The 65657-nt window shown below is 35.3% G+C and overlaps 1 pseudogene; it reads left to right on the top strand.

The window, feature by feature from the left end:
* Positions 1-41899: 41899 nt before the first annotated feature.
* On the top strand, positions 41900-60679 carry LOC103672233 (annotated as a pseudogene).
* The last annotated feature ends 4978 nt before the right edge of the window (positions 60680-65657 follow it).

The following is a 65657-nucleotide window of genomic DNA, read 5'->3' on the forward strand; positions in this document are numbered from 1 at the left end:
AGGTAGATTTGAATACCAGGCTAAGTATGAACATTCTCCTATAGGAGCAAAGTGCAGAAACTTCAAAGAAAAATTTGGAAGATGATATTAGGAATGTGGTTCGGTCTGAATTCATTTTTTCTTTGCATGGGGGAAAGGAGCAAGTTGACCTGAAGAATCTATTGAGTGAGTCCCATAATTGTTCGCTAAGGGTAAAAGAAAGAACAGAAAATCAGTTGATTGTGGTGCTTCAAGGAGTTTAATTTGGCAGTGAAATACCCAAAATTTTGGGAAGGAGAGAAAGTGAACCCAAAGGCACAAGGTTGTGGTGGGTGTGAGGAAGTAAGGGCTTCAAACACAGTAATGAAAAGGAATGAAAATCCAAAGATATAACAAGGGACAGAACAATACAACTTTATGACTAATTAGGTATAGATAAGGATAGATACAGGAAGCAAAAAGAAAAATTTAAGATGTGTATAGTTTTCTGATCGAGGGCTTAGAAAATATGTGGCAAAATTATTAAAGTGAATTTGAAAAATAAATGACAGATTGATTTTAGACATTCTGAGTTTAGGTGACAGGATATTCAAGAGTTAGTCAATATGTTGTTCTAAAATTTGAGAGAGAGGTGATATTTGCAATTGTAAATATAAATGAGAGTTCCAAGAAAAACAATGTTTAGACAGTCAAATTATACAAAGTCCTAAAGACAATGTATTAAAATGGAAAAGTACAGGGGTACCTAGGTGTCTCAGTCGGTTAAGCACCTGCCTTCTGCTCAGGTCATGCTTGTTCTCTCTGTCTCTCTTTGTCTCTGTCTCTCTCTCTCAAATAAATAAATGAAATATTTAAAAGATAATATACAATAAATAAAATGGATAACTATATGTAGGTTCAACAACATGCCATATAAAAATGTTTATCCCACATATCTCTTCCAACTGACCACAGATTATGTAATAAAACCACATTTAGCAAATATTTAGATGCCTACTGTGGCAGGATTGGGACTACTGTAGAAAACAAGGTTAGCATGGTTCAGGGCTAATCTTCACGAGACTCGTGAAGATTACAACATACTGGGAAAAACTGGCATAAAGAAAATCACGGACAAATAAATATATAATTGCTAACTGAGAATAAATATTATAAATTCAAATTTAAAATGTTATAAAATACTATTGTCCAGTAAATCATAAACCTGCCTTGTACTAAATTTATGTTCTTAAAATATTCAGGAGCTATATTACATATTTAATATTCAATGTTGACCTTAATTAAAGTTAATTTACATTCAAAATTTTAATTGCACATCTATTTTATTAAACTGAGAAATTTATAATTCACATGAACAGATAAGCAAGGCTGGATTCAGTGTCCCTTTCTAGAGTACCATAACTGTCTTACCTCCCATTCTTAAAGCCTGTCTGTTCCATCATGTACCCCAGTGTCCTCCCAAAATATTCCTTTAAAAAATAAAAACCAATTCCATATATACAATGTAGATCCTCACAAATACATAAAATTCTCATATTACATTTTTATCAAGATGAGACAGGAATAAGTTATCGCCCTTTCAAAATTTATGTGATTTATTGATTAGGGAACAGAAGGAAAAAAAATTCTCTAACCTTACAGATTGATGTAATTCTTTCAGAAACAAATAATAGGTTATAATAGATTAGATACAGTGCATAAGATCTTGGAGTTTAATAAAACCAAATTTCTAAACTCATTGAAATTTTAATATAACAATCTAGGAAATCATATACCTAAAACACATTTTTTTAAATAAATAGGGGCATCCCTCATCAATATTAGCCTCAATTAAAAATGGGTACAGGACACAATAGTGCCATGTTTGACTTTTATATTAGGTTACAATTTCCATAACATGCTAATTAAATGGTGGCATAAAGCAACCATTGTTGCTGAACACAATTCATTGTAGATACTGAGAGGTTAATTCTACCTTCTCAAGTTGCTTTTCTGAAGTCTTAGATATACAACTTTCGACAGAGGTTACTTGTGTTAAAGTCATAAGGGAAGGTGACACAGAGTTGGAAACTTATTGAAGGATAGGCAAGTCTATTAAAATCATTCATTTTTGACTGTTCTAATTAAGATAGCCATGTGTTTTATTTAATTCAGGGGCCTGACAAGTTTCTATTTCAGGGTGAAAATAAATGTTATTCTATTTATTGAGTAATATAAAGATCTCTGCATTATTCAGTAGTTTCTATTTTTCTCATTGATTTTAAGTATTATGTTTTAAGTTTTTTAAATGCGAGTTTTCAGTCTGCTAAAGTTTTCAGGGTTCAGTATTTGAGGGGTGAAATTCTTTTTTCCCCTATAGAATTTTTTTTTTTTTTTTTTTTTTTTTTTTGGTTAGCTAACATCATCAGTGATAGCCTTTCACACTTGTGCCTATGAAGTCTTTCTAAAAGTACACTGACACCACCATTGCTTGGTTAGTTCTGATGGTAGACTTAAAATTCATAACATCTCTTTCTGAAAATAATCCATTGGAGACATAAGCCAAAAAAGTTAAAACATTTGGGCAATTTCACTGCTTAACTTAGAAGATAAAAAAAAATTAGCTACCAATACACTCACATGCTGGATAACAGAGGTATTAGGTTTGCAATAGGGGACATTTTAAATCTCCTCATATTATCACTTTTCTGCTAAATTTAATACTAACCATATAAAGAATTCAGTGCAATATATTTGAATTTACTTTATCTTAAGATAAAAGGGGAATGGGAAAGTTTTATTTGTTGAAAAAATAGACAAAAATGTTTCTATATCTTCACATCTCACAAAAGTAGTGCACAAATGAATGAAAAAATTTTCTCCTGCAACATACCATCCTTAAAATTGAATTATATTTAAAGCACCCTCTAGTTACTCCATAGCTAACTGCATGAAAATGATTCACAAATAAAATATCTATAATTACTATGATAATTTATAGTCTGGAGTGTTAAGCTCATTATGAAAATTAAAACTATCTTAAATAAAATCATTATATATCTCATCTTTTTAATCATCAAAGGAACAGTCTTTTAATCAGAACAGCATAAAAATCCCAATTCATCATCTTACTGCAAACCCAAAGTGTTTTTCTTTATGTCTGAAAATAAAGTCAATTTGCATTCACATCTCATAAATCACTGTTACACAATATATATTGTCATTTATTCATCTTTAACACAAATAACAGTTAAAAGACTAGCTGGACAAACAAACCATTTTTCTGGAAAAAAAAAAGTTCAAATTCAATCCATGGTTGAATTTATATTAATCTTTAATCAGAACTTAGCCTCTCTGGCCCCTTGCAATTTGAATTTAAGAAGTTAAGATAAAAAATATCCATCACTGACTTCAAAAATATAAACCATTGCAATCAGTCATTTTTATCCTCTTGAGCAAATGCACCATCTCAGATCTAATTTTCTGCAAATCTGTGAGAAAGAACTAAAGATGGTATTATCTGTCCTGGGACTATTTATCTATCTATCAGGCTTTTTTCATTAGAGGTAAGGCTGAGGAAGCATTTCACCAATACGATGGTAATTCTATTTATGAGGAATGCCCAGTCTGGTTTGTCAGGGAAAAAATAATATGGGAAACTTAAAAATTTAAACCAACAACTCCTTATTTTCTCTTCCCAATTCATCCTCACAGGTAGAAAGGTGAAGATCATGTATTCTCTTTCTTCTTCTTTACCCTCAAATTCCTGGAAATTGCTCTGGTTTTTCTGAATAAATCTGTGCCTCTGAACGGCAGCCAGACTCTTCTCTGCAGGTTAAAAGGAAGCTTTATTGGAGACAAAGAAAAGTACCTACGGATTCCCCTTCCCTCTGTCCCTAGTTGTACTCTTGAAGACACACACAGGTGCCAGCATGTTCAAACATAAAGGATTCAAAGTTACTATGAACAGGAAAGGAGAAAAATCTAATCTCCTGTCCAGCCCACGCTCTTCTCAGAAATCCTAAAGTTACTCCATCTACACCAGAACGAAGAGGAATCAAAAACCAAAATGGCCTTAATGTTAAGACATGAAGACCAACTGCTTCATATTACTGAAGTATATTTAATCTCAAAAGTATAAAGTGATGTGTCCGAGGTAGCCACAGTTCCTGTCCTGCGTTATCTTCACTCACGGACACGAAGCTCCGACCCTTAGCCAAGTAAATTCTTTCTGAGGCAGTATTCTGCCCATGCCCAGCTGGAAGCTGCAACCTGCCTTGTTCTTTTTCACTTTGGGCCTTAGCACCCGCCATTCCTTTTCCTGCTGTGGGCTCTTCCTAAGGCTCCTTCTTAGTTCTGTTATTTCTCCTCAGGGACACCTTGCCAGACCACCCTCACTAAAACTACCCACCTCTCTCCCTCCTGGCATACAGTTATCACAATAGAAAATTATCTTATTCACTTATTTGCTCAATTATTGTCTCTCTTCTCCACTAGAATGTAAGTTCTATAACCCAGAGACCGTAATTATTTTCTTTACTACACTATATGGTGTAGAGTCCGGCACGGCAAAAACAAAGACAAGTGAGCCAAATCTCTACCCACCATGAACCCATGATCTAGTGGGAGAAACAATTACTTGAATAAATAAGCCTTTTAAAAGGCAGAATTGAATAAAAATGAGTAAAAAATATATATATCATGTGAAAGAAGGGATAAAGTAAATAATTATAAAGCCAAAGGTTTCTTTGAGGAGGTGGAATTTTTTTAGCTGGGGTAGTAGGACTTGGCTTTAACAAAGTTTCCAAAAAAGAAAACTTTCCAGGGAAGGGAATATCTTGACCAAAACTTTGGAAAAGTCAGGTGTTACATTTGGGAAATAGATGGCTGGAGCATGGGAAATGGAGAGAATCAGGGTAAGTGTAGAATAAGATAAGGACATTTCACATCTTTTGACTATGTTCTTTTTTCCAGTTCATTCTACCATTCCCTTCAGTTCCACTTCCTCACCAGCACAGATATCAAGACATCACTTCAAGCCCTCTCTCTCAAAAATCTCACATTGTTCTCTATTTTGCCTGCCCTTTGAAACCAAAATTTTAGTCCAACCATATATTCTACTTTTTATACCTGAGGTGGCAAAAATCAGTCTCCAAGCAGATATGTGCCCCTGCCGAAGTATTCCATGCTTCCTAATATGCCTTCTCATATCCTTTAAGATATTCACCTAGAACATTTCTACATCCATACTAGCCACTGCTTGTGCAATCCAGACATCCTTCAGCTTATTTCTGGTTCTTTGTGTCCCTGTAGATGCCTCTGCTGCACTCTTAGCTCACTCTTGCACAGCACCCATCACGGTATTGTACTCAGTGGGTTACTGAACAATGTGCTCTTTAAGGACTAGAACCATGTCTCCCATTCACTTATTTTTTATCCCTAGCACAATTTATGATATATTCTGGGTGCTTACTATGCATTTTTTATTTAACGAATAAATAAAGAACATAGTATAATCCATAAGGACTGAATAGGATTGAAAGTTGGTATCTTTCAGGAGCACCTGGGTGACTCAGTTAAGCATCCGCCTTCGGCTCAGGTCATGATCCCAGGGTCACGTGGCAGGTAAATCAGTTAGGAGGCCATTACAAGTGTAGATGAGGATGATACCAGCTGAATAAAGACAATAATAGAAGGAAACAGTAAAGAAGTTCATCTAAATGGTGATGATGTAGTTTTTGAATAAAGGTGAGGTTTGGTGGGGTCTGGAGTGGACAACTAAGAAAGAATTCTTGAGACGTCTTTGGTGCAAAATGGTGGTTTTATTAAAGCATGGGGACAGGACCCATGGGCAGAAAGAGCTGATGCCCCCTGCTGTCCCCTGCTGCCCCTGCTCCTAGAGGATTATGAGGGGCAATTGATTATATACCTTGGGCTTGGGGGAAGTAAGAATCAGGGAAGTTCCAAAAGGATTTTCACATGCTAAAGAAGACACAGGATTCTGGAGGCCTTGCTATTGTCAAACTAAGGTTGTTTTTCCCTCTAGCAAGGTATTAACACTAAGATAGTTAGGAGCTTCCTGAAGGAACATTATACTCTGCCTGCCTGAAGTATTTGTCAATGGGCTGCAGGTGATAAGGACATTTAATTTTATCCATGTTTCCTTCTGCCTTTGTTTCCCACATCAGTGAAAGATAGATTCAGTTTAAATATGGGTTATAAAAGCCTCAATAGGCTGTTGAGAATATGCATCTGGATATCAGAAAATAAACAAATTCACAGAATTTTTACAATTAGAAGTGGGCTAGTACCCCTTCCTCACCTCTATTTTAGGTTTGTGAAGCTGATATGAAGGCAAATATTTCAGCCCAACACAACTGCTTCCAATTTTAGTATCATCTGTTTCTGTTGATGTCATGGGAAGGATAACGTTTCTAGGGAAGAAGCTATACAATGAAATTTCACAAGGTGCTCTGGTTTCAATTCCTCCATTTATTTTAATAACCTTTTTATAGCACCTATTCAATGCTAGGGACCATGCTGGACTCAGAGGTGACAAAGACTAATGATAGTACTGTAAATATTCACACATTTACTATTAGCCAGGAATGCATATAAGCATCCTATTCATATTAATCCACATAGTTTTCACAACCACACTTTGAGGCTGAGAGACAGAATGGTTAAGTAATTTGTCTAAGGTCACCAAGCAAGGTAGCAGTAGATGAGTATCGAAACCTAAGCACTCTGCATCTGGACAGGCTCTTGACTACTATGTTATGTTGCCTATTCAAATGTGGTTCCTGTTCTAAGAAAGTCTGGAGTCCAGAATATGGAAGTACCTGCATTAATTTAAAAAAAATTAAGTCAGTAAGGAAATAAAAGCTTGGAGTACAAATGAGGAATGAGAGGGAGTGGGGAGAAATCAAATCCTTGGAAATTCTAGAGTTTTTGTCTCATTATTACGATTTTCCTTATACTGACACTCAGGTTGTGGAAATAGTTAAGGAATTCATTGAGTTTTCTGAATCCACACCTCCCAATGCCTTTCTATAGCAGTCAATCATGGTGCCAAGATTCATCTCATAGTCAGTGAGTAGTCAGTGCAGAGCCCACCACCAGAATCCAGAATGTTTACATACAAAAGCAAAGAGAAAAATTTCCAAGAGAGAGGCAGAAAATGGATCTGAGATAAAGAGATAAAGAAGAAGAGAATGCCACAGACAAAAATTAAATTTCCCTAGCTTTTCATTAGGCAACTTTTAGCACAACATCCGGTTACTTACTTTGCAGTCTCTTCCAAAGGTTATTAGGTAGGAGCGCCTGGGTGGCTCAGTCATTAAGCCTCTGCCTTCGGCTCAGAGGGTGATCCCAGAGTCCTGGGATCCAGCCCCACATCGGGCTCCTCCGCTGGGAGCCTGCTTCTTCCTCTCCCACTCCCCCTGCCTGTGTTCCCTCTCTCGCTGGCTGTGTCTCTCTCCGTCAAATAAGTAAATAAAATCTTTAAAAAAAAAAAAAAAGGTTATTAGGTATCAAGCACTTATATATATTATGTACATTATATATTATATATATACATGTTATATATTAATATATTTTATATACTGTATATATATTGGCTGAACTTTGCTATCACATTACTGAATAAATTGTTTTCAGTCTTTATTCTAAAAAGTAAGGAGTAAGAGATAAGGTGGGAGTTTTCTATAAAAGAAGGTATGACCAAACAATAGGCTATTCAATGGAATTTCCTCCTTCGGGTATGCAAGGAAGGGACTGCAGGGCCTTCACATTGCTCTGTCATCTCTTCTCTGCTCGCCCTATCTAAAGGAAATGTCCTTGCATTATATTCTGAGAGAAAGAAACCAAGTATGATTTAATGCTTTGGGTTTGACAACAATATTCAATGAAGCAATTTGTATGATTTAGAGAGATAGGATTTCCTCTCACAGAAATTGCAAATGCTTAAAAATAATTTTATGATATAGTATAGTTGTTTAAAAACTGGCATAGATATCATGCTTAAACAAATCATCATTGCTTCCAGAAAGGAAAGGAGTAGTTTAGGCATCATAAATATTAAAAGAACAAAATGGTATTTTTTTAAATCAGGGAAAAATTTACTGAGGCTTGAGTATGAATAGAAAACCATCTGCATTTTCAATAAGATTATAAAAATCAATCTATCCAATTTTAGGTTTAAATATTTGAAATAATCACTATGCATATAACACATGCTAACACAATTCAACCCAGTTACTACATTACAAATCCAATATATATTCATAACATTTAAATTATATATATATAAATATTTTGAATAAGAATCAGGTTTATCCAAATAATATCCTTCAAATGCCTAGAATTCTATGAGCAACCCTGGTACAGGCATCATTGCAAATAGTGTGTATCTTGAATATATGCCATCCATGGTTCTTGCTATTTTTTTCTTTACTAAAAGTCAATCTATCCAATTTTAGGTTTAAATATTTGAAATAATCACTAAAATCACTATGTGATTTGTAGGTTAATGTAATTCCATATCAATCGATCTAAAATACTGTGTGATATGGGACCATGGGTGTTACAGGGTTGGCCATCCAACTCTTGGTTTCCACTCAGGTTGAGGAGATCTCAGGGTCCTGGGATTGAGCCCTGTGTTGGGCTCTGCACTCAGCGCAAAGTCCACTTGTGTTTTTTTTTTTCTGTCCCTCTCCCTCTGCCTCTACCCCTTCATGTGCTTATGTCCTCTCTCAAATAAAATAAATCTTTCAAAATAAATAGATAGATAAAATATTGTGTAATACGAAACAGTAAAATAATTTCTAAGATTTACCAGAAAAAGAAAAGAAACTACATGTCATTATTTTTTTTAATTTGGCAGTTCAAAAATTGTTCATTGATTCTTAGAGGGAAGGTGACTTTGAGGCTTAAGCAAGATGTCTCTGTGTCTAAACAGCTATACTTTTCTGAAAATCTTAACTGTTTTAGAAAGTATTTACAAGGAGGAAATGTTAAGAGCCCCATTTACAGTGGTGAAATGAAGCTACAGATCTTCACTCACAGGAAGTAGCAAATAGGAAAATACAAAAACCAATCACTTCACTATCATGTTATTCTACATACTAAATAAAAAATCAAGAGCACAACATCTGTAAACAGTGAGTTACTGAAAATGGCACGTATGTCTGTTAATTTATACACCAGTCAATGAATTATACCAACCATTTCACACACCACCAGAGAAAAGACCTTGCTCTAAAAGGGGGGGGGGTGGCAGGGATGCAAGCTATTTTATCCTCTGCAGTGACCTATAAACAAAAAGGGTGTCTATGACACAGCAAGAACATTTCAGGTACTCCCAGAAATAGCAACTTCCTGAATTGATAATACTTTCCTACTTTTAATACTATATTACTTTAAGAATTATTGTATCTAATGTTCTTAAATGTATTATAAGGTTCCAATCTACCTGGCACATGGCAAAGCACCTCATTTGGTTTGCAGTAAAAAGAGAAAACACCATCTCGTAGCACCACAGTGGTGATTCCTCAACCATCTTCAAGAAAATTCTCCTCTAACACTTCAAACTTTACTCTCTTGGAGGCTGGAGAAATGTGATCACTAAAAACAGGGGGAAAAATTCATTATCTTTAATATATCCAGAATAGGTAGTCTAGCAATTCAATCGAGTTACTTAAGTATTTGACAGCTCTTGTTTTGCTCTTGAAATCTGAAACCTCAGTAAAAAACTGAGACAGGAAGAATTTACTTTAACCTGTATCGTGTTTACATGCTTATTAAGGTTGGGTGTAAATGCACAAAAAGTAAGAAATAAGTTCCAGGATGAAACTCGGGGAAATCAACATTTCAGGCTCAAATGGCAAGAGAAAGTAGTCAAGGTAAAAGGGACAGGAGGGATTGATTCCCTGAAAATCAAGAGTGGAGAGAGATTTGGGGGGAAAGCATTTAGAGTTGTTTTGATTCTAAATGGATTAGGGTGAAGACTGGGAAGATTTGATAAAAGACCATTCCTTGGGGAAGTAGGAGACCAAGCCACCTGTGAGAGTTAAGGTGATGGCGTACACACTAGACAGGGCCAATTGTTGATGCATTTCTAGTAGCATTTCATGGTTCATGTACTCAGCCCTTGGTCTTCCATTCCTTCTGTGCTTTTCTTTCTGATCTAGGTGATTTTCATCTATTGACAAATTTCCATTTCCAACTCATACATCCCATCTGGGAAGCAAACTGAAAAACTAAGCTTTAATCTTCCCTTCAGAACTGCTTCCTTTCCAGCCTTCCCCATGGCAGTTTATTGGTATCTCCATAATTGTACATGCTCCTGCCAGAAACCCAGAATGATCCTCAAAAACTGCCCTTCCATCGCTCCCCCATGTCCAATCAGTTACCAGTTCCTATGCATTCTACCTCCAAGGCACAACTCAAATCCACCCATCTCTCCATCCCACTGCTGTGACTCTATCTCTAACTTACTCTGAACTACTTACACATGATCCACTTCCTGCCTGAGCTCTCTTCATTCTTTTTTCTACACTACAGTCAGATGATATTTTCAAGTATTGAACTTGAAATCATTACTCTGCATCAAACCCTTTAATAACTCCTCACTGCACTTGGAATAAAATCCAAATGGTTTAACAAAGCTTATGAACCCTGCAAGACTTGACTCCTGTCTACCTCTTCAGCCACATTCCCTTTGTTTTTTCCCTTTTTTCTAGCACAACAGGACTTCTCAGTTCCTTTGAAAATACAAGGTCTCTCCTGTCTCAGCACCTTCCCACTTGCCCTTTTCCTTGCCTAGGTGTTCCTCTTCCCTCTTCAACTAACTTTAATTTACCACTCAGGATTAATCACCACTTCTTCAAAAGAGCTGGCTCTGCCTCAACATCTTCAATGTAAATTCCCCCAGTAACAATCTCTACTGATATGTTTTAATTTTCCTTTATGGGACTTATCATGATTCATATTTGTGCATTTATTAGGATGTTCATGTATTTTATAACTAACTTGCATACTAGATTATAAATTCTTTAAGGTCAGGGTGTACATTATTCTATTCAATGCTTTATCCCCACTGCCTGGGACACTACCTGACACATGCATTAAAAGGAAATCACTAATTGTTTTATTGTCTAAGGTTGAATTAAGTAAATAAACTTTGAAAATTAAATGAAAATGTTAAAAGAAATGTTTAACTCAAGTTATGCAGTAGCATTTGTCCTGAGAGCCAACCGGGATGATTACCTAGTGAAGGGCTTCAAAGTCGCACAGCCTTAGAGCATGGAATTAGTTTAAATAGTCTCCATAAGCCTCTCTTACCAGCACCTTCTCCTGAATCTGAAGAGATCAGTTTTCTCTAATTAAGTACCCTGCAATAAATTCTCTCACATTGGGAAGCTGGTTGTTAAGAAGACATCAATTCTCTTAGTAATTATTACAATCTTTAACTATTTGTACCTATAATTAGAGTGGATCCCAGCAAACTTCAAAAAAAGTCTAATCTAAGAGAAAGTTGCATATATTCCAAAAGACTTGCAAGATTTTGCTAGTGTATTTGGGTAGAAAACCAAAGAACTTGTTTAAGTATGGATTCTAAGTGTTTTAGACTAAGGTAAATAGAATATAACATTGTATTAAATTTGAGTTTCTTTATATTTAAACATGCAAAGAACATATAACCTAGCAGTTCCACATCTAAAAGTATTTAGTCAAAAGAAATAAAAACACATGTTTGGGAATACTTATAAATGAATGTTTACATTATTCAGAAAATCCAAAATCTAGAAATAATTCAAATGTCCACCAACTAGTGAATGGCTACACCAGCTCTCATATATTCATGCAGTGGAACATTACTCAGCAATAAGAAGAAACAAATTAAAAACAAAATTATGCTGAGTTAAAGAAGCCTAACCAAAAAACAAAACAAAACAAAACAAAAACAAAAACTATATTATATGATCCCATTTAAATCAAATCTGAGAAAGGAAAAACTAACCTGTAGTGATAGAAATCCTATCAGTAGTTGTCTAGGGCAGGAAGTTGGGGAGATTAACTACAAAGGGCACAAGGGAAATTTCCTGATTGACCTAGTTGCATAGTCATAGACATTCGTCAAAAGTCATTTATCTGTAGATTAAAACAAGGGAATTTTGTTGTTTGTAAATTATAAGTCAAGAAAGTTATTTTTTAAAAATTGGATTGGTTCAATTTATTGATACAGATCCACTTACCAGAGATTCTGGGTTTTAATGTGTTAGCTCAAATAGCTGAGAAATGGCTTTAACAACTTTCGTGGTTGGTTGATGAAAATAATTAAAAATTAATCATGGCCTATAGTCAATTAAGTCAAGATGCCAGATATTCCTAGCATAATATCATTTATTTCTCAGTTTCTGAATATATCATTGAAATATACATACTCATCAACTGGCTGAAATCATCCTTCACATGGAAACCGGAGAAAGAGTTATGATGTTAGAAAAAGCAAAGTGGAAGTTCCTGGAACTTCCTCTCCCCATCAGGTTTGAAAACTAAACACAATACCTCATACCTGAATAAGCTGATTATATTAGTGCCACCATCAAAGACTTGAAAAATGCAAAGTGGTGACTTTTATTACATCCACACTTAACTTGCTATTTTGTCTGTGTACGTGGTGGACAGTTCTTGGAGAAAAAAACTTGATCAGGTGTTGACTCTAGTTGCAGCTCTAAGATACTATTGGAATTTCTTACTAGAGTAAATCAACACAAATCTGGCACCTGGTACACGGCTATTGATTTGGTGATTCTTTTTCCTCTACTAGTGTTAGAGCATGATTAGATACAGTTCATTCTCCCCCAAATGTGCAAAAATATAACTGCACTGAATCAGAGCCACAAATACAGAGAAAAAACTGATGGCTGCTAGAGGGGTAAGAATGGGGACATTGGCAAAATGGATGAAGGGGAATGGGAAGTACAGGCTTCCAGTTACGGAGTGAATTAAGTCACAGGAATTAAAGGGAATATAGTCAATGATATTATAGAAGTGTTGCATGGTAACTAATGGTAGGCACACTTGTGGTGAGCATAGCATAAGCTATGACTTGTTGAATCACTGTGTTGTACACCTGAAAGTAATGTTAACACTGTCTGTCAACTATACTTCAGCTAAAAAAATATTTTAAATACACCTGTATTGTCTCATCTCAAGGCTATCTCAATTCTCATGCTCTCTAAGCTAATTTAGTCTTTAGAGACCTTAATCATATTGGCATCTCACTGAAAATCTGTTACATTACATTGATGACATCATGCTGATTGGAACAGATAAGCAAAAAGTAGCAAGTATTGTTTGTTGCAAGTCACAAACATGCCACAAGATTGGAAATAAGGCCATGAAAACTCAGAGAGTGTCACCATGAAGTTTCTAGGGGTCTACTGGTCTGAAGCAGACCTGGAAGTCAAGTAAAAGACCAGTTGTTGCACCTTGCACTGATTATTGCTATAAAAGAGTTAACCAGGATCTACAGTACTCATTTGATTTTAGAATCATGTAACACATTAGAGTGTGCTGCTCCAATCCATGAGCCAAGTAACCCATAAGGCTGCCAAATTTCAATGAGGCTCAGAGAAAGGAAAGATTCTACAGCAGGTCCAGGGCCCTGTACAAGATGCTCTGCCACTTGGGCCTTATGACTAGGAAGATTTAATGGTACTCGGAGTGGCAAAAAAGATACTGTAGAGAAATTGTGACAAGACTGAAAAGCACAAGATTTTTAGAGCAAAGCCATATTCTTTTCTGTAATGAGTCTTCCCCTTTTGAGATGGATTTTATGACTGTGGTCCTGAGATAGACCCTGTGATCAGTAGGAACCTGTAGCTCCCTTTTGGAAAACACCAAGAGACTCTTAACCTCTCTTACTTCAACTCTGTGACACTTAAGCTATGACTCTGAAAACTATGTTTTCAAGATTTCTTTGTCAGCAGGCTTCCCATTAAGTTATCTCAATAGGCGACTGTAGGGGGAAAATACTGAGTCTGAAGTTCAAACATTTATATGATATCATTTAGGATGGGAAAACATTTAGGAATGCAATTTTAATTCAAAGTTTGGGTTCACAAAAGTTACCCCTTCATCAATGGCTCCAAGAGCATACATTGGGAGACAATTTATAATATTTTATAATGAAAAGTATTAAATTAAAATTTAATATTAAATATTTTAAATCCAGATCCATTGTGCTTTCATGCTGGGCATCAGTGTACGCTCAAGAAATAAACCAGTGTCACTGGCTTTGCATACTCTAAATGTTAACATTATTTGTTTCCCTGACACAAACCTTCAAAAGATTTGTCATAATTCAGGTCAGCCCGCATTCTGTTAAACAGCTACCAGATTCCAGAGACAACGACCACATACACACAGAGTCTCATAACTGAATTTAAAAGCATAAGCTTACATTATTAAGTCACCCAAGGTACTGTTTCTATGAGAGTGTCAAAATTAGCAAATCACTGTAACATTCCTTTTGAGACTGATTACATAGCCTCACATAATCCATCACACTAGCATTTGAGAGACTCTGTGTAGTCGGTTTGTAGGACCTTTGTTCTGGGCCTAGAATGTAGTTTGGTGTTTGCCTTGTGGCATGCAGGTGTCTCTACAACTTACTAGGTTTGGTCCTAAGGGCACTCCTGTAAAAAAAAACAAAGGTTGGGAAAAGATATGGTAAACACTGAGTAATAAAAGGAAGTTAATTACACCAGGTGAAAGGCCACAGAATTCTGTTTTAGCACCTGCAAAAGTATGCCAATATTTATACAACATTCTCCTGGGATTTATGGGAGAGGTCAGTTTTTAAGACTCTACCTTTCCTTTATTTTTTACTTTCAGCCATCTGTGCGCAATATATATAGAAAGGGGATGATCTGGCAAAGTATGAAACACAACAAACTGTAAGACTTTGAGCCTTGTATAACAAAATATAAAAACAAAGATCAAAGCCACGAGGCGCACTGGATGATTGTTTGGTTTTTTAAAAGAACAGCCCAAAGCAAGGAAAAAAATTCCCCAACTTCTAAACAACCAGAGTATCAGCAAAACATAAACAAGAGCATGTTTATCTTATACCTACCACAGAATCTCCTTGCGTCTCTTTCCTGTTTAAGCCTTTAGCCAGCTGGACACACAGTAAACTGGGCAGCCTGCTTTAATTTACTCAGAATGAGAGATTATTTTGAAGATCTGGTGGTACTTTTTATGAAGTCAAATCCAAGAAAACAAACTCACATGTGTAAACGTGTAAATCTAGAAAAATTAGATATACAATATGATGAAAATGAATTCCATGGGACAGCAAAAAAAAATTTTTCCAAGCAATATAGATCCTAATGCTGATAAGTGACTTTTTATCTTTGAAGAGAAAAACTTCACTATTTAAAGATACTTTTATGATGTTGCTGGGCTTTTTCTTCCATGAGTTAAATGTATGCCAGAAATGATATATATCATCACTGAGTAGCAAGGTAGGGTCCTCACTTGTACAAGGCCAGATGTGAAAACACCTAATTTTCAGTTTTTCTGCACTATCTTCTAAAAGTAAAAGAAAGTAATGTTTTTATTCTATATTCTTAGATAAAATTTATAAATCTAGCTTGAAAAAGCCTCTTTCCTTTAATTCTATAATAGGAACTTTGAAATGTTGTTTGGTATCCCCAGAAACCCAAAGTGAAGAACATAGTATCTTTATCATACTAACCATAGTGCTCAATACTGTTTCATACTGATTAATAAAAAGAAAATTTGAACAGAAAACATACAATATGTGATTTAAGGACAGAAAAGTAAACTAAATTTAATATATTGCTTTTAAATTCTATGATCATTGTTTTTTGTTGCTGGCCTTGAATAAAGATACTTTTGAAGCCCAAGGTCATCTTTAAATAAATCTAAGATTGATGGTTAAATGCATCCCCAAAAAAGTGCCTTTTAGAATCTTTTCCTTTTTGTTTTAACTGCTATAATCTAACCTGGGCCTGTATCATTACACACATCTGTTGATTTTATTAGGTTTGCTGCTAACATTTGTGAAGCCTGAACTAGGAATACAAATTCATTAGAAACCCATATACTACCTATGTATTTAATAGTTATACATCATGCTAACAGACTATTAAATAAAATGTGTACTTTCCTGCTACCTTGAAAAATATATTTCATAATGATCAGATAAGCCAAGCTTGAATTTAGAATTTTTGTATTCCTCAAAGTTCTGCACCAGAACTTGATAGCACAGAAAGAGCTTGTGCCTAACCCCTGGGTTCTGGCACACAGCCTCATCCTGCAGCCTCCTGTCAGCAGCTCCAACCTGCACCATAAGGTGCCCTATGTAGACACATTAGCCTGTATGTCCTAGCTCTGTCCCTTCACGCCTATAGCAATTAGCTATCCATTGGTCACCCTTCAGGCATAAGTATGTGAATAAAGCAACATGGTCCACCCTTGGAAGGAAAAAGACATGAGTTAAAGGCCGTTACACACCTTAAAATGTGCTTGGGGCCATCTGAACAGAGAATTTGGGGTCCTAGGCACCCAAAGGCAAGGGATATAGGCGATGGATCCAACCCCTTGCCCAATGGAGGGATCACAGGTGAAGGACAGTCTAAGAAAGACTCCACAAACACAGGACCCAGGGCCAGGGAACCTCTTTGCCTTGATCTATTGGTGATATTGGATTTCGCTACCCACTGTCACCTTTAATTCACTCAACCTGCAAGTGTCATATTCAAAATTACATTCATTACCAGTTCATGATTACATTTTCACTTTCTTCTGAATTCCCTAACATGGCAATAAAAGTATTATAATACACATATTTGTTTAAACTAGAAACATTAGGGTCATCTTAAACTCTTCTTTCAACACTTTGTTCTAATCCTCTATTTTTTAGCTAAAACATCTCTAACATCCATAAGCTCCTTTCCCCTCAAATTGCCATTGTACCAGAGTAAAGCGTCATTATTTTTCTGCATTATAGTGATAGCCTTTTCAATGGTTTTCCTTCCCATGTCATGTCCCAGCCCAGTTCATTCCCTCTACTTTGAAAGCACAACTGTAGTCATCATTATCTTCAAAAACTTTCATGCCTGCCCACTGCCAAAAGAATGAAACTAACGTAAGAGCTGAGTTAGCATTTTTCAGTATGTTTTTTCATTATGACTTTTTTCAGTATGGCCCCAGCCTCATCAGCAGTCATTCTTCCCTGGGGCCATCTTGCCTTTCTCTTTTGTCACACTGGGCTGCTCATCGTTCTCAGAATATCACATGCCTCTTCACTTCTTATTCTTTTCTCATGCTACTTCTTGTTATCTGGGGTGCCCTTCTCCAGTTCTGATGCTTATGAACTCTTTCTCATCCTCCAAACAATTCAAATGTCCCCACAGATATTATAGATCTCTTTGAGCCTCAGGCAAATTTAATAATTAATTTTACCTTCATCTGTGTCCTGATTAAATTTTATGTCTAACTTTCTTACAGCATTTATCAAATTAGCATAATGCATATTGAGCTTAGCTGAATGGCAGAAGTGATTGTTCGATTTACGTTAATTTGCTCTTGGTTTGGATTTCCTGAGAAGCACACCCTGAGACAAGGGTTTGTGTGCAAATAGCTCATTTGAAAAGTGTAGAAATCACTGATACATGGTAGAGAAGTGAAACAAGAAAAGAAAAAGAAAACCGCGAATAAAGTTCACATCAGGGAGCCAGGTAACGCGGAGGAAGTAGAATTTAAGACATGAGTCCTCCCAAACCATGGGGCAGCTACAGTACCCTAGCTCCCATCAGCATTGCCTAAAGCCTCCACCCAAAAATGTTAATTCCCCCAGTGTTTTGGCTAGCTTTAGAGGCATTGCGGCTTTCCCTTTTTGAGAAAAATTCTCAAGCAAAGAAACGCAGACACTAGCAGTTGGAAGTTGTGGTCCTTGTCAAATGCGCAAAAAGCCCAAATCTACAATCCTATTGTCTCTGTGGCATGGTATGCAATAAACAGAGAATGATGGCTTATGGTCCTTCCATTATTACCAATCTGTTAGTAATCTCCAGCTACACTAACATTGCCTGAAGGCCACCAACACATTAATCACTGTAAAAGTTCTACTTTATTTAATTTTCACAGCACGAAGAGGAAGCTGTTTTTAGAACCATTTTACAGGAGAAACTAATGCTCAGAGAATTTAATTTCATAGAATTTAAGTCAGAGAATTTGGACCATAGAGTTAAGGAGATCCAAAAAAGGCATTTGAATCCAGGTATTTTTCAAATAATATTCAAATACTTAATAAAAAGATCTAGAAGAACTAACCTGACTTTTCCAGATTTTATATGTCATCTGTTTAGATTTAATTTTAGAGTCAAAATATTGATTAAAATGGGCATATTTTATTATTTCTATGTCTTATTTTAAAAAAGAAATTTTTCAATAAATCCAAATTTGTGAAATCTAAATAACAGCTTTATTTGTAAATTACTATGAGAATAATTAGCAAAAACAATGCATTGCTTATTGTTTTTAAAAATCAGTGATGGGGCACCTGGGTGGCTCAGTCAGTTAAGTGTCTACCTTTGGCTCAGGTCATGATCCCAGGGTCCTGGGATCAAGCCCCACATTGGGCTCCCTGTTCCATGGGGAGTCTGCTTCTCCCTCTCTCTCTCTGCCTGCTGTTCCCCCTTCTTGTGCTCTCTCAATCTTTCCCTCTTTCTTCCTCTCTCTCTCTCCCTCTCTCTGTCAAATAAATAGATAAAATCTTAAAAATTAAATAAAAATAAATAAAAATCAATGATAAAAGCATTATAGTGCCATACTAAAGCAAAAATACTAAATTTTATTATGAAATACTACAAAAGTTCTAAATGTTTAAATATATGTCATTATTAGAAATATGAATGGATCTTTAACTCTAAAAATTGTAACTTAATGAATTCTTTAAAAAAAAATTAAACATAAATAAATAAATATATGCCTTTGTGGAGTTTATCCATGAAAGCTATCTGAAAGTTTGAAACAATTTTTTTTTCAGTTGTAATAAAAATCCTGGTCACTGTATATTTGAGTGATATTTTTCATTCCTCCAAATTTTACAATTTGCTTCCAACCTTTTTGAAAGCAGGTAGAATATAAAACTTTAAAATACGGATTTCAATCTCTATAGTGCAAGCACAGCTAGATTTCCCATATTACACTACATTCATTAGGTCAGCCCAGCTTATCAATCCCCCCCAAAAAGGAGAGGAATTCTTTAAAGTATTTGGATACAGTATTTTGTCTCATTAAGCAAAATGTTCTATAAATATTATTAAGAGCTGATATGCATTGGAACAAAAGGGAAATCACACTGATGATGTAAAAAAACATCAACTATTTTGTTGAAAAGCTCAGTAGAAAATTAGTGTCAATTCAATTTTGATTTAAAATAATGACGGGGCATAATGACAAGTAAGTTATTGTGGTTCTTAAAGATTCCTGGACAAAAGCTTACATTAAATGATTTTTTTTATTTTTAAAGAAAAATTTGAGATATAACCAGAAATTATCATAGTTCAACATTTACTCATAGGGGTGGGTTTAGAATTTATATTGAGTGACTTTTTCCTTACCAACCTCAGTGGCTATCTTAGCCCTGATTTCTCTAAAACAAAACAAAACAAAATCAAAACCAAAAACAAAAACAAGAACAAAAAAACGCCTGACTTTGTCACCTAGCAAAGATCACCAAACAGAATATTAAACCAAAAGCTCTATATGTTTAGAAATATCTGCAAAAAGTTAATTTGTGTTATCTTCCCATAGAAGAAAAAATGTAATTACTCATGATAGTATTCAAAGCCTAGGATTTATCCATCAGATTTCTGACATGTTTAATAACATATCTTGGGGGCACTTAGGTGGCATGGTTGGCTAAGCTTGACAAATTCTTGGTTTCGGCTCAGGTTGTGATCTCAGGGTCATGAGATCGAGTCCCACATCAGGCTCCATGCTAAACCTGGAGTCTCCTAAGACTTTCTCCCCTTCTCCCTCTGCCCCTTCTCCCATTCTCTCTCTCTCTCTGTCTTTTAAAAAATAAATAAATAAATCTTTTTAAAAATGTTTAAATAATATATCTTGGAAAAAATAATTTTTAAAAAAAAAAGGAAAGGGGGAATGAAAATTAAATCATATGTTTGCAAATAAATTATATTTTAAAGGCTTTCCCATTGTATAGCTATATGAGCTGTGGCACATTCTAAAACAGCCATAAAATGGCTTCTATCTCATTTGTATTCAGCATTTGTAAATTCTGTCTCAAGTAAAATAAGCAATTGGGTGCAACATTTGCAAACTTTTATAAATACTGTTTTAATTACTCTGCACTCCTGAATCCTTCTGTTTGGATTCAAGGCAGTGATGTCAAACATTATGAGAGTGTTTACTGCTTTGGAGTGGGATGGGACACTTATATGGTACATCTGTGTATTTTAGGAGACTGCACAATATAATTCAAACAAACACACAAGATTATAGGTAATTTCGTTTTTAGACTAGGTTAATACGATTAAATTATATTAAATTTAAAAAGATTATTGTTTTCAGTAAGTCTAACATTTCATAGCATTTCAACTTAATTAAAAAATATTTTACAATTCCAAGTGGGCTCTGGACTTACTCTATTCCTACCATGATAACAAACCAAAAAGAAATATTAGCAATATAATCCAATCCTTTACGAGGAAGAATTCTTAGAATATCATGAATTGATATTAATCAGCTTTAGTTCTAGCCTTTTTTTACTAATTTGTTCATTTATTCAACAAATGTTTATTAAGTTTCTTCTATTGGCAACTCTTAGACTAGGCACTCATAACACAAAATATAATAATAAATAAGTACCTCCTCTTTAGGAATGCCAGCTGGTGAATTTATCCCCCTTTCCTTTATATATTTGATTTATTTATTTTAAGTAGGCTTCATGCAGCCCAATGCTGGGCTTCAATTCAGGACCCTGAGATCAAGACCTGAGCTGAGATGAAGAGGTGGACGCTTGACCGACTGAGCCAACCAGGCAGGCGCTCCTATCCTCCTTTCCTTTAAAAGAGGTACCCTATCTAACTTGAAATATGGAGGAGTTAATATATAGCACAAAGTCTTACAAGTAAATCCTCTTTCACTTTCATGGAACTCTTCTATCAAACATTAAAGTTCATGCCAATTTACCAAATTTTGACTTTATTCCATTTCAGTAGACCAAAACAGTCCTATTTCTGGAATCACAAATGTAATTTTTTCTGCTCCAAATAGCACATTATTTAATTTTCTCACTACTTTTCTTTCATTACAAGTGTCGTTTCACATCCTCAAAATCCTCCAGTCCTTTAATCTATTTTTTTTACACTATTACTGGTTTTTTTTAATTTCCTTCCTGCAGCCCATGATCAATCAATTCCCATTACTACTTTCCACCCCACCCTAACCTGAATAAATTCAAGGTCTGCATTTTCTATTCCCTATAGCTAGGGTCCTGGGTACTGCATGACAAAACTCACACTACCCTATTGATTTGTTTCATGAGAAGTCAGGGTCTCCAAAGTCATCAACCAGGGGTAACAAATTTTGAAACTGTCCCTGGTCAGAAACCACTGTCATTTTCCTCAGATTAAGATATTTATAAATGTATTTAAATCCCTTACCACCTTACGATTTAAAAAAAAATTTTTTTTAATCCCTTCAGCAAGTATTCTTTGCTTAGAATTTCTTGCCTTTACTTATATTTCAGCCCATCTTCCTTACTCAAGACTAAGTAAATCTTCAACCTCCTTACACATGGTGCTTCACTAATTTCATACTCTCTCCACCATCCTTTACTTTTCTACTCTTTATCCCATATCAAATCCCATTTTACAAAACTTTTCCATGACTTATAGCTGACTCTTTTCCTCTTACTTTCTGTAGCCAAGATTCTCAGATCATTCTATTAGCAGTTTTCTCTATTGCTTCCATTTCCAATCCATGACCACCTGTTTCAAACCCATTTCCAATGGCACTACTTACTAATGTCTTCTAGTTCCCAAATTAAAAGTGAGATGTTCTGTCAGTACACAATTTGGTATTTCTGTCATACCTGACATTAGTAACCACTGCTTGAAACTCTCCTCTTCCCTGATTTTCATGAAGACAACTATTTTCTGATTTTTTATCCTTTCTTTTAGGCCACTCTTCAAAAAGACTCCTTTTAGGGTCCATCTCCTTCACCCACATCACTATAAGTTTGTGCTCCCTTTGGCTCTTTCCACTCTTCTTATGCTAGATATTCCATGTGGCTGATTTCAATCACATCTTTGGTTTCATCTGGCACATAAATGCTGATGATTCCCAAACCATAGACTAGATCCCCATCTCCCTCTTAAGCAGCAGACTTATATATGTTACTGCCTAATGGCTAACTAAGCTTGAAATAGTGAATAGTATCTATTAAGCACTCATCATACAATTACTGCTTAGTATAGGCACTGTTCTAAACATTTAAATACATGAATTCATTTATTCTTCTCGATAATTCTAAGCAAGTACCATCATTATCTCTGCTTTTCACCCAAGATCATATAGCTTATAAATGAGAAAGCAATCTTAATTACTGTACTAAATTGTCTCTAGAGGTCCTGCAAATACTCAAAGCTAAAAATATTTAAACTTTAGGAAGACTTCCTTACCTATCTCCACCTGTTTGGATGCCCTGCCTCTGTGTTTCCATGTTCCCTGCTTAGTACACTTCTGTAACTGTTTTTTTTTTTTCCTTTTCTATCCATCTTACCAGATTATTAGCTGCTTAAGGCCCAGATCATGCCTTTTATTCCTAAACACATAAAACCTAGCACAGGGTTTCACATATAATATGTTTTAATTTTATTAGTTGAATAAATTAGTTAAAATATTTACCATAATATTTTTACATCATTTGTTTCACCGGCCTCTATAAGAAATTTAAAAAAAAAAAAGATTTTATTTATTTATTTGAGAGAGAGAGAGCATGACCAGGGGGAGGGCAAAGGGAGAGGTAGAAGCAGACTCCCTGCTAGGCAGGGAGCCCAAGGTGGGGCTTAATCCCCAAATCCTGGGATTATGGCCTAAACTGAAGGCAGATGCTTAACTGCCTGAGCTACCCAGATGCTCCAGAAATTTTCTTATTATAATATGAAATAGAACCAAAATAGTTCTCTTTTTCATTTTGTTCCTTAAAACAACCCTTAGAAAATAATACAGGTTTTGTTTGTTTCGGCCATAAATTGAAATGTAGCTTTCAGTTTAATTGATTTAAAACTTTTGATATGCCAAATTTCAAAACAGTATTTCCAACACCACCATATTTTAGTTTAAAAAATTACATGAGTGTAAGGATACATATATTACATATGCAGGAGAGAAAGGTGAATGGCAATTCATCTAATTGGCAATGGTAATGATTGCTGGGGAGTTGAACTGGAAGAAGTTTATTTCCTACATTATAAATATTTATACCATTTATATTTTCCACAAGGCACATATATTCCTATTTTAAATTTATGAATATTTTTATATTAAAAAAGAAATTGTAGGCTGGTGATGGGTAGTAAGGAGGGCACGTATTGCATGGTGCACTGGGTGTTATACGCAACTAATGAATCATCGAACTTTACATCAAAAACCAGGGATGTACTGTATGGTGACTAACATAATATAATAAAAAAATATTATTATTTAAAAAAAGAATCCAAAATAAATAAATAAATAAGAAATTGTAATGAAAAGCGGAATGCCTATTTGTAAGAGCATAAGTATTTCATAGTGGAATCTCACCATAACATTATGCGTATAATTAGATTCTCCTTTTAATAAGCAATTAAACTTGCTTAGAGAGGTCTAAGACGAAGTTACTGTATATCAAATTCTACGAAAATGCCATAGTCTCCAAATGCATTTATTAAATTTCTGAAAAGTTTACTTCTTTTGATCCATTGCTCAAACACACTAACTCTCAAACAATAACTGAAACTAATGTTATAATTCTTTGGGGGGGGTTTAGTCATTTAGAAATTGTTCGTGAAAAGCCTCCTGAGAAAGTTTTCTTCCCAGCAATTTCCAGACAACTTACTTTTAAATCCAAACAGTGGTTTAGGATTTCAAATCAGTAACAATGTGTGTTTAGATAGAAAAATTAAAATATATTTCAAACTAAATATTTCAAAATCATTTTCACATTTACTCATCAATTCTTCAGTTTTGAGCTCTATGTTTTTCCTGAAACAGCTTACAGTTTTGCTTTTGGCATTAAATAACACAGGATTAGTCTGCCTAAGGGACCATCTGTTCTATGCCTTGTCATGACAATTCTGAGGCCTTCAGAACTTCATCCTGTGGTTAAGGGGGAAAGGAAGGCATTCTCTATCAGGAGGCTAAACCTCAAAAATGTTGTCCATTCCATTGAATTAACATATGGCTCTGACATATGCCAAACAAGATAGGATGGTTTTGTTTCACTATCTGTGAATGTTACTTGATGTTTTACCTAATTGGAATGTAAGGTTTTTTCTTTTACTTGTTTTTATTTCATTAAGGCTGTGTTTTACAATACAGATACATTTTAAATGCCTCAAGCGGTTTTCTCCATTTTATTTTATGAGTTATTGCTGATATTCCTGATCAAGCTACAAGTAAAAACAAAGTCCAATTTATTATATGTTAACTAATTTTAAGCAATCAGCAATATTTATATCTTTTTAGAGTCACAAAAGAGAAAAGCTATCTTCCATCTCAACTTCAAAAGTCCTTTAACAGAGTCTCAAAAAGCTCACAATGATATGATAAGTACATGCAATGAGATTGTTACAAATAAGGGTAAACAAATTCATGCTGATTTAGTAAGGGAAGGTTAAAGAAACCTTTCCAAAAGTCAGGAGTATTCTACTAAATTCCAAAATAACTTTGTGACATGTATGGTGGAAAGGAATGTGCTGGAAGCTATTCCTGGGTCTACCCCAGAATTCCTTTTCTTTTAAGAAAAATCATATATAGTTAGTTTAAATAACAGTATATTTTTTGTTTTATGCTTATTTTTATCTATATGTAATTATTTCATTGTTTCAAAATATAAACCAATTAGTAGTATTTTATTGATCAGACTCTTAAGTATCCGTAGTATATAAGACACAATTCATAGGTCATGGGCCAAGGGGGTATGGAAAGAGAACCATGGTCTGAAACTTCACAGAGGGTACAACCAAGAATCAGGGATAACCTTCTGAGATGCAAAGGAAGACCCAATATGAAAGAGATAAATATAGTCATCTCCAAAGTGGCAAACTTTAAAGATTTCTTGTAAACATGTTTACAAATGAGACCATAGTGACCCCAGGCCTCGTGGGAGAAGCCCAGGCTGTCTCTAGGATTCAGTCACCTTAAGAAATACGCCTTTCAACTTCAACTTAAGTCAATTGATTTATGCAAAGAGGGAATTAAGCAGTTACCAACATTACTATAATGTGTCTGCAGGATCACTGTTGTCTTGTTAAAATAGAAAAGCTGCAGAATCTAGGGAAAAAAATGAGCAAAGAAAAAAAAGTTTGTGTCTATCATGGTCCATATATCCAAGAGATAGACTTTGCATTCCCCCAAAAAACTGTTCAGCTACTAAATAGCTACATTCAATACCATAAATCACTTCTTTCAAGCTCTCCCCTAGGGTGAATGAAACATCTCCCTAAACCGTCACAAAACTTTTGCTCCTATTTTTTAGAGCATCCTTCTGATTACTAATTTTATTTTCCAATTTCCTTCACCTCTAGAAGGTGATGTCCCTGTTATAGCATATAAATATATCTCCATAACAAATTAATGTTAGCCCTGCAACTTATAAAACCTTACTCTGATGAGTTCAGGTAGTATGAATTGACTGATTCAATCATGCGCATGGAAAAACGAACAATACTATTTTCCCATTTTCTGAACTTGAAATCTTACATCATGAAAGATAGTCCAAAAGGCCCTGCCTCCACCCCAGGATCTGTGTTTTCATAGTATCTCTTGATGCTCTTGATGCTATTGTCCATCCAAAAGTCCCCAAGGCAGAGGTCACCTCTCAGGGAGCTCAAACCCTATTACAGGACTTAAACATGTATAGTTATTTGTACTGTAACAGAATGATTAGCTTAGCCTGGATACTCAAGCACCATGAAAACATCAACAAGGAAAAGATACATTTTACTGAAGGAATAAGAGATACTTAGTAAAGGAATCAGCTAGCTAGTCAGTCAAAGAATTTTTTTCAGGTACTGTGACATTGAACTGAGATTTGAATTTTGACAAAGTGGAAGGTAAAAAAAAAAGGCCAAGTTAAAATAAAAAGAATATCATGAGTGAACTGTTGCCCATGCTTAAGTAATTCAGCTGATTTTATGATACATAACAGGAGAAGAGGCTATAAAGGTAAGTTGGGTTTGAATCCCAGTCCTGACCTGGCTTTCTTTGTATACCAAGCTGTGGACTTTATTTTGTAAGTACCTGGAAGAGGAATCTGTTTGAGCAGAGATACTACATGTTGGGTCTTCTGTGCAAAGATCACTCTAGCAGTCAGTAGGAAGAACAGATTTTGTACAGACAAGACCGAAAGCAGTACTTTCAGTGGTGAAGCTACTGTAATAAGTGAGATGAAAGTTAATAAGGACCTGGACTAGCAGAATGCCAATACAATAAAAAGAAAACAAGAAATAGGTCATTATTAAATCTAGTTAATAACTCAATTATTTTACTTTGATGTACCTCATGTACTCAAATCTTGATATTAACTGCAACATTGAAGACTGGTCACAAAGAACTAGAAGATAATATCAATCTAAAATAATTTGGTAATGTGTGTATATTTTATAAAATCCATTTATTATGAACCTCAGAAGTAAAAGAAAAACCTGACATTTTGGGTTCAATTATGTAGCAGATCAGTAATATCACCTCGTTTATAGAGATGTAACTTCAATAACAGTGATTTGATTCCATCTCTTAATTGAGAAAGTTAGTGACACAATTAAATTTCTAGTCATCCACAACTGAGGAACAGGAAGAACCAAATGTGGTCAATATAAAGATGGTACTGCTGTTTCATTATCAGGTAACCTTCTCAGGATTGTTGAAGAATCTTTTTTAACAGAGGAGGTGAAATGAGAGCACTACATCTTCCTAGGAAGATCCATTCATTCACTTACTCATTCACTCACTCAGCCAATATTTAGTGAGCATTCACTATATGCCAGATAGAATATTCGGTCTGGGGTAAATAGAGATAAAGGAGATAAAGTTGCTGCCTTCAAGGGAGCTCATATTCTAGTAAGGGCAGTGGCCAAGAGAGGTTAAAGCAACTGGGTAATGTGTTACAACAGAATATAGGGCACATTGAGGCAGTGGACTTGGATGTCAGAAAAGGGAGGAAGGGATGGGGTAGTCAGAAATTTTGCCCAGAGAAAGGAATATTTAAGTCCTAACGAATGAGAAGTGATAATTAAAGAATAATAAAATGTACTCACATTTAAATATTAGGGCTTTATATTTCTTATACTAATAACTTGAGCTGTTTTCTTTAAAAGTTTAATACAGGAATATAGTTAAAGATATTTTAATATTCTTGTAATGTTGTAGTAAGAAATATGTCTAGTTATTATTTCTAAGTTTCTAAATTTACTGTTTAATTAAAATTTGGTAAAAATAAACACTACTGTAAAATTGCATTCTTCAGGGATAAAGATGAAAACACCAGCCTTTTCTAGAATACATTGGTAAATTAAAAGAAAAGACTACCGTACAGAGAGCCACATAGTCCCTAGCCTTCTCCTCTTGGCTCCTAAAATTTATCATACGCTGTTGTTTTCTGGATGGTTATATAGGAGCAAAGATGTATTTAATTGAGACTGTTGATATGGAAATCTTCCATAATCAAAATTCTAGTGTTGAAATACTTCTATAGACCATGCAACCCAACCTCCCATTTTTTGCATCTGAAGGTAAATTGAGGCTCAGAGCATTTAAGTGGCCTACACGTTTATGCATTAAGCTTCCTCAAGAACTAGAAATAAAATCCAAATCTCTTTGAAATACAATGCTCTTCCCACTTTTGTAATTTGCTAATATAATTAGCTGTTATTTTATGGTACAACTGTTGACCAAAATTTGGCATGGTTCAGCTATTGCCTGTTGCTCTTTCTGTAGATCCCATCTTGAAGGAAATTATCACCTACCTTGCCAAATACCTGTCATTCCAGGATCCTCTGTCCTGCAAATCCAATTTGTCATCATGTCCTGTTAGTTCTACTTTTAAATAAGTTTCAGATATGTTCCCTCCTCATTATCCTTCCTGCTGTTGATCTAATTGGAGCAGTTACCATGTCCGACTTTGATTACTTTAATAATTTTCCTACCTTCAGCCTCTCCTCCAATCTAACCTGCTACTTGCACTAGAATAAACTTTTAAGATGGTAGTTCTGATCATTGTCTGCCAGTTTAAAGTCCTCCAATGTCCGACCACTACCATAGGACAAAGTCCAAGAGTACCAGATACTACGTGATCCGGCCCCCAACCATATCTCCCACCATAACCCCACCAGCACCCTGTAAAGAGTTTCCTGAAGGTGAAATGCTGCGTCTTGCCTCTATGCATGTTGTACTTCTCCCTAGAATACCCTCCTCCTCCTTACCATGTAGTTAACTTATTCTCACCTTTCAAGATACCCTCAAGTGCAATTTTCTCTGGGGAGTCTTTACCGGCATTCCTCCAAAACGTGGAGGTGTTAGATACCTCATTTTTAAGTTCTCAGAACATTTTCGGCATGAATCAATCATAGCATTTACCCAACTGCAGTGTAACTGTAAATTTACATGTGTATCTCTTCCACTAAACCTGACTTCTTAAAGGTAAGGACCCACTTTCATCTCTGCACCACTGGAACCTACCACAATTATTAAAACATAATTTATACACAATAAATATTTGTTGAATAAAAGAAGAAATGATTAAAACTGAATAAATCAAAGAATGAACAAGTGAATGAATGCCTATAATGCAAATAAAACAGAAGCCATACTTTAAAATATAGAGACAGGGACCAGAGAAATGATTTTGTTACACAAGACTAATAGATAAAAGAAATATGCAATTTTTGAGTCTATATATTACATACTGCGAGATAGAAATATATTTATGGATTAGAAATTTTTTGTGGGACTATGTTTTGTAGTAAAACTTCACCTGCATTTTAACTGCTTTGATTTTTAAGCTAAAAGGTCTTTTGAGGGTGCTCAAGTCTTCTGCACAAAATTGTTGAGTTTTTAAACTCCTGGTCATGAGATCTTTCCTCTGTCTTCTTGATCAACTAATGAGATACCCAATAGCACTAGACATCTCGTGAATAGACAATGTGGGGGCCTGTCCCCTGCTATTGCTTCTATGGGCCATCATCAGTGCAAGTGCTGCAAAACTTGGGTGCAGTGGTATGAACTAATTCTAAATAATATTAAGAGTACAAATGCAATGGACAAGAGTATGTATCAAAAGAAAAAGGTATGTCCCTCACCATTTCAAGCTCTGGTTAAATGCCACAGCAAGTCTTCCTTTGATCTTTTCTGTGACCTTTTCAAGCACTAATTATTTTTTTAATGATCTATGAATTCAAATACATGTTTGTCATTGCCCTTCCTATGATGCATTACAGGGTATTAGCAAAGCAAAATAAATCTGATATTGAAGGTTTAATTGCACAGCTTTTGCATACACTTTAATAGGCAATGCAAAACCTTCTCAGCAGGTGCACTATGAGATGAAGTGATTTTTCATGAATAATTCATTATTTTTTTAAAAGCACTTCTACTAAGATACAATTTGCAATAATGTTTTTCAAGAGAGATCAGTGAAAATCTGAAGCTGTCATTGCCAATTTGTTTTAGTTCAGATTCAAAAGGTCACCCACTTGACACAATGGAAACTAGAAATGCCCTTTTGTTTTTTTATGTCAACATGGTACACTTCATATTTCCTATCTAAAATATTTTTGAGACCTGAAACATAAGGAATTTTGTACTACCCAACAAAAATTACTTAGAAAAAATAAAATTTTATTAAAATTCCTAATAAATTAATTTCAAAAGAATTCTTTTACAAGGTGGAAATCATCTCAGGATCCCCTGCTGTAAAATATCTGGGAGAATTTATGTAAAAATGCCATTTACTCTACCATGGACCTGAAAGTCTGTGACTCAAATCATGGCCCTATACAGACTGTCATTAAAAATGTCACTTTTTTCCCTCAAAGAGAGGTGAAAGCCTCCGATAACACAATTTTATACCCAAGATTATTGTATATAGTATATGGAAGACAGGGAGGCAATAACCTCATTTTTAAGATGAAAAACTGATACCATGAAAGGTTAAAGGTCCTAAAACTAAGCTAAGAGATAAGACCAAGATTCAGGAATAAAACACCTTTATTAAGTGGTATTATTGCACAGGACAATAAAAATACTATTCCCAAGAGCATTTTTTCTTCATTCAAAGCATGTATGCATTATAGGTAATAGATATTATGCTATATGCTATATGCAGTAAGGAATATAGCCTATTTTAGAGTTAAGGGACAAAATAAAGCAGAACATAAGACATGTTATGAAACATATATTCTGAATTATTTATCCCCCAAAATAAAATTTGGATAGACTATATTCCTTATTACATATAGCATATATCATGGGATCAGTTACCTATAATTCAAATATGATTTGTATGAAGAAAACACCCTAAAAAATAAAATTTGGATAGACTATATTCTTTATAAATATTACACTATATTTCTTATCTAACATAAGAATACGTTTCTTAAAAATACTTTATATCAATACCTTTTATCTCTACCATTACTTAAAAACATTTTAAAAATTATCTAAGCCCTAATGGTTTTTGGCTCAGCATAACATTTGAGTATAGGTCACAGATCTAAAAAGGTGAAGAGCCCTTTTTAGGTTTTCAAGAGAGAAAGAACCAAACTTTCTTTTTGACAGGATTAAAAAAAAATAAAGTCAACTGTTAGAACAGTTTCAGAAATAATGTTCACTGCAACTTTACCTGATTGTCTTGATTAAGGCAAGAAACCCCTATGATGGAAAAGTTCTCAAAAGCTCTGCTGTTCTAGCGGTTGGGAAGTTGAAGTGGTTGCTGACACTGATACTGGTGGAAGCAACAGGATTGAAGTCAGATGTTTTAACCCAAGTTCTGAATTAATTTCCTGTCATCAGCAACCTCGGATCATGGTGGTTATCTATGTCCTCCAGGAAGCATTTCCTCTTCAGCTACCTTTGTCACCAGCTAGACCCCAAGACCTGACCTTTACTGTCCACCTGCTTGTACTCACTAATCTTTGTCTTATGTTTTTCCTTAAGCTCTTCTTTCTCGTTTACTTCTTAATGCAGACAAGTGACACCTGAAACCACACCTTAGGTGAAAGTGAATGCCCTGGCAAGACCTCTCTCTGGCACGGACCACCCAGACCATTTGGGTTAAACCCCCCATCATGTCTGTGCAGATGGACCATGGAGTGACCTCTGGAATGACCAGCAATTACCTTTAACTCATTCTAATACTAATCTCTGCCCAAGGAGGAGCCTCAGCCACATTTACATAGCATGCATTGTACATCAAAGCCTGTTTCCTTAAGGTACATGTGTGACCTTATGCCCACCTCTACATACCATGACAAGGATTCCCTGTCTAAAAATCTTTCTTTACCCTAAACAAAAGGTACTTATTCATCCTCCCTCAGGGAGTCACTGTGTTGGAAGCTATTCCTGGCAATCACCTTAAGAAATACAGTTGACTTTGTGGGACAACTCCACCTGGTGTATCTGACTCACCAAGGAGCAAACTCATGTTGGTTCAGTTACACCTTCAGGATCAGGTTCTCTATTTGATTACTTTGCTTTATCACTCACTTCTCTTACTGCCTCAGAAAGAGAGGGTGCTTTTCCAACACTGACTCCCAACCTCTCTGTCCCACTTTTGGGGCACATGAAAGGTGGTTAAATATAAACTATGATTTGGAAGCAGGATCTAGAGCAGACCCCACTCCTTGTTTTCTAACATCTTCTATTCTGCTCCAGGGTACTTGCTCCTATGTTTCATTCTTAAGATACATACAAGCAAACAACCAACCACTCAAAAAAATATTTGTTAGATCCTCAACTTCCTGTTCACTTACTTCTCTTTTTACCCTTTCTATATTCTGGCTACTTGTTAAGAAATCTTTAAGACTGAGCAAGAGATGTAAGACTCAACAATAAGAAAACAAACAACCCAATAAAAAAAAATAGGCAAAAGATCTAACCAGAGAAAATATACAGATGGCAGATAGGCATATGAAAAGATGCTCAACCATGGTCAATGGTCAATGCTCAAAATCCAGAATCTCATCATTAAAATCAAGTCTATATGTGGATGGACCCCTCAGATGCAGTAACTTTTTTTTTCCCTTTTGAGAATTAAAGGTGCTTAATTTTCAAATCTAAAAGTTGAAAATAAATTATTAACTTCAAGATAAAAAAACTCCTTTCTTTCTGTCATTAGCAAATCTTACATCATATATATATATATACATGTATGTGTATATATATATATATATATATATATATAGGCCAGTCCCCTAAAGGAAAGCAGGTGGTTACCATGTTACAAGAGAAGGAAGGAAAGAGCTTTGGGACAGACTGAGAAAATGGTCTAATTTTCCATCTAAATCAATTAGTTTGTGAGTTATCTGACGATTCCTAAAAGGTACAAAGAAATCAGTATCTGAATTCAGGCCACAATTCCACTCTTGAAAATTAATAATCTTGATAGTCATTCATACTCATTATGGATTTAAACTTTCAATTCCTTGGTATTCAATGATTCAAACATGACTGAAAGAATATATGTATTTGTTTTTTGTCTGAACAGAGTTTTACATTATATTTGTCTGAGTACATTGGTATTGTACATTGATGTTAAAACAGTTTTTAGGTACGATTCAAATTTAAAAGTTCTTCAATATAGCTTTTCCAATAAAAACACAGTATATGCAAACATAACATGTTTAAAAAAGTAATCTTTCTCCAATAAGAAGTTGACACTACTGACATGTTGTTGACATATTTTATTTTGAATTATATTTTTTAAACTTTTTAAAACTTAAATTCAATTAATTAACATATATTATCTTATTAGTTTCAGAGGTAGAGGTCAGTGATTCATCAGTCTTACATAATACCCAGTGCTCATTACATCATGTTCCCTCCTTAATGTCCATCACCCAGTTACGGCATCCCTCCACCCCTCTCCCCTCCAGCAACCCTCAGTTTGTTTCCTATGATTAAGAGTCTCTTGTGGTTTGTCTCCCTCTCTGGTTTCACCTTGTTTTATTTTTTCCTCTCTTCCCCCAGGATCCTGTTTTGTTTCTTAAATTCCACATATCAGTGAGATCATATAATTGTCTTTCTCCGATTGACTTATTTTGCTTAGCATAATACCCTCTAGTTCCATCCACAACATTTTTTGTTTTCAAATTATACACAGATATGAGAAAAGAGAAAAAGTGAATAACATTAAAGATAAACTCACTTATAACTACCACCCAGATCATAAAGTAGAATTTTTCAAGCCACCCAGAAGCTCCTCCATGTAACCCATCACCATAACAAGTCCCTCTTTCCCCTAAATATAACCATTATCCTGACATTTATAACATTATTTCCTTCTGTTTCACCGTATTTTTATCACCTAAGTATTATCAAATTAATTAAACAAGGAGACCATCAGATCAAAATGACTCTAATGCCAAGGCCTATGAAAGTGAACAAACCAAAATGCCCAAGCCTGTAAATGCCTCACAGTTATGAAATTGAAACCTAAGGACAGCCAATCACAAACAACCAACTAGGCTTTAAGCTATAACCATTCAATAATTTTCTTACTTTGCTCCCACCTTTTCTCTGTAAAAGTCTCACCCTAGCACCTATTGATGGATTTCTCCTAACCATTTGCAGTTAGGCACTGTCCAATAGGAAGAGATCTTTGATCAAATAAACTCTTAAAACTTTAATATGCCTTAATTTATCTTTTAACAGTATGTATCCCTAGACACCATAGTTTAATCTTAGACCCCTTTTAAAAATTTGCTGTCTTTTAAATATTTTTTAATCTGTAGGTTCCTCCTTCACCCCCTTCTGCCCTTAACAATTTGTCTGTTAAAAAACCTGGGGCACTTGACCTGTAGAATATCCCAGCAGGTTCCCTTAGCAGTTTACTTCTTTCAAATCTATTCCTACAGCTCCCTCAGTGATCCTGTGAGATCCCTAACAGGCCTGAATAAATCCTTTTCTGTTTAAACTAGTGAGTGTGAGTCCAAGTGCCTGTAGCTAGGATACCTGATTACAATGAGAATAACATTTTTATTACAAAGTTAATTTCACATATGTAATTTTATACATATGTAAAGTCAAACGTAGGATGAAGATAAAAGTTATCTGTGAGAGAATGCTATTGAAATTTTTATTACCCTAGGCAAAAAGCAAACCCACATCATGAGGAATAGTGTTTCAGTTTAGTTTCTTAAAGCCATGTAGACATTAAGATGGCAAATATTTCTTTTTTTTTTTAAGATGGCAAATATTTCTAAAGGGGCTTATCGCTTATTAGAACTTCATAGGAAATCTCTGTCAATGGGATTAAAATAGGTAAAGATGTGTGTTAATGTGAATGAAAACTTCCAAGCAGAGAAACATGTCATGAGAGACTGGTGGCAAAATTTAGGTATATTTCCAACAAAACCCAAATTAGCTATGCCATTCAAAAATAAAATAAGATTTAATCTTTAATAAGCATAAACAATGTACGTGATACTCCCAAAAACTAGAGGTATTTATTTATCTTTATATTCAGGTTGAAATTCTTGTATAATATAAATAAAGCCAAAAACAAAAGATTCAAAACATGGACAACATCCTTAACAAAAAACGAAGTCTGTAAGTATGAAGTGACTTTAAGTATAACTACTATTAGATGTAAGGTAAGAAAGACCAATCAAGCTACAGACTGATGACTTGAAGGGAGCCAGGAAACAGCAAGTAAGATTACTTACAAACATTGACTGTCATCATTATAACCCAATACCTTTACTGAGTATCTTACTTCGTAAATACAAAAGAAAAAACTTGAGGGGAAAAAACCTGGGTAATAAGTTAATAAACTTACCACATATTTTATATGTTTTCCGTTTTACCAGGCAAAGGTCCAGAAGCGTAATTACTGTTTTAGTGAAATGTATCTTTGGCATCACCCAGAGTGGAGAAAAGCTCTGCAGTAACAGCGCCTAATAAAAAGATAAGAAAATAGTGCCAAGATATATAATAAGAATGTATAGGCCATTATATCATGATGACAGAGACATTAGCAGAGATAATGCTAAAAAATCTATACCTTACATACATTATAAATTAATATAAAGAGTGACCTATTCCAAAATACCTAGCTCAGAACAAACCACTGTTTGTATTCCAAGTATTTCCTTATTCAGTTATGTTTTACTTAATACCAAAATTCATTTACACTCCAACATATGTCTATAGAGCACTGAAAGACAACAGCCTACAGCAGGAATGGCAAGTGTGTGGCAGGCACGGTGGTATTTATACCAGTCTTAACCAATCATAGTCCACTCCTACCTGAATCCCTGGGCAAAGATTCAGATTCTTTCTTAACTCAGTGTTCCAGGTAGCTACTATTAATTGAACAAACACAGATAATCCTTGAGATAAAATCTGTTTGCCCTCCCTGGCCTGGAGTAAATAGGCAAGAAAATAAGCTTGTATTATTAGGAAAAGAGGAGTCAAAAAACGGCCAGTAATAAACAATAACAATGTGCATCATTGATAATTTCTAAAAACAATGCTTTATAATGGGAAAAGTTGTTAACTTAGATTTGAAAAGTCATTTCTTCAAGTAGTATGATAGCCAAATGATTTCAATGTTTTTCAAACCACATTGTCTAATCTTCTATACTACAGAGTGTTTACAACCAATCTTATAAAAGTAATATTCCATAAAAAGTAATATACTGTGAAACCCTCTACAAATGCATGTTTCTGAATGAAGCAGATGTGTAAAATAGACTATGTTGCATCAAATTTTCATATGTAAATGTATGCTTCTTTGGAAATAGAAATTCAACCTAAAAAAAAATTATTGAGTTTCTACTATTGGCAACAGAGCTGTAGAGATTACGGTATGTAGTGATTCAAAATAATGTGCTCTGGAATCCTAATGCTTGGAGTGAAATCCTGGTCCTACCACTGACTAGCTGTGTGGTCTTGGAGCAAGTAACTTCTCTAAGTCTGAGCTTCCCCATCTCTAAAATGTGGTAAAAATAATACCTATGTCATTGTAGGTTGTATAGACTAAAGAGATATATTGCAACACAAACTACAGCATCTACCTCTAGTAAACACTCAACAATTTCAGGTATCATTTTATTGTTGTTCTTATTATCATAAAAATTACTATTATTATTATTATTATTATTATTATTATTCAAAGACCAATAGGATTCATTTATTATTTTCAACTCTTGTTTCAAGAGTCTGGAAGCATGCAGTAGGAGAGTAGGTAGAAATTGAGAGATGGGAGGAAGAAATAGAATATGTACCACAGAATAATACTGCTATAATATATAACAGAATAATATCAGGATATTGATACAAAAATTGCTATATCAATTCAACCTGTTGTAAGAATTCAAGAAAATAGGTGAAAGGATTAAGAAAGTCCTCTCCGAGAAGATAAAATTTGAGAAAGGCCTGGAAAGATACACATGATTTCAGCAGACAGGATCAACATGGGCAGAGGGAGAAAGAAAGCAGAGGATATGTGTGAAGAGTAATGAGCCAAGATAATAGTAGCAAGTTGGGAAAAATGTAAAACTATAATTTAAAAGACACACCGAACCATATTTTGAAAAGCCAAGAACGTTGTGCTGGATTGAACTTTTTTATTGAAATATAATTAACATACAATGTTTCTTTAGCTTCAGGCATACAACATATTGATTCAACAATTCTATATATTACTGTAATGTTATTACAATATTACTGACTATATTCCCCATTCTGGACTGTTAATCTCCATGGAAACTGTTAGAGACTCAGTGTGTAATCTGGACCTAGAAGTCGGTTATAATACTAAGCCATAATCAAAAGCCTTTGTGAGGCAATGATGACCCCACACCTAAAACTTAAGAGGCCAGTCAAGTACGCTTTATTATTTCTTTACTTCAAATTATAAAAAATACTATTTTAATTAACATTTTAGAATTACAGACAAAGTCTTGTAAAATCTAATTTATTTCAGAATTTTCACAATGATACTCAAACCTGTTTTATCCCTCTCTAATAATAACCAATAAATACAGGCTATGTAAAAAAGTTTGGCAAAACTGATATTTTAAACATATTAAAAATACCTGAATAACAACACATATTAATAGAAACAAGTTAGATATCAAAAGACAATCTCCAAACATGTACTTATTATAAAAGTAATTATTGAGCTCTAAATCCTAATTCAGCTAAAAAGCAGTGGGTTTGGTTTTATAATGACTACAAAATGGGTGAAAATTTTCTCTTCAAAAAATGTTATCTATATAAGGAAATAAGATACACAGGTTTAAAAAAAATAAAATATTATGTTAAATGGCAAAATAAAGACTAAAGTAGAGGAACTAACTTTTTTTGAGCGCTACATAATATACATCTTGTATCTCATTGAGTCCATGCACCAGCCCTGGTTTTGCAAGAAGTCACCAATAATCCTTGCTCTTGCTAGCACGGAAGGCTAAGGCTGAGCCATGGAGCCAGAAGTTCAAATGCTAGTGCTGCCCATAGAGGCTTTGTGATCTTGGGCAGATGATTAAACCTCTAAGTCTCTGTTTCTTCATCTGTTAAACAGGGGAAGTAATAACATTTAATGTGCAGAGATGTTGAGAATTAAGGAAGTATGTGTGAAATAATAAATGCCCTATGAGAGCATTTATACAAAGTGCTCTTTAAGGAATCCTAATCCTACAAAATTATGACCAGAAAAGTTTCTATAGTCTTATAGGCTGATGCTTGAAAAATCCTATGTATAATTTCTACATAAACTGTTCTATCGTTGATAGATAGATAATCTCCCAAAACTGACAAGTAGAAAAAAATAGAAATAGAAGTACAATATTTAATAAAACTGGGAGATATCTTCAAACACAAAATACAATATAAGAAGAAAATAGACCCGTAATGCATTTAGCAAAATGGTTGCTGTTATACCTCAGAGATTTGGCAAGATAATTGGAAGAAAGTTTGTTCTACAGATCCATGATGATGTTCATAGTTCAACACTCAGAGGTGATAAAATTAAATAAGTTGGGAGGGGTGAATGAAAACAGAAAGATTGGTGGAAAGTCTAAAAAGAAACAATTAAATATTGAGGCCCCTACCATTACCTCCATATCTCTAAGTGAATAACTGTAACCACCACCACTGAGAAACCAGCCTTTTCTGTGCCTATTGAACCAGAGAGGCAAGAAATTCAGAGACACAGGCACCATGGTGGATAGCAGGGCAGGGGAATAGGGTGGCGGAGAGGAAGGAAGAATGAAATATGGGGAATATGGGGTTGCAATATACCACAAATGCCTGAAAGAGAAAAACTGAAATAGCATATCCAAGTTTAAATAAATATCTCAAATTCACAAATTGAGAATAGTATGAGTACATAATTTTAAAATATGGAGGTAAATATTTTTAAATAGCTTAGAGTTGAAAGTGGTACAGACAGGGAAGGCTGTTTTGATAATTAAAAGAGATGCAGCAGGAGACTGCATTTTTAGTTGTAATTCTTTTAACACTATGAGACTTTATTATTCTTCCATGTATTCTTTTTATTTAGAAAGTATTTGAAGATAAGGGGCAGATGACAGGAGTCCCTAACCATTCCTTACTCTCAAGCCTTCAGACATTAAAAATTTGGTAAAGTGCACTTTCATTTTCTTTCTTTTTTTTTAATTGAAGTATATTTGACATACAACATTCTATTACTTTCAGATGTAAAATGTAATGATTTGATATCTGTATATATTGTGAAATGATCACCAAAATAAGTCTAGTTAACATCCATCACCATACATAGTTACAAAAAAAAATTGGGGGGTATGTGACCAGAACTTCTAAGATCTACTCTCTTAGCAATTTTCAAATATACAATACAGTATTATTAACTAGCCACCATGTTATACATTATATCCTCATGACTTACTTATTTTTTAACTGGAATTTTGTACTTTTTGACCCCCTTTACGTATTTTACTCACCACCCCCCACCCTCCTGCCTCTGGCAGCCACCAAATTGTTCTCTGTATCTATAAGCTTGGTTTTTATACTTGTTGGTTTGTTTAAATCCCACATATAGCACTTTAATTTTCTTAAGTGGCCCATGAGCACTTTAAGGGACTTCAAATTTAAAATCAGAAAAATACAAACTATTTTAAATATCACAGAACTCCTTTATAATAGCTGACATTTAAACACCCATATGCTCCACATTTTACGTACCCACTGTCCCAGTGATGGGCATCCAGGTTAATCTATCCCTGCCCAGACAACAGACACCAGGGTGCTTCCAGCTCACCTCCATGAACACTTCTACAAAGAAAATCTCCATGTATGCCCCCTTAATTCCCCTCAAATATATACTCAGAAGTAGAATGGTGGGTTTACACTTACACTTCTTCTAAATAAGTCATGCTACATTGTTCTCCACTAACACCTGGAGTGCAATAGAGTTCTTACACCTTCATGTCTCAGTTGCTAGTATCCATCTTTCTAATGTCTGCTAGTCTAGTGATTTAAAGTCATAGTTCAATGTCATTTTAATTAGCATTTCTTATATTGTACATTATTTTGACCGTCTTGTCACAGGCCTTTTAATTTTCTAAGTTTGCTCTTCTTTAAATTGTGTGTTAATCTATTTTTACCTTTTTCCTGGGGTGTATTTTTCTAGTTGATTTGCAAAAGTCACCTGCATATTTTAAATATTAAGCCTCGGTTATTATTGGATTTTGCAAGTAGCTTTCTACTTCCAGTCAGTGACTGTTGTCCAAGGAGTCCCTAAGAGAACAGAATATTTAATTTCAGGTAATATTATCATTCCTGATTTTTAATCTTAAGAAAACCTTCTGAGTTCTTGACACAGACTATGGAATTGTATGCAGCAGTTAGAAGCTACATTAGATATACAAGTAACAACATGAACAATCTCAAAAAAGAGGACTCAGTTTTAAAAGGAATAAAATGAAAAATATATGATAATACCACTTATTAATTAAGAATATATTTATATAAAACAATATGCTTTTGGAAGAACATATTCAAATTAAAATATGTAGATTAAAATATTTAGTTTTCAAAGAGGGGTAAATGAAAGTGAGGTATGAGAGAAAAAAAAGAGAAAGAAGGAAAGAGAGGAAGCTTTGTATGGACCAATGAGAAAAATAAGCCATGGACTGAAAAATGTGGTCAGTTCAATTAACTGCACCTAAATTTCAAAACAAAGTTGATCCATATAAATGAAATCCAGAAGTCAGATCAAAAGCTAATCAGGGGACGCCTGGGCAGCTCAGTTAGTTAGGCTAGGCATCTGCCTTCAGCTCGGATCATGATCCCGGGGTCCTGGGATGGAGCCCATGGAGCTGCCCACTCAGTGAGGAGTCTGCTTCTTCTTCTGACCCTCCCCCCTCTCACGTACTCTCTCTCTCACTCTCTCTCTCAAATAAATAAACCCTAAAAATTAATTAATTAATTAAAAGCTACATCAGTACAGAGGACCAACTCTACCTTAGGATACTTACAGATAAAAATGAGGATCCATAACAACTAGAATCAGAATTGAACATTTATTTTCAAACAGATTAAGTTTTTATCACTATGTGAACACAGATTTCCTTTAAGTGAGCTTTTTAGAATTTTTTTTTCCTTTGCTTAGGATTTTGAAGAACTATGTAATAATTGAATTAGTAGTTCCTAATTCTCTAAGTTTGAAGGACTGGTGAAATTCCAAAATTAAATATTTATAGGTCTGACCAAGTGTTGCAGACTTTTCATTTTGGTCAAATAAGTATATCTTATAAATCAATGCCAACCACCATCTATTATTACCATAATTTCTAAATAACAGGACTGTGGAAATTCATAACAGTAATAGTATAATCTGAAAATAAAGGATACTTATTAAATCAAATACCTTCAGTTTTATGCAAAATATACATTATCCTTATTTTTCTCACTGTATTATGAACTAGTGAAAATGTATTATGGTAGAATGACATTTAGGAAATACTGAACTAGAAAATATCAATAAAATCAAACACTCCAGGAATGCAACTCTACATTATAGTCACAGAAAGAAGGAAGATGTAGCTTGTTTCTGTATTAAGAATCTTGCAAAATCCAAAGTGTATGCCAAAAATAAATGCTGTATCTAGCACTAATAATTAAGCAAACTAATCATTAACTTGAATATGTTAGAAAGCAATATAAAATAATTTTCAATTAATATCTTAATATTTGATCTTCAAAAAATTCTTCTGAAATGAAACTTGTCTATATTCTGCTATTCTGAATTGTTCTTTAAAAATACCAGTAAAATCTCTAGAGAATGGGGCTCTGGGTGTGGGGCCACAGTGCTGGGAATGTCCAGGGTCCAACCAGCTGAGATGCACACTCTGGTGCACCCGGCTTGGCTGGTTTCTGCCCTGCCTGAGGCTCTCTGCATTCCTAAATGGCTGGGCAGTTGGACCAGACCATCAAGTACTACACCCTGGAAAAGATCCAGAAGCACAACCACAGCAAAAGCACTTGGGTGGTCCTGTACCGCAAGGTGTACGATTTGACCAAGGTTTCAGAGGAGCATCCTGGTGGGGAAGAAGTCTTAAGGGAACAAGCTGGAGCAGATGCTACTGAAAACTTTGAGGATGTTGGGCACTTTACAGACACTGGAGAAATGCAAAACATACGTCACACATCCGGATGACAGATCAAAGATAACCAAGACTTCGGAAACTCTCATTACTACTTGTTTCTAATTCCAGGTGGTGGACCAACTGGGTGATCCCAGCCATCTCAGCACTGGTGGTAGCCTTGATGTATCACCTCTACACAGTCCAAGACCAAACACATTCTCAGGAAGCCAATGAAAGAAAAGACTGCTTTGGACCAGGGAGAAATAAGCCAAAGTTAACTGTTTCAACTGACAGAAACTGTCCCCTGAAAAATTATTTTATTTTTTTTTAATTGCATATTATTTTTTACTATTTAATTCTTTAAAAATTACTTTTGTTGTTCAAGAGAATTGCTGGGAAAATGCAGTTGTACCACTTACAAAAAAGTCCATCAGATGGTACTTAGATTGCAATAAGAATTTATAGTCTTTAACCCATAGTTGTTGACTCATTGGCATAGCCAGAGGCAAGGTTTACCAGGTGTCAGGCCTTTATGAGATGTGTTGATTAATTCCTGTTTAGTTTCCATAATTATATATAGTTAAAAAAAAATAACCCTGATATATAACTGTAGTTTTTTAGGACCCAAACAGGTGTGTGACTATACACATAACAGGTCAAACTTTGGTGTTTATATTTATGTATCTTTGCTAGATGAATGCCACACAAAGTAAATTAAGTTTGTAAAATCATAAAGGGTAGAAACCAACTTAAAGGTATTGCCATAAACAATTATTTCTTATATATAATGGAAAGACATAGAAAATTGACTTTACTAATTTTTTGGATCTCAATTTTTATTTAAATTCTAGTTAGTTAATATGTAATATAATACTGGTCTCAGGAGTAGAATTTAGTGATTCATTACTTTCATATAGCACACAGTGCTCAACACAAGTGCCCTCCTTAATGTTCATCACCCATTTAGCCCATTACCCCACCCACCTCCCCCTCGCAACCCTCAGTTTGTTCTCTATAGTTAAAAGTCTCTTATGGCTTGCTTCCCTCTCTGTTTTTTCCTTCCCCTATGTTCATCTGTTTTGTTTCTTAAATTCCACATACGAGTGAAATCATATGGTATTTGTCTTCCTCTGACTTATGAAAATAATTTTAATACGCCTATTTCCCTTTTCTCCTCTATTAAAACCAAACCAAAAAGAACTCTTCTGTTCTTTCTACTCCTGAGCTCTTAGAATGTGCCTTTTTGTTCATCAACTCTTTTTTTTGATGTTCTATCACTACATAACTTACTTATTGTAGGCATGATCTTTTAAAAATATATTTGGCTTTTAAAATGTACTTTTAAAAATCTCTAGAAAATGGAATGATCATAAGGTTATTCATCTTTTAAAATCTGAGCAATCAATGATAGCTTGACAATATTAAAATCCACTAACTGGCTTATTCTTACACCAAATTGACCATCTACTTTGTGCTTTAATCTATTGAAGATGATAAATCCCACTGAGAAATTAATTTACTTAACTTACTTCCACTTTGTCCCAAATAAAGATGAGCTAGATATTCCCCCATTCAAATCAAAAAGGAGGGGCGCCTGGGTGGCTCAGTCATTAAGCGTCTGCCTTCGGCTCAGGGCGTGATCCCGGTGTTCTGGGATCGAGCCCCACATCAGGCTCCTCCGCTGGGAGCCTGCTTCTTCCTCTCCCACTCCCCCTGCCTGTGTTCCCTCTCTCACTGGCTGGCTCTCTCTCTGTCAAATAAATAAAATCTTAAAAAAAAAATCAAAAAGGAAAAAGGTTATTTAAATGGTACTCATAGGCTTTCTGTTTAAAAAAATAAAACAGTAAAAAATATTGTTAAAGTTACAAAAAATTAAAAACAACCTTTAAAATGTAAATATATTACTGAAATCTTATTTCTTCCCAGCATAATTATTAAACAATCATTAAGGACAAACTTTATGACAATTTTTTAAGATAGATGGCTTATAGATAAATAGATGATGAGAGAGAAAGAAAGTAATAAGTTACAACACCTAAGGTATATGCATGAATAACTGAATTTTGTGCCAATATAAATATTGAATTTTGGCAATTTAAAAAAATAGGTTAATGGTTAAATCACATTCAAAACTTATTTGAAAAAAAAACTTTTTATTCAAGATTTCAGACACCGGCAAACTTTTCATTTCAATTTTAAATGTTCAAAACTTCCATGTAAAAGTGAAGCTGTCAGAAAAATTATGCAATTCAGTGAAATTGTCAACACAGAACGGAATTTTTCTTCTACTTTGTATTTCAGAAGTCTTCTTAGGAAGTTGAATATTATAGGTGACCTACATTCTGCAGTCACCCGTCTGACTTGTCACAATACAGAATAAAAGTATTATTCTCACATTTGAGCACTTTATATTCAACGTTTATAAGACGAAAGAAATAGACTGCCTAGTATATCTGGCTCAAAAGGAGTGTCAACTCAAAGGAAGCATTTTATAAAAACATGGCATTACATCACTTTGAGTTCCATTTTAACAGGAACTATAGTTACTGGGGCACAAGAATTCTGAATATACTCTGATCCACTTCACATCATGTCTCACCTGCAATTACTTCCCATTTAGCCTTTATTCATAAATACTTGCCTTCGGTCTACATTCAACATACATCCACAGTAACCAGAATGAGATTTGTGAAATGCAAACCAGATGTGCTTCCTCAGCTTAGAAGTTTTCAGTGATTTCCCATTACCCTTAGTTAAGATAAATCTAAAATTATCCACATGGCCTGTAAGACCATGTGATCTTGCCCCATCTCTTTCTCAAGCTTCATCCCAAGCTGCACACTTTCTCATTTCCACATTCCATCCGTATTGGCCTTCCTTAACTCCACATCCATGCTCCTTCTCACTCCAGTGTCTTGTACATCTGTCCCTCCTGCCTAGAGTATTCTATCTCCTCCTCTTTCATCTAGCTAACTCCCAGCCATGCTCATCTCAGGGTGCGTTACCTCAGGATGATTTTCCCAATCCATGTAAGTCCCCTGTCGTAAAAGCCCAGATTTTTCTGCAATTCTGCATCATGGTACCTACCATCCTTGCAATTTCCTTTCTGATTTCCACCTGCTCAACAAAATTATGAATGCAAAAGAGCAAAGATTGTGTCTATCTTGTTCACTATTGCTTATGCTAGTACCTTCCATGGAGTAGCCAGATGTCTGATGAATATCTGAAGAACCAATTTAAAAAAATGGAAGGAATTGGTATTTCATAGCATAGCTAAGAATTTATATAGTAAATGAAAGGGTAGGAGAAAAACTAGATTTAGTTAGTTTTAATAGATTTTACTTTAAACATAAACAAAAGGAAGGAATAACAGAGATAAAAACAGAAATAAGTAAAATATAAAAAAAATAGAGAAAATCAAGAACACCAAAGTTGTTTCTTTAATAAATTGATAATGTCCCAGCAAGACCAATTAAGTATATTACCAACATCAAAAATGAAACAAAGACATCATTACAGATAATACAGACTTTAAAAGGATAATAAGAAGATGCCATGAAAAATTTTATGCCAACGAATTTGACAAAAATGAAATGGGCACACCTGGAGAATGGATAAATAAATTTTGCTATATTGACATTATGGATATATCACATGATATGTAGCAATATAAAGAGGAATGTACTATTGATACTTACAACATTATATTGAAGGACAGAAGGCTGTCACAAAAGAAAATGCACTGTATATTTTCATTTATATGAAGTCTATAAACAGGCAAAAATAGTTAATGGAGATAAATAAAAGAATTATGGCTGTCATTAGGGGCTGGTATTGACTAGAAAAGGAAATGGGGAAACTTTTTAGGACAGCTTTAGGGTTTATTTCTCTCCTATAGCCCCAGCTGAGAATTATCTAGGGCCCTACTATCCCATACTGTAGCCACTAGTACATGTGGTCATATGAATTAAATTTAAAATACTTAAAATTAAATTAAATTAAAAATTCAGTTCCTGAGTCAGACTAGCCATATCTCAAATGCTAAAAATCACTTATGAGGAGTGGCTACTACATTGGCAGCACAGATATACGACACTATCACCATCACCGAAAGTTCTATTGGACAGTGCTGGTCTATGGTCGGGTGATGGTTATTTGGGTTCTTACAATTGTCAAAGTTTATTGAACTATAAACTTAATATTCATGCATTTAACTATATGTCTATTTTACCGCCAATTGAACTATTTTAAAACTAGTAAATATAGTTTTAAATCATATAAGGTTTAAAATTTGATGAGATTAATGTGTTATGTCTCATGAAACATGGAAAACAAAAATCCATTTTCTTATTTTCTTTTGTCAGTTTTCATAATATAACAAATCTAATGAACTATAGCATTTCATATGATTACCAATCTTGAGTAATCACTTTCCATGAAAAGGGCAATTTGGAAATGTATATCTGAGCTTGAGTTCATTGTGTAATATAATTAATACCCCAAGGGCTGGTCAGATTTGTACTACATTCATTTCACCCAATTTGTCTGTAAAGAATTACAGGACCAGGGTATATTGCAGCAATACGTGGGCTAAATACTTAATATTCAAGATAGGATTTAACATAGCACAGTTGGGGAAAAGCATCATTACCTCTACATATAATAAAATACCTTCTATTAGGTTAAATATATCAGCATTTTTCATAAAGTCAAGCAACCAGACTTCATATTATAAAACCACAAGACACTATTAATTGGACTCTAAAATGAACTTGCTAAATACATATTTCAATGGGTTAAATTAAAGAGAATATACACATTTCAAGGGCATTGGTTTAGATCAAAATGTCTTAGAAGCAAAAATCAAAGTCACCAATGGTCGTTCTCACTAAGTATCCAACTTAAAGTAAAATGTGATATTTATTCCAAATAAACAAACAAAAAAAGAAAATGAAAGAAAAATGGCTCTTTCTCCTGAATTATCCTACAGTAAATTTCCTCTCAAGACCACACTGATCTTAAAAAAAATCCTGTCATACAAAATGTAATAGCTGAATTATGATCCATGGTCTAAGCAAACATACAGACATACAGTTTAGTGCCCATACATCTAAGTCTGTCTTAAGACTCAGGAGGTCCCCTTAATATTGTAAAGGTTAGTTCTAATTTACATAGCTCAGACAACAATGTGCTCAAGATGGCTCACACTGTCTCACAAGAGCCTACTACCCACATTTCTTCCCATCTCCACTTTCAGTGACATCATATCGGTAACTTCAATTAGGCCATGATGAGACCTGCCTGGATGGCTCTTTTTAAAACGGTGCAACAAATTCTATAATGTGCTGAAAAATGTTTAGAATATGTTAATAAAGTAAGAAATAGAATCACCATAGCAACCGAAGTCCACAAGCTCTGCCCAGTTCATCCATTATAACTCATTTACAAAATAATATGTTAATAAAATGATGACACTACAAAGTAGGTCCTATATCGGAAACATGTTTTGTGATTAATCGTTCTCTTGCCCATGGCTGCTTCTCTTGCCCGCTTCATTACTTTATGTAATGGAATCTCCAAACTTCTGGGTGTTCAGGCAAGAAAACTTTGGAATCATCTCTCTCTTTATCTCATGCCCCTTATCTCATCTATCAAGAAATTTAGTAGATGCTACTTTCAAGATATATCCAGAATTCAACTACTTGGCACACTGTCACTGTTACTGCCCTGGACCAAGCCACTAACAGCTCTCCCTTGCTCTTCCCTATTCTTCATTCCTGACTAGAATGGCATTCCAGCCCCCTGCTGTCTATTCTCAGAACAGCAGCTCCAGGGACACATCATTCATGTCACTCCTTTGCTCAAAACCTTGTCATGGTCCCCAATCTCATTCCCAGGAAAAGCCAAAGTCCCTGCAGTGGCCCATTCATCTGTTTCCACTGTGAACACGATTTAGTAACTTCTCTCACTCTCTCTACTCCAGCCACATTGGCTTCTTGGATATGCCAGAACTCCCACTTCAGTGCCTTTGCATGAACTGGCTTAGTGGTAGAATGCTCTGCCCCTAATACCTGTACAGCCACCTCTTCCACTTCCTTCAAACCTTTGCTCCAATGTCACCTTCTTAATAAGCCCAGTTCTGATCACGCTATTCCAAATTGCAGTGCCCTCTTTATCTATCATCCCTTCCCCCATCTCAGCATTTCCACTCCCCTTTACCCTACTCTACTTTCTCTTTCTTCACAAAGCACTTAACAACTTCCAACATATTTTAATATTTGCCATTTTTATATAAATAAAGGTAAATAATGCCTAAACACTTTATGAGGGAAAGGACTTTTGTCTACTTTGTTCACTCGTGTATCCCAAGCCTCTGGAATAATGCTTGACATGTTATAGATGCTCAAGAAATGTTTGTTAATGGATAAACTAATGGCTATCCCAAACTCTAGAGAATATCAAATGGCTTCATAATTTCTCCCTTGATTTTAAAATATTTGACAATGTGATAACGAGCTCTGAAAGCTACCCAGTGGGTTGTGGGTCTGAAAACGTTAGAAATTGTTTAATCATATCTACGATTCCATTCTGTAAACTAAATCTGTCAGAAATCTAATGCCAGAATTGTTTTGGGAATTTTCTTTCTCACTACATCACTTCCAAAAGCAGTTTGAATCACTTTCTGAGACCCAAAAGGCTGTAAATATACAATTACTTTCTAACTGGTAAAGGGACTCAAGGTTGGTGAAAAGGTTTTAAACAGATTTTAGGGACACAAGGGTTAGCCTTTAGGGCTAAAGCTAACCTCTGGTTTACAGGAGCAAAGAAACAAATAATTTAAGCATCCAGTGAGACTTTATGCTTGACTGCTACATTATTTTATACCTACACATAAACTACTTTCCATTTTCTCTACTGGATACTAACAAACTGTAAATAACAATTCAAAATTTAGAAGTGTAAAATTTTTATACCAAAGAACCAGTAGAATTAGTGTTCTTTGTACTGTTCAATCATGTAGGTGGGAATGAGAAAAGTTATATCATTATATTTGAATATTACATTTCTAAAATTTTATGGAATGGTTAACAATTATATGGAAATGATCATATGTACTTTGAAGCAAATTTCTAAAATGGCCTCCAGACATAATTTCTCCACAGCCATGAAGAGATGTAAAGTAACAAATAGCCTACATCTGTTTAAAAAGAGGTGTTGCAATGGTATGTATATGTAGCATATGCTTTAAAAGCTTATGATTTATTGCTATCAATGCCAACCACTACTCTCAGCTTTAGCACAAGTTAAAGGAATAGAAAAGAATTTTTACACTATCATGAGTGCCTGAATGGGAAGAGGTAAAAGAAGAACAAATACAAGGGGATACTAACTTCTCCATACCTCTGGAGGGTAAGGAGGTTGTTTGTTTATTTGTTTGTTGCCATCATTTAGAAAGAAAAGTGATGATGCTTGAACCACATTTTTACCTGCCAACTTTTGGCAGAAATATCTGAAAATAAGTGGTGCAAAAAGAGTTGTGGTTCCTGCTGTCATGGCTGATAACCATAGCTATCAGCATTGTACGGTGACACAAGAAATAGAAGAACTGTAGCAAAATGTTCATCATCTCCACCCAGTCCATCCATATGTAACTCAACGGGCACTGCTCTCATGGGCAAGATAAGCAGCCTCGGAGTACAGGTGACCACAAGATATAATGGGACCACAGACTTTAAGGTGCATCTTTTCTGGTTTGGAAGTTCAAGCTGGAAGAAAGTTAGCTAAAGAGGAAGTATCATCCAGCAATAATGCATATAAATATCTTTGTTCTGTTGTTAAGTCCTTAGATATTTATTAAATTTTCTCGTTGCTCTATATCCTAGCCTAGGAAAACCTTAGACTTCTCTTGCCTCTAGAATTCTTGTTTCACTGTGAACAAAATATTTAGCTACAACATAAGTAAATTTTCCAGTTTTGCTGTATCTTTCAATATATAAACAGATATTTAGTGACTGCCTACACTTTGCTAGACACATTGTGGGAATACAACAATAAATAAGACAGGTAATGCCTGAGATACATTACAGAGCACACACAGGTGGCCCTTGATCTAGGACCAGAAAGGTCAATGTATACATTTCGTGGCTTTCTAGACCAAAAATATATATATATATATATATATATATTTAAAGCCGGCTACTACTATGAAAGCAGAGCTATGGAAAGTAAACATTCTAAAGTTTTGCCATAAAAGATAGCAGACCAAAATGCCCACTGCTTGTTACACTTAGGGTCGCAGGATATTTATTCCCACGATAAATTCCAATTAAATCTCATTTTCTGTGCTTTGTACTTTCCCACCAAAACATCAAATAATCTAACTTAGGAATTCATTGTTCAATCAAACTTGTACATGTGTGTAATTGTGTAAGTACAAAGATGTTTATTAAAATATTATTCGTGATTTTTAAAGTAACAGAAATAACCTAAATACTAAAAATGTGGGACTTAGTAAATAATTATCTGTATAATGGGATATTAGATAGCTATTAAAAATAATGTGTCTAATTCACATATACAGGCATAGAGCAGTATCTTGAAGTTTTGGAGTTTGGGTTTTTTTTTTTTTAAGATTTTATTTATTTATTTATTTATTTATTTATTTATTTATTTATTTATTTGAAGGAGAGTGAGCAAGAGAGAGCACCCGCACAGAGGGAGAAGCAGACTCCCAGCTGAGCAGAGAGCCTGAAGCAGGCCGGTCCCAGGACCCCGAGATCATGACCCAAGCTGAAGCAGACGCTTGACAACACTGAGCCACCCAGCCGCCCCTTGAAGTTTTGTTAGGTGAAAAAACACAAGAAGCAAATGATATTCATAGTTATACTGCATTTATGTTTTTAAGTATATGCATATAAACACTTACATATAAATAAAGTCTAGAAGGGTAGTATCCAAGCTGTTAACAGTGCAACAGTTTCAAATTTATACACTCAGTGTACTACTTAAAACATTTAAGTGAGCATACATTGCTTTTCTAATAAAAGATAATTTTTCATTAGGCAAGTCTCTCTATTCTTTGCCAACCACCTAATTATGAAGAAATGGCTTGTAATCCTAGTAAAATGAACTTAGAAAAACACCAATTATAGAGTAAAACCAAACAGGAAAGACAGAAAGAATATCTTTCTTGACACAAACCTGCACTCATAGGCCTGCGTCCTACATGTCATACAGATACATATTTGCAAAGCACACACACACACCAGCATGGCATTGCCAGTCTGCATGCACAGGTTGGCCTATCACCGAATAAACGGAGAAACTGGTTCCCAACTTATAAGAACTAATCAGGAAGTGCCTTTAGCAAAAAATTTTTGTCATCTCCCCCTATGAGACTGACAGAATCATGATGGTACCACAAAATCTACGCATTCACTGTAGTCTGAAGTCTAGTCAAGAACTTGACATCCTTTACCTCTTGTAACTCCCTTGCCAATGACTATGAGGGCCAAGGTTGTGGTGGGGGGGAGTCTTTCAGTTCTGTGGAAGTTATTAAAATGATCCTCATAAAAAGACTGGTTGGAATCACCAGTTCAAAAACTAAATCTGTATGTGACCTCACCAACCAAGAATCAGTCTCTCATTTCCCTTCTTTGGGTCAGATACCTAACCCATGATGATAATAGTATAGAGATAAGAGAGAATGACTCAGTAGACCAGTTTACAGGGTTATAACCCGGAGTTTACCTTTGGCCAGTCTGAAGAATATAGGTACGTGGGTCACCTTTTTTGGTGACAAATTATTGAGAGTTTTATTTTTGCTTTCAGCATAACTATAAAAAAAAAAAAAGTCAACCTATATTATCTGGTGAGGGGGAAATAAGTCAAATACCAAGACCAGGACTTAAACCCTAAACAGTCAGTCCGGTGCCAGTAAAGGTCTATGCTTCTCAATATCAGACCTCAAATAGATACCTTATGGACCCAGCTTTCAATTCTGCATGAAAAACATCAAAATTGTTTTCATAAATCTATAACATTCTCATTTATTTGGCTGTTATTTATTTAACAAGTATTTATTGAGCAACTATTCTGTGCCAAGAATATTCTAGCCAGACAAGAAGCCTCTCTCTCATTTCAGTGGGAGTGTGAAGCAAGCAATATATAAACAAACAGCTGTGAACGGGATCCTGTCACCTCCCTACACACACATGGATTTTGTTCTTCTTAAGTTTGGAGTACCCCACAATGCAGTACTTGGATCTATTTTCTTTTCTATTCTCACTCGCTTCCAGGGTTTATTTCTCCAGTCTTGTGACTGCAAAATTTTTACCTCAGTCCTAGAGTTCTTTTTGAGCTCCAGATCAATATGTCTAACTATTAACATTTTCACTTGATATGTTGTAGACATCCCTGACTTGACAAATACAAAACCAAGTACCTTATCTTCCCTCTCAAACCTGAAACTCCATGCATCCATCCAAAAACCTGGGCATCCTTGATGTTCCCTCCCTCTGTAAGTCAGATGCCCAGCCAACATTCCACATCCAATTTGTTAGAACATCCTGTTTTCTCTACCTGTAAGACAAACCCAGAATTAAACTACTTCTTACCACCTCCACTGCTTCCTCCTTATTTCAAGCTATCATCTTTTGACCTATTCTCCTTTCACTGGTCTCTTTGCTTCTACCATTGCTCCCCTCTGCCTTATGGCAGACAAAAGAGACAAGTTAAAACTTAAATTAGATAATACCACTCCTTTGCTCGAAACCCTCCTCCTCTTTCCACATGAGGCAAATCAGTGTTCCTCAAATATGGCAGTTCTGACTTCCTGTTAGATTGTTTGCCCTCTATTCCCTCTACCTGGACTGTTCCTTCCCCAAATAACAACATAACTAATTCTCATCTCTTTCAAATATTTGCTCAAATGACAGCTTCTTCATGAGGTCTATCCTGAATAACCTTTTAAAAATTGCCATATACGTCCTATTTCTTCACTCTTCCCTTTTTTTTTTTATCCTTTTTTCCTATAGCATTTAGCACCTTTTAACTTGCTATATACAATTATGTTGATTGCCTGTCTTGCACCATTAGAAAATAAGCTCCATGCAGGCAGATATTTTTATGTCTTTTGTTTACCCAAGTAGCTACCATAGCGCCTGACACATAATAAACACCCAAAATTTATTTGTTGAATGAATGCATTAAGTAATAAATTATTCTCTCATCTCCTATAAAACCAATTTCTTCATTGGATTATTTTATCTACAAACTAAAATGGCAAGGGGTTTTGAATTTTTGTTCTAAATGTGATGGAAAATCATTGACGTATTTTAAATATGGGCATGCCATGAGCTTATTTAAGTTTTAAATACATTACTCTTGCTTCTTTATAGAAATGAGATTATAAGATGCCTAGAATAGGAACAGGAAAATGAAGTTCAGAAGCCATTATTAAATAAGCAGCAGAAGTACATGCATAAAATCCAAAAATCATTTAGAAAATATATTGACAAAAGATACGGCATAACAAATGTGACTAGTTGCTTTATTGGTATTTAATATCCATACCATGTCTTTAACCATGCTTAGCAATAATGATACCACAACATTAACACTTCCATTTGGCCATTGCTCATTGTAAATGAACATATGACCTCAGATACACTCCTTTGTATATTTCTTACCAGAAAGCAAATGAATTCCAGATAGATACAACTAAAAACAGGGCACATATTATTCTCATAGTTACTGATAACAAAATGTTTTCTCATATTTGTGGTGGTGGCATATTCCATGCTTATAATGCCATATTCCATTTAAGCAGGAAAAAAAATCCCCATTTAATGAAATGATACTCTAAAATTTCTAAGCTTTTTTTTTTTAAGATTTTATTTATCTATTTGAGAGAGCAATAGCTGGGAGTAGGGAGAGGAGCAGAGGGAGAGGGAGAAAGAAGCACACTCCCCACTGAGCAGGGAGCCACATGCAGGGCTCGATCCCAAGACCCTGAGATCAGGACATGAGCCAAAGGCAGATGCTTAACCAACTGAGCCACCTGATGCCCCTAAAATTTCCAAGCTTTCAACATGCTGAAAATATGGGAAATGGACAAAGCACATCACATTTTATTTCATAATAACAATTCATGTATCTACTCCCTCAAAGGGAACGAGTAAATACTTTATACATTTACCTTAGGACTGCTTTACAAGTCAGTCCTAATATTTATTTTATTTAAAAATAAAATTCCAGGGCACCTGGGTGGCTCAGTCAGTTAAGTGTCTGTCTTTGGTTCAGGTCATGATCCCAGGGTCCTGGGATCAAGTCCTGTGATGGGCTCCCTGCTCAGCAGAGAGCCTGCTTCTCCCTCTGCCCCTCCCCTCTGCTCGTGCTCTCTCTCTCACTCTCTCTCTCTCTTGCTCTCTTTCTCAAAATAAATAAAATATTTAAAAAATAATAAAATAAAAGAATAAAAAATAAAAATAAAATTCCAATATGGAGAAGGTATTTTAAAAATTAAATTCTCCTACCTTTTCCAAAACTTATCTTTAAAAAAAAAAAAAAGTCTTTTATGTTGCTATAGCCAATGTTAGAGAAATTACTGCCTGTGCTCTCTTCCAGGATTTTTATGGTTTCAGATCTCACATTTAGGTCTTTAATCTGTTTTGGTTTTATTTTTGTAAGAAAGTGGTCTCATTTCATTTTTTTGCATGTAGCTGTCCAACTTTCCAAATATCATTTGTTGAAGAGACTGTCTTTTTCCCATTGCATATTCTTGCCTGTTTTGTCAAAGATTAATTGACCATATAAACATGGGTTTGTTTCTGGGCTTTCTTTTTTTTTTAAGATTTTATTTATTTATTCATTTGAGAGTGAGCAAGAGAGAAAGAGAGAGCACAGGAGCAGGCATAGAGGGAGAGGGAGAAGCAGACTCCCCACTGAGCAGGAACCCCATGTGGGGCTCAGTCCCAGGACCCTGGAGTCATGACCTGAGGTGAAGGCAGACACTCAACCAACTGAGTCACCCAGGTGGCCCCTGTTTCTGGGCTTTCTATTCTCTTCTATTGATCTTTGTGTCTCCTTTTGTGGCAGTGCCATACTGTTTTGATTACTACAGCTTTGTAGTATAACTTGAAATGTGGTATTGTGATACCTCCAGATTTGTTTTTCTTTTTTAAGATTGTTTTGGCTATTTGGGGTCTTTTGTGGTTCCATACAAATTTTAGGATTATTTGTTCTAATTCTGTGAAAAATGCTGTTGGTATTTTGATAAGAATTGCATTAAATCTGTAGATTGTTTTGGGTAATATGAACATTTCAACAATATTTGTTCTCCCAATTCATGAGCATGGAGTATCTTTCCATTTGTTTGAGTCATCTTCAATTTCTTTTGTCAATGTTTTATAGTTTACTGAGTACAGATCTATAGATCTTTCAACTCTGGTTAGGTTTATTCCTAGGTATCTTATTGTTTTTCATACAATTGTAAATGGGACTGCTTTCTTTATTTCTCTTTCTGTTGTTCCATTATTAGTGTATAGAAATGCAGCAGATTTCTGTATATTGACTTTGTATCCTGCAACCTTAGTGAATTTACTTATCAGTTCTAGTTTGTTGGTGAAGTCTTTAGTGTTTTCTATATAAAGTATCATATCATCTGCAAACAGTGAAAGTTTTATTTTTTCCTCACCAGTTTTGGTGCCTTTTATTCCTTTTTCCTGTCTGATTGCCCTGACTAGGACTTTAAGTACTATGTTGAATAAAAGTGGTAAGAGTGGACATCCACGTCTTGTTCCTGATCATAGGGGGAGAGCTCTCAATTTTTTGCCATTGAGTATGATGTTGGCTGTATGTTTTTCATAAATGGTCTTTATTGTGTTGTGGGATATTTCCTCTAAAACTACTTTGTTTAGGGTTTTTATCATGAATGGATTTGTACTTTGTTGAATGTTTTTTCTGCATCTATTAAAATGATCATACAGTTTTTATCCTCTTATTGATATGATTTATCACGTTGATTGATCTGTAAATATTGAACCACTCCTGCATCCTGGGAATAAATCCCATATCATCATGGTGAATGATTTCTTTGATGTATTGTTGAATTTACTTTGCTAATATTTTGTTGCAGATTTTTGCTTCTATGTTCATCAAAGACATTGGCCTATAGTTCTCTTTTCTTGTAGTATCTTTATCTGGTTTTGGTATCTGGGAAATACAGGCCTCATAAAATGAATTGGAAATTTTTATTCCTCCTCATTTTTTTGGAATAGTTTGAGAAGAATAGGTCTTACTTTTCTTTAAATGTTTGGTAGAGGGGCACCCGGGTGGGTCAGTTAGTTAAGCAAGTGACTTGGGCTCAAGTCATGACCTCAGGGTCCTGGGATCAAGCCCTGCATTGAGCCCCACACTGAGCCTTGTGTTGGGCTCCACACTAAATGGGGAGTCTACTTGTCCCTCCCCCTCTCCCTCTGTCCCCGTTTGTGCACTCTCTCACTCTCTCTTTCTCAAATAAATAAAATCTTTATAAAGAAATAATTTTAAAAAATAAATGTTTGGTAGAATCTACCTGTGAAGTCATCTAGCACTGGAATTTTGCTTGTTAAGAGTTTTTTGATTTCTGACTCAACTTCATATGTCTCCTGAGGCAAGGGAAACAAAAGCAAAAATAAACTATTGAGAGTAGATCAAAATAAAGTTTCTGCACAGCAAAGGAAACAATCAACAAAACTAAAAGACAACCTATGGAATGGGAGAAGATATTTGCAAATCAAATATCCCTGATAAAGGGTTAGTATCCAAAATATGTAAAGAATTTATACAACTCAACACTCAGAAAACTAACAATCCAATTTAAAAGTGGGCAGAAGACATGAACAGACATTTCTCCAAAGAAGACATCCAGATGGCCAACAGACACATGAAAAGATGCTCAGCATCACTGATCATCAGGAAAATGCAAATCAAAACTACAGTGAGATATCACCTCACACCTGTCAGGTTAACTAAAAAAAAAAAAAAAAAGAGAGAGAGAGAGAAGAAAGAAAAAAAAGAAACAACAAAAGTTGGCAAAGATGTGGAGAAAAAGGAGTCTTTGTGCATTGTTGGTGGGAATGCAAACTGGTGCAGAATAGAGGTTCCTCAAAAAATTAAAAATATAACTACCTACGATCCAGTAATTCCACTACTGGGTATCTATCCCAAGGAATAAAAAAACACTAATTCAAAAGGAAATATACACCCCTATGTTTATTGCAGCATTATTTACAACAGCTAAATTATGGAAGCAGCCCAAGTATCTACTGATAGATGAATGGATAAAGAAAAATGGCGTACACACACACACACACAGACACACACACACTGGAATATTATTCAGCCATAAAAAAATAATGAAATCTTGTCATTTGCAACAACATGGATACCAAAGAGTATTATATACACACACACACGCACTGGAATATTATTCGGCCATAAAAATGAATGAACTCTTGCCATTTGCAACAACATGGATAGAGCTAAAGAGTACAATGCTAAGCACTGTCAGAGGAAGACCAAAAACCATGATTTCACTCCTGTGAAATTTAGGAAACAGAACAAAGGGTAAAAAAAGAGAGAGAGAGAGAGAGAGAGAGAGAGAGACAAACCAAGAAACAAACTTTTAATTAGAGAGAAACTGCTGGTTACCAGAAGGGAGGTGGATGGGGGATGGATGAAATAGGTGTTGGGGATTTCACTATATTGTACATCTGAAACTAATATAACACTATACTGGAATTAAAATAAAAAACTTTATCATACATAAATAAATAAAGTACATCTTTTAAAAATTCTTTAAATGCAGAAACAAGTAAAAAATCAATGCATTTTTTTTAGTTTCTTCCTTAGTTTAACTTCTATTCTGATTGCAGAGTTGAATAGGTATTTTAACATTTTTAACGATTCTGGCATAAAATGATCAATATCATTTCTTTCACAACTGCTAATTATAAAATGATGGTAAGGAATAATACGTAACAGAGAATTTGAATTATTTCACTATTTCAGTATCAAAATACACAGAACGGTGGAGGGAGGAAAGGGTTTCACACGTTATTGTGTATTTTTCCTCATTCATTTATTTCATTAACCTGTATTCAAAAACCAATGGCAAGAGGAAATAAAGGCAAAAACAGCCCTAGGGACATAGGCAGTCTTTAAATAAAACCCCTGCATGGTCTTTAGATATGAGAGAAACTTTCAAGCTGCAAACACACGGAGAATAATAAAACACTCCTTTTGTAACTATATTATTTAGCTGGCAGATACACATATGCTTAATTCACCTGAGCAAAGCAGAATACCTGGAAGGAAATGTTGATAGGAGCCTGCTGTAAAGGAAGTATTCCACAGAGGAGAGCCAATTGGGATATACAAAACTTAATGTGAAATCTGAATACTGTTATGTGATTAAGATTATTCCTTTATTAAAAAAATAATAATTATTATATAAATGACACATACTAGAAAAACATTGAAAGTATATACAAGTCACTTTCTGCCATAATTTACATACATGTGGGTGTTAATATCACTTTTTAAATAAAGCTAGTTTAATATGGATAAAAATGCAACCAGTCTGTTTTCATATTTTTTAACCCATGCATATAGAACTTCTTTATACAATAAGAGTTTCCATTGAAACTTACAGAGGTTAGAAGGGGGTTAACCTAAAATCTTATCTACAACAAAGAACTTTGTCATGTGTTTACGTTTGTGACTTTGTTTTCTGTTTTTATAAAAATTCATTATGCAACAATTTTTCTGATAAAGGTAAGATGCACTTTCAAAGAGGAACAACATTAGGAAGCACATTTCCACATCTAGGATTACAACTAACTCTTGTCCATCCTGGAACAAAATGACGTTCTTGCTGTCTCTTGCCCAGATGTGACAAAGCCACCTTATTGATCACCCTGACTTTGATCTTATATTCCTCCAATTCATATTTCATAGTATCCTTCTCTACCAGTTCACTCATAATAATCAAAAAGTATTAAAATTCTGCCACCCCGATGATGCTAAATTTCACTGAGCCTCATCCTGAATGACACTGGAATTTGATTGCTTTGAAAGTGTTGGGGGAAAATGAGTATATCATCACGACCATGAGATTAGTAGCAAATGAACACATGAAAAGAAAACAAGAAGCCCTATAGGATAATTAACAAATTTATATTTAAAAGAAAAATATAAATTAAATTTTCTTTCTAGGTCATCAATTATTATTCATACATATTCCACAAAATACATGAAATGTAGCCATGAAATAAAGCATCAATATCAAGCATTTGCAGAGCTAATCAATCTTTATTAGGTTTGCCTCCAATTAAAGGGAAACTGTTAGAAAAATGTTGCATTATCCAAAATCTATGTTGGTATGTGTTTTTTTCTTAGGGAAATGTTTCATCTTAAAATAGCTTAGTAATCCCTATTATTATCATCAAGATAGCTTAAAAAATTGTTGCTGCATAAATATATAATTCTACCCATTTTTATAATTTATTCCTGAGTAGTCAATTTTCTATTTGATTTTTTGCTTTCCAAATGTAATATGATGTGTATCAGCCAGTGTATACCTACATTTTACCCAGGAATTACCTCAACATTTGTTTTCATTCAGGAAGGAAGACTAAATAAAAAATGCCATCTTAGCTGTGCTTCTAAATGAAATCAAACAATTTAATGTGGATCTTCCTTCTCTCTAGATCATAAAGTCATTACAAAGATAATGTTACAGAAAATTTTTAAAAAGTCCATATGGTTCAACAGAAATTTCAATTTGTTAATCTTGTTAAAATTAATTTCCTTATAGTGATACTAGAATGTTTTTATACATCTTCTAGCCATCAAGCTAAGTAGAAATTATTCCACCCAAAAAGCAGATAATCATTTATAATGAGCTGGTTCTTTCTAAATAATGTCTGATTCCAATCATTTTACTCCAAAATCCACAAAGATAGTGTGATCCATATGTTTCTTCTATTTTATTCATTCACTCCATTTACCCACACCCACATTCAGTACTTCTCATTTGGTAAATATAATAAGCCTTAACTCTCTTTATGAAATATCTTTCCTTTCTGACACACTTCACCTTGGAGCTTAATTAAATGTCAAGAATGTCTTGTATTGAAAAAATCTGCTACTGACTGATATGTCCTCCTCCCCAAATTCTATGTTAAAACCTAATCCCCAATGTGACAGTATTTAGAGCTAGGGCCTCTGGGGATAATTAGATCAGGAGGATGGAGCCCTCATCAATGGGATTGGTGCCCTTATACTGTAGGCCCACACAGCTCCCTGGTCCCTGACACCATTTGAGGACAGAGTGAGAAGATGGCCATATATGAACCAGAAAGGGGGTTCTCACCAGACACCAAATCTACTGGCATCCTGGTCTTGGACTTCCAGCCTCCAAAACTGTGAAAGATAAATTTCTGTTGTTTAAAAGCCACGCAGTCAGTAGCCTCCTGTGCTGGGGAGTGGGCCGGACTCGCAGACCGGTAGCTGGGGGGAAACCAGACCCAAACCGGGAGCTCGGGAGCGTGTGAACTAGACTGAAACCAGGAGCTCCGGAGCACTCACTCGAACCAGACTGAAACCAGGAGCTCTGGAGTGCATGCATGAACCAGACTGAAACCGGGAGCTTGAGAGCATATGTGGGAAGCAGGGCAGCTGGCAGTGTTAGAAGCAAAAAGGGCAGAGACATGCTGGCCCTGGGAGTGAGGACAGGGAGAACGGCTGCGGGGCACACAACCAAGGATGCTGCAGGTTTTTAGCAGCACCGACAGAAATGGAGTTAGAGTGGCCAGGAGAGATGAGTGAAGAGAAGACTGCGATCTCTCTGTTCTGAGACAGAGGTTTGGATACGGTCATTCCTACTCTGACCCTCTGAAGAGTCACAGAAAGCCACCAGGGAAAGCCGCCAGAGAACAAAAGCCTGGAAAAAAACGGTTCTCACTGTGCCCATACCCCCCCCACAGGGGACAGGGCAACTCTACCAAAACAGGGTTGCCTGAGTATCAGCACAGCAGGCCCCTCTCCCAGAAGGCAGGCTGAAAAAAACAAGAAGCCCATATCCCTAAGGTCCCTATAAAACAAGTGCATCTTGCTTGGGACCTGGTCAATAATTTGGGCTGTCTACATCCCTGCAACCACACCTCATCAGAATGACAAAGAGGAGGAACTCCCAACGAAGGAAAGAAACAGAGACTGTGGCTTCTGCCACAGATCTAATGGATATGGATATAGCCAAATTGTCAGGAATGGATTTCAGAGTAACAATTGTCAGGATGATGTGTAGGCTTGAAAAAAATATTAATGAAAATATTAACGAGAATATAGAATCTCTAAGGGCTGAAATGAGAATGAATCTGGAGGAAATTAAGAATGCTATGAATCAAATGCAATCTAAACTGGATGCTCTGACGGCCAGGGTAAACGAGGCAGAAGGCCGAATTAGTGAGTTACAGGATGAGAAGATAGAAAAGAAGGAAAAAGAGGTAACATGGCTTAAGAAACTCCACTTTCAAGAAATAAGACTACGGGAGATTACTGACTCAATAAAACGTTCCAATGTCAGAATCACTGGCATCCCCGAGGGAGTGGAGAAAGAGAGAGGTCTAGAAGAGATACTTGACCAAATTGTAGCTGAGAACTTCTCTAATCTGGCAAAGGAAACAAGCATTCATGTCCAAGAGGCAGAGAGGACTCCTCCAAAGATCAATGAGAACAGACCGACACTATGTCACATAATAGAATTCGCAAATCTAAGATCCAAGGAAACAACCTTGAAAGCAGCCAGAGGGAAGAGATCCCTCACGTACAGAGGGAAGAACATCAGAATAATGTCAGACCTGTCTGCAGAGACCTGTCAAGCCAGAAAAAGCTGGTAAGACATATTCAGAGCACTAAGTGAGAAGAACATGCAGCCAAGGATTCTTTATACAGCAAGGCTGTCATTCAGAATGGATGAAGAGACAAGAGCTTCCAAGACTGGCAGAAACTGAAAGAATATGTGACCACCAAGCCAGCCCTACAATAAATATTAAGGGGGCGGTTCTATAAAAATAAAAAGACCCCAAGAGTGATACAGAACAGAAATTTACAATCTATACAAACAAAGACTTCACAGGCAGCATGACATCACTAAAATCATCTCTCTCAATAATCACTCTCAATGTGAATGGCCTAAATGCTCCCATAAACGCCACAGGGTTGCAGAATGGATAAAAAGACATGACCCATCCATATGCTGTCTACAAGAGACTCATTTTGAACCTAAAGCTATATCCAGACTGAAAGTGAAGGGATGGAGAACCATTTTCATGCCAATGGACCTCAAAAGAAAGCTGGGGTGGCAGTGCTCATATCAGACAGATTAGATTTTAAGCTAAAGATTGTAGTTAGAGATACAGAAGGACACTATATTATTCTTAAAGGGTGTATCCAACAAGAGGATCTAACAATTATAAATATCTATGCCCCCAACAGGGGAGCAGCTAGATACACAAGCCAACTCTTAACCAGAATCAAGAGACATATAGATAATAATACATTAATAGTAGGGGACCTCAACACTACGCTCTCAGCAACAGATAGATCACCTAAGCAGAAAATCAACAAAGAAATAAGAGCTTTAAATGATTAACTGGACCAAATGGACCTCATAGATATATATAGAACGCTACACCCTAGAACAGCAGAATACGCATTCTTTTCGAATGCACATGGAACTTTCTCCAGAATAGACCATACACTGGGTCACAAAACAGGTCTCAACTGATACCAAAAGACTAAGATTATTCCCTGCATATTCTCAGACCACAGTGCTTTGAAACTGGAAATCAATCACAAGGAAAAATTTGGAAGAAACTCAAACACTTGGAGACTAAGAACCATCCTGCTTAAGAATGATTGGGTAAACCAGGAAAATAAAGAAGAATTTAAGCAATTTAGGGAAACCGATGAGAACGAAAACACATTGGTCCAAAACCTATGGGACACTGCAAAGGCGATCCTAAGGGGAAAATACATAGCCATCCAAGCCTCACTCAAAAAAATAGAACAATCTAAAATGCAGTCCTTATACTCTCACCTTAAGAAGCTGGAGTTGGAACAGAAGAACAGGCCTAACCCACATACAAGAAGACAACTGATTAAAATTAGAGCAGAGATCAAAGAATTAGAAACCAGGAGCACAGTAGAGCAGTTCAACAAAACTAGAAGCTGGTTCTCTGAAAGAATTAATAAGATCGATAAGCCACTGGACAGACGTATTCAAAAGAATAGAGAAAGGACTCAAATTAATAAAATTACGAATGAAAGGGGAGAGATCACAACCAACACCAAGGAAATAGAAACAATCATTAGAAACTATCATCAACAACTATATGTCAATAAATTAAACAAACTGGAAGAAATGGATGCCTTCCTGGAAACCTATAAACTACCAAGACTGAAACAGGAAGAAATTGATTATTTAAACAGACCGATTAATCATGAAGAGATTGAAGCAGTGATCAAAAACCTCCCAAAAAACAAGAGTCCAGGGCCTGGGAAATTTTACCAAACATTCAAAGAAGAAATAATACCTATTCTCCCGAAGTTGTTTCAAAAAACAGAAACAGGGACGCCTGGGTGGCACAGCAGTTAAGCGTCTGCCTTCGGCTCAGGGCGTGATCCCGGTATTATGGGATCGAGCCCCACATCAGGCTCCTCCGCTATGAGCCTGCTTCTTCCTCTCCCACTCCCCCTGCTTGTGTTCCCTCTCTTGCTGGCTGTCTCTACCTCTGTCAAATAAATAAACAAAATCTTTAAAAAAAAAAAAAAAAACAGAAACAGAAGGAAAACTACCAAACTCATTCTATAAGGCCAGTATTACCTTGATCCCAAAACCAGGCAAATACCCCATCAAAAAGGAGAATTACAGACCGATATCCCTGATGAATATGGATGCCAAAATTCTCAACAAATTTCTAGCTAATAGGATCCAACAGTACATTAAAAGGATTATCCATTAGGACCAAGTAGGATTCATCCCTGGGATGCAAGGGTGGTTCAACATTTACAAATCCATCAGTGTGATAGATCACATTAATAAGAGAAGAGACATGAACCGTATGATCCTTTCAATTGATGCAGAAAAAGCATTTGATAAAATACAGCATCCTTTCCTGATTAAAACTCTTCAGAGTGTAGGGATAGAGGGTACATTCCTCAAGTTCAGAAAAACCATCTATGAAAAGCCTACAGTGAACATCATTCTCAATGGGGAAAAGCTGAGAGCCTTTCCCTTAAGATCAGGAACAAGACAAGGACGCCCACTCTCACCATTATTGTTCAACATAGTGTAAGAAGTCCTAGCAACAGCAATCAGACAACAAAAAAGAATTAAAGGTATTCAAATTGGCAAAGAAGAAGTCAAACTCTCTCTCTTCGCATTTGACATGATACTTTATATGAAAAACCCAAAAGACTCCACCCCCAAATACTAGAACTCATACAACAATTCAGTAATGTGGCAGGATACAAAATCAATGCTCAGAAATCAGTTTCATTTCTATACACGAACAATGAGACTGAAGAAAGAGAAATTAGGGAATCCATCCCATTTACAATAGCACCAAAAACCATAAGATATCTCGGAATAAACTTAACCAGAGAGGTAAAGGATCTATACTCTAGAAACTACAGAACACTGATGAAAGACATTGAAGAAGACACAAAAAGATGGAAAAACATTCCATGTTCATGGATCTGAAGAACAAACATAGTTAAAATCTCTATGCTACCCAGAGCAATCTATACTTTTAACACCATCCTGATCAAAATACTGATGACATTTCTTGAAGAGCTGGAACAAACATTCCTAAAATTTGTGTGGAACCAGAAAAGACCCTGAATCTCCAAGGAAATGTTGAAAAAGCAAAACAAAGATGGAGGCATCACGTTCCTGATTTCAAGCTATACTACAAAGCTGTGATCACCAAGACAGCATAGTACTGGCAGAAAAACAGACACATAGACCAATGGAACAGAATAGAGACTCCAGAAATGGACTCTCGATTTTATGGTCAACTAATCTTTCACAAAGCAGGAAAAAACATCCAGTGGAAAAAGACAGTCTCTTCAATAAATGGTGCTGGGAAAATTGGACAGCTACATGCAAAAGAATGAAACTTGACCACTCTCTCACACCATACACAAAGATAAACTCCAAATGGATGAAAGACCTCCATGTGAGAAAGGAATCCATCAAAATCATAGAGGAGAACATAGGCTGTAACCTCTTCGACATCAGCCACAGCAACTTCTTTCATGACACATCTCCAAAGGCAAGGGAAACAAATGAAAAAATGAATTTCTGGAACTTCATCAAGATAAAAAGTTTCTGCACAGCAAAGGAAATGGTCATCAAAACAAAGAGGCAACCCACAGAATGGGAGAAGATATTTGCAAATGAAACTACAGATAAAAGGCTGGTATCCAAGATCTATAAAGAACTTCTCAAACTCAATACACGAGAAA

This window comes from Ursus maritimus, unplaced genomic scaffold, assembly GCF_017311325.1.
Source record: "Ursus maritimus isolate PB19 unplaced genomic scaffold, ASM1731132v1 scaffold_5, whole genome shotgun sequence".
Taxonomy (NCBI): Eukaryota; Metazoa; Chordata; class Mammalia; order Carnivora; family Ursidae; genus Ursus; species Ursus maritimus.